Below are 72,089 nucleotides of genomic sequence, written 5' to 3' on the forward strand. Positions count from 1 at the left end.
TGTTCCATACATGGACTGCGGTCCAGTTATTAAAACCCGACTGTACACCAGTTGGCAGTTGACCTGGAGTGAGCAATGAAATAATAACCTTTTTCAAATCAAGCCTTCCTTAGCTGTTTGGCCATCTTGTTTCTGTGAAGATTGAATGGAGGAAGTTGTTTTGGCTACACATTGGTCACAGTTTTGTAACTCACCACTTCCCTTTATCTGGTACTGATGCATCAATGTGTGGCACTCAGGTCACGATCGTATATATTTTATTATTATGCCGTCATTACAACTAACAACGATGACGCCATTTTGAACATATTTTTAAGGTGGGTTTGCCCTTGAGATTAGCCAATGTCACAAGTGATACTGGCTGCCTCACTCATGTCTTTACCTTTTTAAGAGCCATTGGTTTTTTTAACTTAAGGTTTTTATTGGACAATACACTGTTTTAACATGATTTCTTTTACACATTTTAATTTTATTTTGACCTGAACCCCCGACTTGAAAGGTCAACTTCAGGTGACTGACAGCACGTTTGAACTTAATGCTTCAGTCTTCCCGGCAGGTCTTAATTTTACATATTTTATGTATTTTTACCTTCATTTCCATATACCATTGTAGTATACTACATCTTGTTTGGCACAAATAACCTAGTAGCTTTGTGTCAATAAACATGAAATACCTACCTACCTACCTCAACCCATAACATGGTTTGTTTGTTTGTTTGTTTGTTTGTTTTAATTTCGCGCTAAGCTACACGAGAACTATCTGCGCTAGCCGTACCTAATTTAGCAGTGTAAAATGAGAGAGAAGGCAGCTAGTCATCACCATCAACCGCCAACTCTTGGGCTACTATTTTACCAACAAATAGTGGGATTGACCATAACACTATAACGCCCCCAAGGCTGAAAGGGCGAGCATGTTTGATGCGACGGGGATTCGAACCCGCGACCCTCAGATTACGAGTCGAATGCCTTAACCCACCTGGGCATCCCGGGCCTCCATAACATGGTCTACAGTGGTTAGTAGCTAGACCACTCCTTACCTGTGGTGGTATTGGATCTAAACCAAAAACACAGTATACAAGTTGCAACATACCTGGTAGTTTTACAGTTATGGTGTGGGTTCTATTTGGAGCCACACCGTCACTAGTTGTTATAGAGAAAAATATGGTCACAGTTGATAGATATGTTACAACACTAGAGCAAGGTGTTCTACAAGCTCTTCCTGTGGGCAGCTTACCGCATAGGACAATGTCTTCTTGAGTGACCAAGTCATAAGGCGAAGGTCAGAATAGTACCACCTTTCCAGGCCAGGCCAGTTGTTGGATACACGCTGTAGTGTGATTGTGTGTGGTCTAATCCAGTACAAAACAATCACAAACATCTGATTTCTTTGGATGTCGTAATTCGAGTTGACCAGAAGGTGGAGTATAATTGTATATGGTAAGGTTTTACGTATTGTAAAACAATTTGTGAAAAGATAACGAAACGGATTTACCGTTACACCCGCCTGTTCTCGAACTTTTAAAGTATTACTGTAAGTGAGAATCAACAGTAGCTGTTTACGAAAACGCGCCATATCATTGTTGAAAATCGTAGACTTGCGTGATCGGTTATAAAACCCGAGTCGACGATAGATAAGTTATATTGTTGGTCAGTCTGAGGTAGGCTAAGGAAACTATGATTGTGATTAACGCCTATTCATTGGATAACTACGTAATTTGACCAGGAACGTTTATAGATTTCAAACATTACGAAATGTTCAGTTTCAATGAATTAACTTCGTCATTAGTATTTATACAAAGATATTAAATAACTTGTAACTGGTGTGAAGCTAGCCGATACAAAATATCGTTAGCTTAAGCGTGGTACAACAATACAATGAATTTGTTCATCGTGGGCTTGGTCAGTCAATAAAATATTCAGTTCTAGAACGGATGTAGAACCCGGTGTTATCTGGAAGTTTGTGAAACTTGTATATAAACCATCATTTGTAATAACTATCAGTAATAACAGTTATTATACATTGTTTTGATGTTTGTATATTAATATATATTTGTGTTAAAAAAGGAAATTGTATATATCATCAGTCTTGTTGGTAAATAACATAAACTTTATAATATTAACAATTTATTAACACTCAAATTCAAGTTTCCCTTTACTTGAAATAACTTGCTTAATATAATAAACCAGAGACTCGTCGATATAAATAATAATACGTAACAATAAACCCACTTAATACTAATGGTGATATTTATACCCTGTGTTCTGTTCTGGTGTTTTTAACTTTTATCAGTCTGTTGAATATACAGAGCGCCTGTCTTGTGAAAGTGGCTTTTCTCGAGGTAATCCCGTTTTTACCCACAGCACATTCTGAGACACCTGTATTTACTGGTCCCAGCCACTCCGGGACCCTGATGGATGTTCGTTGTCTTGCTTCGTTCTTCCATCATGCCACCGGCCCGGACTGCCTTCTCTGGGATACCTTGATCAAACCGGACACCTCTATCCACCCTTCTCTGAAACAACCACAGCCTTAAATATTAACCGAGCAACACAAAAACAAGCCAGACCGAAAATTAAATTCAAATTGTCCAAAATGACATCACAAATTCTACCGCGAAGGCGGATATTAATATCCCTGAACACCCCTGTTAGGAAAGTTCACCTTCCTTCAAAACTAAGTTACTGCCACGGAATTATCGTGTTTTGTTTGTTCTTTGGACGTACAGATGTCTGTTGTTGTTTTTCACAGTCGTCTTTGTTTGTATATTTATTATATAAAATAACAGTAATGACCTTTCTGTTATCACCCACAGCAGGTGTGGGTTGGCCCTGTTGTAGAGCTTTAGGTTTTGGAGCTGCTTATCCAGGTTATAGTCTGTGCATTACTACAAATGTTCACCACACGTTTACTTTTGCGTACTTTGTAATTGTAAGAGTGACGACCAATCCCTTACCAAGTACGGAGGGATACTGGTAACTGGCTGCCTTCCCTCTGATCAGCAGTTTGTATGTATGAATGATTGTAGTAGCTTTACGATAAATATAAACACGAGTCACTCACTGCCCAAGAGGTACTTTGTTCAACCCAGTCGTCGGTTGGGCTAGATGATAAACACGAAACATTGTCTCGTACACTATTTAAATGCGCAGTATAGCAACTTGAAAGTTAGGGTTAAGTGCTGAAAGCTAGCGTAGCATTAGAAATAACATGATTAAAACTTTTGACGAAAATCTATATTTGTTTCTCATAATTTGTCCTTTTCCTATTAAAAATCGGAGTCGCGTAAAAATAACAATATAGTTAGTTATTACTTCTGAAGATACTGCATCGACCCAAAATCCTAAACTTGGAAGACAAAGAGCTAGGAGACAAATAGGATTCGAGGGATATTTTTAGGACAAGTGGAAGATAAATTAATAAAATTTAAAGGTTAAACAGAAAATGGAGAACTTCGTTGGATGTCACCTAATAACTATAAACACTGTCTCCCCGCTAGTACAGCGGTATGTCTCCGGATTTACAACGCTAAAATCAGGGGTTCGATTTCTCTCAGTGGGCTCAACAGATAGCCTGATGTGGCTTTGCTCTAAGAAAACACAACTATAAACACTGAATTTTTGGTAACGCCTTTTTTTCATAAACTTTCTTCAAGAAATATATGGGAGGAATACAGATTTCGGAGGTGTGCTCCCCCTTCCATTGACACTGTCAAGAGGCTTTTCCTGTAATACCAAAACTCATGAGGTAGGATGGACAATAATATACAAAGGATTTCTGAAATTTTATATACACTATATAATACTTTAAAATATACGAATTAAATGCCGGAAGTTGCAAAAGCATTTACTATGATGTAACAGGGGCATGGCCACCTATGTGTTTACCAACAATGAGAACGAAATAATAAATACAGTGGTACCCATCTGTTGTATTGAAGTACATAACGAGATGTCGCCGCCAGAAGTGGTGACAGAGTCCATTGGCTTGTGGCGTCATCTAGGGAGTAGCAGCACAAACAGAAATTCATAAAAAATTCACACTTTATATATTGGAGATATTATGACACCCAGAAATATAACCACGGTATGTGTAACAAGCATTTATTTATCACAGAACACAATTTTTAATAAAAGTTCTCTCCTTGCAACAAGAACACGAGTTTCACTAGAACTGTACGCTAGAGTTTCAAACTATCGTTAGTAATTAATTTTAAAATGTAATAACATAAAACATTAGTTTATATCAGTAAAATGTATGATAATTTTGATGACTTGTATATAACTAAAGAACACAAACTTATTCCCGGAAAAATACCTTTTTTTCAGAAAATGTTTTTATTTTTAAAACGAGGTATGAATATACGATTAGTAATTTCTGGCACAAAAAGTCACCCGTATAACAGCACTTCTGCTAATTACATGCATTGCACCTAAAAACTGTAATTAAAATAGCTGAAAATTGTTATATTTTAATATTCCTCTTAATTTGTATGTTTTAGATTGAAGATAAAATTCGTGTTAAATTAACATTTTAGCTGTCGTTTCTCTCCCTAAAGTCACTCCCTAAGGGGTCATTTGATAAGTGGTTAAGGCACTCGACTCGTAATCTGAGAGTCGCGGGTTCGAATCACATCAAACGTGCTCGCCACTTCAGCTGTGGGAGCGTTATAAAGTTACGATCAATCCCACTATTCGTTGGTAAACGAGTAACCCAAGAGTTGGCGGTGAGTGGTGATGACTAGCTGCCTTACCTGTAGTCTTACACTGCTAAATTAGGGACGGCTAGCGCAGATAGCTCTCGTGTAGCTTTACGCGAAATTCCAAACAAACCAAACATGTGAAAAACGTTAATCGATTTTCGTTTCCTCTACGTTCTATTTGTAATGGCTTTTTTATTTTTTTAAATTGGCGTTGTTGTGTGAGAAAAGAGATGTCGTTCTGTTTTCTTGTGGTTATGTGTTAAAATGAACATAGTCATTGTGTGGTATTTTTACATGTATGGTAGTCTTCTACAAGAATTGTGTTTGTGTGATCTGTAAGTAAATAATCGTCGTCAAACCAATTGGTTAGAAGTGTACAAGAAAACTTACGCATAAAAATATCTTTATTTCTGAACGAAAAATCGTAGCTTCAAAAATACGAAATGAAAAACATAATTGGCACGTTCCAATTCAATATTAAATGTTGTCGCTTTAAATATCTTGCACAAAAAGAGTGAAACTGGTTGCATTGCTTATTTCGAATCATCAGTTTTAACAGGTAATTTTATTCCTTCCGTAAGGTCAAAACAATTTATTTTAGTGTTTTCAATGTCGTTCACATCGTTAACTTCAGGTATATTTAATAAATCTTTAACAAACGATGAATAACAAAGTTGTTATTTGGATTAAACAGAATACAGAATTATATTTGTTTACCACACCGCGTAGTGAATAAAAGAAAATATACTTACATATAATAATCACCACTAAGTATATTAATGTAAAACAATGGACGGCTGAAATCAATATGAAGGCTTATCGTTTAACTAAATCATAGTTAGTTCAGTAAATAAATAAAGCTGGAAACACTATAAAGCGCCCCCTGGTGTAAGTATACAATGCTAAAACCTGGTGTCGATTCTTCTTGATGAATGCAGCCGACAAACAAATGTGGTTTTGCTCTGAATAAAGCTGGAAACAGTATAAAGCGACTCCTGGTGGAAGTGTACAGACTTACAATGAGAAAACCTGGTGTCTATTATTCGTTATGAATACAACCGACAACCCAATGTGGTTTTGCTCCAAATCAAGCAAACAATATAAAGGTTTTTCTTTTTCACCGTGCTCACACCTAAGTTGTAGTTAATTTAACATGTAAATTTGAAGCCAAAACATATTAAATAAGGGATTTTTATATCTAAATATACTAATCAACATCAAACACTTTTCTTTACTGAACGTAAATTCGTAGATCAACGTGCATATACAATAGATGTTAATGTGTACTCTTTCTACCTTATGTCAAAACGATTATGGCTAGGAACTTCACAATGTACAAAATTACGACGAAAACTATAAAAACATCGTATCTCTGAATCCATTTTCATAATATGTATTTTCTGTAAACGATATGTTCACAATAAGGGACAGCAGACCGAAAGTCCTAAAATACTCGCATAATTTGAAACTATCATGACCCTAGTTACGTGTACCATCAGACAAACTAGTTTTTGTCTCATTCAAGATGAAATATTCTTGTTAACTGTGGAGGTTTAGCTGTCTAGTGCAGAGGAACTGAGTGATACAAAAACAAACTTGGTTTTATGAAAGGAAAGAAAAGCCATTTTCATAGCAAATAAATAAACAAAATCGTATTTGGTCAGTTGACCCTTGACACGCGGATATTGAATATTTTGAGCTAAAAGCTTGGTATGCTACTATTTGAAGTTAGAAAATATAACCAACTGTTCCAATGTATAACATGTGATATATTTACAGGTGGTTAAAACCCTTTTCGCGTTGAAATTAAGAAACACTGACATCCGATACCTAAGATTTTTTTATCTTTTTAAATATTTTGTTGTAAAAACTAACTTTGTTTAAACAACTTAACTGGAAATATCGCTATCTATATCTTTTAAATACCCAAATTTATATTTTTATGTCGGAGCTGACGTATGAAATTATCTCCAAAGTCTTTGTATCCTTTCTGTATAAAAATAATGATGCTAGCCCTATCGTTAAATCCAACCAAAGGACATTTGTTTGTCTGCTGGTTCGATTCCGTACACGGTAGATATAATACTCATTGAACCATTTGGAGTTTTCTTGGACGTCACCAAAGGTTGTTCCCATGATGAACTATTCCTGAGGCCTCCAGGAACAGAAGTGTCGGGACTGCTGAAGGAAGACACAGCGATGGGATTTGTTTCTCCCAAGGATATCGTTAGAGGTGTTTTCGAGTTATCAGGCTGATTTACAAATTGTGTTTCTTGAACTTGGGAGTAATTCCATTCCCCCGTTAATGAAGGCCTTGGTGTGGTGGTGTTGGACCCAGCGCAACTTTGAATTGGAGAGAGGTCACGTTCAGGAGAGATCACCTTTAGTGGGAACGAAGACGACAGGTAGTCTGAAGGGTTAGAAACACTGGATCCAGGGGCACTAACAGTCCTCTTAGTTTTATTTTTTTCAGGAATTCCAGTTAACTTGGGGGCTGACAGAACCCTAGATGCTGGAAATTTATTTTGATCTTGAAATACAAGTTTTATTTTCGATGGGTTAAAAGTAAAACTTCTAAAGGTTTGGCCTATCCGAGCTAACTTTGTTGCAGGGCTTGTGTGAAATTGGCTTGGTTGTGTGTCTTCTGTGCTACAACAATCTGGCGAGAAAGTAACACTTATACTTGATTCACTTGAAACATCACATTGGCTTTGATTCTCCGAAGACTCCTGGTCACTTCTGGACTCCTCACTTCGACTTCTGGACAAAGCAGCTCGTGCATTCTTTGTAACTTCCACTAAGTTGCGCCATTTTCTTCTTTTTGCAATTTTCTTTTCATTCATTAAGCGACCAACTTTGGGCTGCTTCTGAGTTTTAGGTTTCTTCGAGAAATCCATGTTAAATTCTGATGTGGATGAACCTTCCACAACACCGATGTTGAAGCCCTTCATCAAACGACGTTCCTTCAATCGTCCTTTTTTTCCACCAACTCCTATAAAAATGCAACATTTCAAATGAAGGTGATAAATTTAATTATTTACCAAAACTTGTACATAAATTATGTTCTTCTTTATTTCCATCAATTCTACCCCCCTCAAAAAAAGGTATTTTTTATCGTGTCATTTCCTTTAAAATAGAGGAAAAGATTACACCATTTATAAGTTTTATTCCCACTAGTGTAAAAATGCTGTTTGTTTGTCGTTGAGTTGTGTTTTGTTGTTTGTTTTTGGTGAGGGAGTTCCGGCACTTTGAACGTCAGACAATAATCTTTTATTTATATCTACCTGTAAATGTATCATTTTATTACTGGCTTTTATATCAGTACGGAAACATCAAACACATCTGTTTAGGTTCACTGTTATTTACACTAACATCTAAAATAACGAGTTTCGAGTCTGTGAAACTATATATATATATATATGTGTGTGTGTGTGCCACATGTATTTCAACTATTAAATATATAAAGTGAATAAATAACTAGGAAGTAATTTAAACAAATGTGTTGATAACCAGACGATGGTCGTCCACTGGTACCTCTGTTGTTCAGTGACTTTGGATTATAATTCTCTTTTGAAGCAGTGGGGGCGTTATAATGTTACGGTCAATCCCACTATTCGTTGGTAAAAGAGTAGCCCAAGAGTTGGCGGTGGGTGGTGATGACTAGCTGCCTTCCCTCTAGCCTTACACTGCTAAATTAGGGACGGCTAGAACGAATAGCCCTCGACTAGCTTTGTGCGAAATTCAAAAACAAACAAACAAACTCTTTTGAAGACTGAAGGTCGAGATAACATTACGTATGCGATAATTCAGACACTTGTCTTTGGATTAAGCGTACAAGTTGTCTTCAACAGCACTACACCGAATATCGTTTTTACACTGTTTTACATTATTTTTACATTATTGAAACGTCAAAACTTAACAACAATTAGAGCCATCGTTGTCATGTAAACACGAGCTGTTTTGTTTACGATGAATTTCAGAACGAACTTGTTTAATAAATTGCAGACATTATTGAAACTTCACTGGATTTTTTTGGTTTTTTTAATTCCGGGCAAAGCTACACGAGGGCTATCTGCGCCAGCCGTCCCTAATTTAGCAGTGTAAGACTAGAGGGAAGGCAGCTAGTCATCACCACCCACCGCCAATTCTTGGGCTACTCTTTTACCAACGACTAGTGGGATTGACCTTAACATTATAACGCCCCCACAGCTGAAAGGGCGGGCATGTTTGGTGCGACCGCGATTCGAACCCGCGACCCTCAAATTACGAGTCGAACGCCTTAACACGCTTGGCCATGCCGGGCCTAAACGTCACTGGATTGCTTACGTTTGGAAACAATTATTTTGAGATAAATAACCCGTTATTACTATTTTAAATAAATTCCTATAAAGAAATATGTTTTACAATGTCGCAGTAAATATAATGATAATTTCACTGCACAGCATTCTTAACTTGCCCGTTATGGATTTCTGTTTATAAAAAGGTTAAGTGACACGACACCGGTTGCTTGTGTTAAGAGCCTAAAAGAAGTCACTCTTAAAGTAAAGGCTGCAGTAAACAAAGCGTTGATTATTTAAGTTTTAGTATTTTTCAAATACTTTAAATTATAATTAATTATAAATTATAAGTTCATTCTGGTTTCAGTTCAGATAGATATCTTTTGTTACTATAGATGTGCTTTATATTGTGTTAAATCTGATGTAAACTAAATACATTATATTTTATTATAAACAAAGTAATTCATTATCACCACTTATATGATATTTTGTTACAGAGCTCAGTCGACTATCATTTCTTTTTAAATGTATCATAATGTTGTTTTCATTAACTGGTCTCATTTTGTTCTGCTCAAGTCGTATCTCCAAACTCACATTTGACACATTTACACAGCTTTGCTAAATTAATGTCCACTGGTGGGACAGAGATATGTCTACAAACTCATAACACTAAAATCCGAGGTTTGATTTCCTGCAATGGAAACAGCACCAGTTTTTTTGATAAAAACACGATACAGATTAAATGTTAATGTCTTGCTAGAAAGATATAATTTCAAAAACAAACTTTAGATCTTTATGACTAAAAATTGTCAGAAAGTTAACTTGAAGTCCAGAGAAAATTGGATGCTTAAACGAAAATGATTTTGGAACTTCACTGGGGTCTTTACTTGGGCTGGTCGTGATCTCTCTGACGACCACGCCTATTGACAATAATCCTACAGCGTAGTTTCCATAGCCTCTGTCGTAAGGCTGTAATATCCAGAACACACCATTAATCACTGCTTGGTTTCATAATCCATCTAGTATAGTAGAACAACGATTTCCCAGCGCCCGTTTCAACAGCCTGATCGCAAAAAAATCTACAGATACTAAGACAGGCACCTCAACCGATATGTGTCTATATGGGCTGGTATAGGGACCCTATTCATTCTCCAGCTGCTTAAGGTAACTGACAGTTGAACGGATATTTCTTGAACTTGTGTGTGTCTTGTGTTATTTGTCCAGTCGTGATACTTTTTTAATTATGTTACTTAGGGCACGTGAATGATTTTTGACACTAATCTTTGTGTTCTTGAATTTTCGCCATTTACCAAACGCCGCATTTTGTTTATTATGGCTAGGGTATGACTTCTTGCAGGTCCCTTTCTTGGTGGTCCTGGTTTTCAAAGTTGATCCACATTCCTTTGTTTTCCAATACCACTGAGTACAAGAGGTATCACACTCTTGGAAATTATAAATTCGCGATCTAAATACATCTGTACGAACTGAATCTATGAATATTTTACGCTGGAAAGGGCTGTTAGATACCGTTTCTAAAAGCTGTCAATTTTTGGTGATGTTTTACTACTCACGGAACGTTAAACTACGTCAAAATGTAGGTTTTATTACATGGAATTTCAACATGGTTTTACATCGCGGGTGATGCTGATATGCGTCACAAAAATCGTTTTAATATAGCCTATTCAATCTTGTACTATCATAACTTTCAAGTATTAAAATCTACTACTAACCTTGTGTTTGGCCTTTTGCTACTGTCGTATTAAACCCGCCGGTTTTCAGGATTTCCATCAGTTCGTAACGAAACGATGAAATATCTTGCTTGATCTCGTTCACATCGTCCTCAGTGACTCCTTCGTTATCCGCGCGTCTTTGTTCCTTGGTGATGTAACGACGCACCAGGTTTCTCATGATAGTCTGGAGGTAACGAAGAGACGTAAGTGTTAGTGGCGACTGGTCGAGCACCCCAGTAGTGGTACGTACTAAATAAAAACTTTGGTGATACGACCTCGTTTAATCTGACATCAACCTTTTCACAGATAACAATATAATAAATCAGTGAAGAGTTCATTTTGAAAGAAAGGTTTCGAAGTTATTAAAACAAACTGTCTGGAGATTGTGATTAGTAATTTTATTGTGTAAATCAAATTTATTAAATAATTGTAAATAGTCGTCCTCGCTTACGCTGCTAAGCCTAACGACAGTAATTGTGCTTCAAATTCAAGTATGCATAAAAATAGTGTTGTTAAGCTATCAATGTTCTTGTATTTAAAATATTTTTAGTTAATTACTGTAATTATTTTAATTTTTCGTCAACTATTATTCCTGCAAAGTTACTCATAAAACTTTGACACACTCAGTGACTGTGATAAAAAAGAAATCAAGTAACAAAACATTCGATAAGCTTAAAAACAATGTTATAAACATCACTGTAAAAGTATGTTGCGATTCAGTCCAGCATCATATCCTCGAACCACGTTGTTTAGAATTGTCTGGAAGTAAAGAGAATGTAACTGAGTTAGTTATAAAATCTTTGTTTCTTTGTTTTGAATGTCGCGCAAAGCTGCACGATAGCTATGTACACTAGCCGTCTTTAATTTAAGAGTAAGACTAAAGGGAAGGCAGATAATCACTACCAATCACCGCCACCTCTTGAGCTACTCTTTTGCTAACGAATAGTTGAAATGACCGAAGTATTATAACGCTCTCGGAGCTGAAAGGGCGATCACATTTGGTGTGAAAATGATTCAAACCCGCGACCCTCAGATTGCAAGTCGAGAGCCCTAACCATTTAGCTGAGCTGGGCACAGTTATAAAAATATACATTGATTTTTGCATCAATACCAAACGATAAAAAAATGTATATTTTGTTCCTGTGTTAAACGTTTTTGTTTTTTTGTTGCGAGTTGAGTTGTTTGTTATATTGAATTGTTTTCTCCTTGTTTGTTATATTGAATTGTTTTCTCCTTGTTTGTTATATTGAATTGTTTTCTCCTTGTTTGTTATATTGAATTGTTTTCTTCTTGTTTTAAACTTTTTGATTGTCTTGATGAAAGCTGAAGCTTATTCTTCTTGTGTTTCACGTTTTTACTTCTATTCATGATGTGCATCTGGTGCACCAGAATCACTCAATTCAAAGTACCATTAAGGTTAACTGGTGCTCCAGAATCACTCAACTCAAAGTACCATTAAGGTTAACTGGTGCTCCAGAATCACTCAACTCAAAGTACCATTAAGGTTAACTGGTGCACCAGAATCACTCAACTCAAAGTACCATTAAGGTTAACTGGTGCACCAGAATCACTCAACTCAAAGTACCATTAAGGTTAACTGGTGCACCAGAATCACTCAACACAAAGTACCATTAAGGTTAACTGGTGCACCAGAATCACGCAACACAAAGTACCATTAAGGTTAACTGGTGCACCAGAATCACTCAACACAAAGTACCATTAAGATTAACTGGTGCACCAGAATCACTCAACACAAAGTACCATTAAGGTTAACTGGTGCACCAGAATCACTCAACTCAAAGTACCATTAAGGTTAACTGGTACACCAGAATCACTCAACTCAAAGTACCAATGAATTAAACAGAATGAAATGGAGGGAAATCTGTTTTTATTAAAATTAATTTGAAGTTCTTTGGTTGTTGTTTTTTAATTTATGTCCATAAAATACCCTTTCAAATTATTACTCTATAAATACGAGCACTGGTCAGTTGGTTGAGGTAGGTCATGAGGTCGGAACTTTCCCAGGTTCGTATTTCCTTTACCTATCTTTGAAGTTATGTTTTGTTGCACACAAAACGTTTTGTTTATACTTGTAAAAAGTTAAAACAATGTAAAAGGCAGTTATATTAAAATAGGGTACAAACTGTACACTATAATAAACTCTAATTTAGATTCAGCCCACATCCCTAAGCCTTACTTATATATATATATACAACAGCAAGTATTATAACTGTAACAACGTTCCGGTCTCACACTATCAGCCATTCTTCGTGAAACAAAAACAAAGAAAGGTAAACATATACCGAAACAAATATATGAAAGAGGTTACTGCTTCAAGACTATTATGGGATGTGAGCTCCAAGAAATCCCTTTTACATACAAGTATTATTAAGAATATTCAGTTATCACTTTGAATTGTATATCGATACAGATTCTACAAGACTGATACTTACCTGATACCGAAAATCTCGTTCGTTTGCTTGTTTAACTTTCTTCTATTGGAAAACAAACAGGAAATGGTAAATATAAGAATTATGATAGATATAAAATATATAAAATGAATAGTTTGTCAATAGTTCAAATGACACCCAACTCTTTTGAGTGTAATTATTTCACATCAGTATTACTAATACAAATGTTTAAAGTCACTAGCGCAGTGGTAAGTCTGTGGACGTATAACGCTAAAAATTTGGTTTTGATACCTGTGTAACTTTGTATTTAACTATAAACACACATATTAAATTTAAGATGAAAAACTAAAAAATTCTTTACACATGAAATACTGCACGCGTTAATGTTATTAATGTGATTTTATATTCTTTTTATTAATTAAAGTATTAGCAGTATTGTTCTGATGTGTGTGAAATCTGTTTCAATCAAATGTTGGTTTTAATTCAAATGTCAGTTTATAAGACAAGCATATATTAATGTTACATTTCAAAATATATTACGTCAGAATGGCTTGTTCCCTCTAGTACTTGACAACCATAATGTTCTAAATATTAAACACCAAGCTTCTGGACACGAGGACTGGGACGTGACCACTGCTCCATGCAACTCAGCTATCCAGGAAAACAAGTCATTACCATTCCACGTCACTCATATTCTGAGTGTGTAAATTCGCAATGACTGTAGTCAGGAAAATAGTCTGTTCATCTACCACAAACCAACCAACTCACACAAGTCAATACAAACTAAACCACAAATGGTTGGTTGTTGTTGTTAAGCGCAAAGCTGTACAATGGGCTATCTCTAATCCGAAAAACATGGGTATCGAAACCAGAATTTTAGAGTAGTAAGCTTAGATACTTTGTGTTGTGCCACTGAAAGATATAAATAATAGTAACAACAATAAATGACTACCTAGTGTTAGTAAGTTTATGTACGTTAGTACTACCTAGTGTAAGTTTATGTACGTTAGTACTACCTAGTGTTAGTAAGTTTATGTACGTTAGTACTACCTAGTGTTAGTAAGTTTATGTACGTTATTACTACCTAGTGTCAGTAAGTTTATGTACGTTATTACTACCTAGTGTCAGTAAGTTTATGTACGTTATTAGTACCTAGTGTCAGTAAGTTTATGTACGTTAGTACTACCTAGTGTTAGTAAGTTTATGTACGTTAGTACTACCTAGTGTTAGTAAGTTTATGTACGTTAGTACTACCTAGTGTTAGTAAGTTTATGTACGTTATTACTACCTAGTTTCAGTAAGTTTATGTATGTTATTACTACCTAGTGTCAGTAAGTTTATGTACGTTATTACTACCTAGTGTTAGTAAGTTTATGTACGTTAGTACTACCTAGTGTCAGTAAGTTTATGTACGTTAGTACTACCTAGTGTCAGTAAGTTTATGTACATTATTACTACCTAGTGTTTGTAAGTGTATTATTACTTATGTAATACACTTTTTTGTAAAGTAAAATATTAGTTTTGTTATTTAGGAAACATATATGCTGTTAATATAATGGTATATTTATGGATGTTTGTCTGGTATTGACTTTTACGAAGAGCGTTGAAGCTGTTAAAAATTAATTTAGAGAAAGTAAAGTTTACATATCTGTCACTAGAGGACCACATCCAGACCAAGGTGGCGTAGTTCGTTGAGATGCCACATCCTGTCTTCAGTAGACCGTGGCACAGACACCAGGTCACAGCAGAATGTGCCAAGGGGATGTTTTAGACCTTGGAAACCCCACTGGCAGTGCTAGGAAGCTTTGGAATAAGCTGCATCAGGCCCCTGTTGTATGTGTAGCGTGGTACGATCAGTAACAGTCTTCGTGATGCTGGGCTCATCTACAGAATACCAGTTGGAGCCCAAGGTACCAAATAGACCTCCCTGTGGTAAGTGAAAGATCCTTGACAACCAGGAGTTACGACGATAAGATCCTGTTATCCGCTTCTCGTCCTATCAGAGACGAGTTCATGTGTCAGGGGACAGACACCTGTCCTCAAACCGTCAGGATCACGCTAGAGGTACTAGACAGCTCTAATAAGTTACCGGATCTAAATCCGATGGAGCATGCATTGGATTTTCCGGGAAGGACAGAGAGACAACCTGCTCCTACGACTGTTAATAGATCAAAGCTACAGTCATCCAGGAATGGACTGTGCTGCCCCAGAATATTATGGGAAATGTCAAGACCAGTAGGTGGACCAGATACGGAGAAGTCATAAACACTAGAAGAGGACTCACTGCCTTCTGAGGACTCTTTATTAAGTTGGTTCATCTTACTGGATAACATTTTCTTTGGTGTTTGTGTAGTCACGTACTGACGTTCTTTGTTCTTTTCGCTTTACTGTTAGCGAACATTTCGACTTTCTTGTTTATTGTGACATTTGTAATGAATAAGTTTCGTCAATAATGTTTGTGTGTGAACTTGCTAGTGTTAATAGCTCTGAAATTGTAACCATTTTTACATTTACCGATACAGTGTAATATTACGAATATCAATAATTGTGTATTCAACAGATATAGAGAGATGTTACTATTAATTATAATTTTGGGATGTTTATAATTTTTAAACTTACCCATGGGATGATATATTAAATGTTTCTAGTGTAGGGTGAAATAGGAGATCAGATAATTCTTAACGTTCGTTCCTAATTTCTCTGCAGTAGGGTTATTTGGGGCACTTGATTAGGTTTTAAACATCCTAGACTCCATGAGATCTACAGCTGGAGACCAATGATCAAACAATAACTTAAGAACACGCTTGTTTGTGTCATTTGTAAAACTATCCCTAATCAACTCGTTGTACAACGTTTAACCAATACTTAACCAATACTTCTTGTCATGAAAAACATTACTTGAAAAACGTACCATATTTGTTTTCTTTTCTTTTGTTTCTGACCTTGAGTATCCAGAGATCTTCTCTCTGATCCACCGAACGAGGTAATAAAACCTTTTTGGTGTCGGAATAATATTAAATGGAGGAGGAACGGTGGCGCCATCTTCGAAGTAACTCATCCATAACTTACTTCTCGCAAATTTCCATTCTGTGTCTGCTTGCTCCTTACAATAACATGTGTGAAGAAAAACGTTTTATAATGTTTAGTATTTACAATATATTAAGATTTTTTTTATAAAATCTATGAAAAAAACGCGACAAAACAGAATCTTCCAAAAAAAAAAAGAACAATAACATTTCATCTTTATAATTTATACTATTGTTATAAGACATGTACGAACAGTATTTCCCATAAACGCCAAATTGAACTAAATCGACTGCCGTTTACTTCGATAAATTATCATTTATTATCAAACTTCTGTTCAGAATACAGTTATTATTAAATATTACTTGTTTCTTTATAGTAAAATGTTACATTTTGTGGTGTTGTCTGTAGCAAAGCTTTCGTTATAATAAAGTTAGCAATTCTGTTCCCTTATTTAACCAGCAAAATTTCCAAGTTACTTCATTGTTAACAATTCCTCTGGGAAAATTCCAATATAATTCAGTTGTTTTATATTATTATAAGACCATACAAACTGTTCTGAATGTTATGAAATTCGTATTAACATATATAGCACTTACTAAACGAATAGTCAAGATATTAATAAGGAAGTGTTGTGTAATGTAGTAATAAAATCACATTAAAACTCAGTAAACACACAGCAAAACATTTGTTGTTTTGTTTCAACATAAATTAATTATTAGACTTCACTAACATCACGTATAAATTAATGTAATTATTAGACTTCACTAACATCACGTATAAATTAATGTAATTATTAGACTTCACTAACATCACGTATAAATTAATGTAATTATTAGACTTCACTAACATCACGTATAAATTAATGTAATTATTAGACTTCACTAACATCACGTATAAATTAATGTAATTATTAGACTTCACTAACATCACGTATAAATTAATGTAATTATTAGACTTCACTAACATCACGTATAATTTAATGTAATTATTAGACTTCACTAACATCACGTATAAATTAATGTAATTATTAGACTTCACTAACATCACGTATAAATTAATGTAATTATTAGACTTCACTGACATCACGTATAAATTAATGTAATTATTAGACTTCACTAACATCACGTATAAATTAATGTTATATCAAACATGAGACTTAACTATTACTGTTAGAAAGTGATTCGTGGCGTCTCGAGGTCCACTAAAACCAACTTATTATTCTGAATATTGAATTATCAAAATAAATATCACCAGTTGTGGAAACAAATTTTAAAACTAAATGCAGTTCCTCTCGTGTGAAGGAATATTATTTATCATGTATAGAATGAGTATTCTGGTGTATTTACAACAGTTCTAGTTTTCTAAGTAAATTGAAAACATTAAATAAAATGTCTTGACTCTGATGGGCATTATTATCTCAACCTTATATAATATTATGAAACTATGTATGACCTTTGTTGTGTTTAGTTATACCATCCCTAGTTAGTTATTCAGTTTTAATTATATTGTCCTTAGTTAAATATAACCAGTTTTAGTTATACCACTCCTGGTTAACTGTAACCAGTATTAATTATATCACCCCTCGTTAACTGAAACCAGTTTTAGTTATATCACTACTGGTTAACTGTAATTAGTGTTAATTATATCACCCCTTGTTAACTGAAACCAGTTTTAGTTATATCACTCCTGGTTAACTGTAACCAGTATTAATTATATCACCCTTAGTTAACTGCAACCAGTTTCAAAAATGTCACCACTTGTTAGCGATAACCAGTTTTAGTTATATTACCCCTAGTTACCTGTAACCACTTTTCGTTATATCGCACCTGTTTAACTGTAACAAGTTTTAGGTATAGCTACCGTGGATAACTGAAACCAGTTTGGGTTGTATTACATCTGGTTAACTGGTTACAAATTATAGTTCCACTAATCCTGTTTATCTGTAACCATAACTAGTTAAATCTATAACTCCTAGCTGAACGTTCTATTATATAGAAGTCTTATTAACGATATTTCTTCTCCAAGTATACTGCGCAATCTCAGAGAAAACAATATTCCTGAAAGATACTACCAACTAGCTGACTTTATAAGAACTACAGAGATAAACTTGTGTTATTCACGTAAAGCATGAATCAGGGAAGATCAGTTTTATTGTTCGACATTTATGAACGATCATTTCCTGACTTCACAGTAACCTTTTCACATCTCAATACTTCAAGGCTAGAAGCCGGATGTAGCTTACCGAAATCATCTGGTAAGAGTGATTCATCATGGCAATAAGTAGGTTTAATAGGACAACAATATTGATGACGGAGTAAGTTCCAAACATCAGCATGCCCCAAAATCTGGTGTAGCTTTTAATGTCGGTCAGCTCGAAGCTGTCCAGATCTATCAAACCAAAACTTGCCCAAAACAAAGTCTGCGAAGATTCAAACACGCTGTAATAGAAAACGGAACATGAAGGTTATATCAATCATAAGAGCAAACCCAACAAAAACAGAATATGAGGGTTATATCCAGTGTATAGATATGAGGGTTATATCAAGTGTATACACAGATATGAGGGTAGTGTTTTCAGTACTTCGTGTTGGTATTATATTACATCACCAATCAGGTAGTGTTGTGTATACTTCGTGTTGGTATTATATTACATCACCAATCAGGTAGTGTTGTGTATACTTCGTGTTGGTATTATATTACCTCACCAATCAGGTAGTGTTGTGTATACTTCGTGTTGGTATTATATTAGATCACCAATCAGGTAGTGTTCATTGTACTTTGTGTCGGTATTAGATCACCAACCAGGTAGTGTTCATTGTACTTTGTGTAGGTATTAGATCACCAACCAGGTAGTGTTCATTGTACTTTGTGTCGGTATTAGATCACCAACCAGGTAGTGTTCATTGTACTTTGTGTCGGTATTAGATCACCAACCAGGTAGTGTTCATTGTACTTTGTGTCGGTATTAGATCACCAAACAGGTAGTGTTTATTGTACTTTGTGTCGGTATTAGATCACCAACCAGGTAGTGTTTATTGTACTTTGTGTCGGTATGATACTAGATCACAAACCAGGTAGTGTTGTGTGTACTTTATGTCGGTATTATATTAGATCACCAAACAGATAGTGTTGTGTGTACTTTATGTCGGTATTGTATTTGATCACCAACCATGTAGTGTTGTGTGTATTTTGTGTCGGTATTATGTTACATCATCAACCAGGTAGTGTTTATTGTACTTTGTGTCGGTATTATGTTACATCATCAACCAGGTAGTGTTTATTGTACTTTGTGTCGGTATTATATTAGATTATCCAGTCAGTACTGTTGTTTGTACAATAGTATTACATGACATACCCAGAGTTAACGTATGAACTTTAGGTTAATGTACAACAGTATTACATGACATACCCAGAGTTAACGTTTGAACTTTACGTCAATGTACAACAGTATTACATGACACACCCAGAGTTAATGTGTGAACTTTACGTTAATGTACAACAATATTACATGACATACCCACAGTTAACGTATGAACTTTACGTCAATGTACAACAGTATTACATGACATACCCAGAGTTAATGTGTGAACTTTACGTTAATGTACAACAGTATTACATGACATACCCACAGTTAACGTATGAACTTTACGTTAATGTACAACAATATTACATGACATACCCACAGTTAATGTATGAACTTTACGTTAATGTACAACAGTATTACATGACATACCCAGAGTTAATGTATGAACTTTACGTTAATGTACAACAGTATTACATGACATGTCCAGAGTTAACGTATGAACTTTAGGTTAATGTACAACAGTATTACATGACATGTCCAGAGTTAATGTGTGAACTTTACGTTAATGTACAACAATATTACATGACATACCCACAGTTAATGTATGAACTTTACGTTAATGTAGAACAGTATTACATGACATACCCAGAGTTAATGTATGAACCTTACGTTAATGTACAGCAGTATTACATGACATACCCAGAGTTAATGTGTGAACTTTACGTTAATGTACAACAGTATTACATGACATACCCACAATTAATGTATGAACTTTACGTTAATGTACAACAGTATTACATGACATACCCAGAGTTAATGTGTGAACTTTACGTTAATGTACAACAGTATTACATGACATACCCAGAGTTAATGTATGAACTTTACGTTAATGTACAACAGTATTACATGACATACCCACAGTTAATGTATGAACTTTACGTTAATGTACAACAGTATTACATGACATACCCAGAGTTAATGTGTGAACTTTACGTTAATGTACAACAGTATTACATGACATACCCAGAGTTAATGTATGAACTTTACGTTAATGTACAACAGTATTACATGACATACCCAGAGTTAATGTATGAACTTTACGTTAATGTACAACAGTATTACATGACATACCCAGAGTTAATGTGTGAACTTTACGTTAATGTACAACAGTATTACATGACATGTCCAGAGTTAACGTATGAACTTTACGTTAATGTACAACAGTATTACATGACATACCCAGAGTTAATGTGTGAACTTTACGTTAATGTACAACAGTATTACATGACATACCCAGAGTTAATGTATGAACTTTACGTTAATGTACAACAGTATTACATGACATACCCAGAGTTAATGTATGAACTTTACGTTAATGTACAACAGTATTACATGACATACCCAGAGTTAATGTGTGAACTTTACGTTAATGTACAACAGTATTACATGACATGTCCAGAGTTAACGTATGAACTTTAGGTTAATGTACAACAGTATTACATGACATGTCCAGAGTTAATGTGTGAACTTTACGTTAATGTACAACAATATTACATGACATACCCACAGTTAATGTATGAACTTTACGTTAATGTAGAACAGTATTACATGACATACCCAGAGTTAATGTATGAACCTTACGTTAATGTACAGCAGTATTACATGACATACCCAGAGTTAATGTGTGAAATTTACGTTAATGTACAACAGTATTACATGACATACCCACAATTAATGTATGAACTTTACGTTAATGTACAACAGTATTACATGACATACCCAGAGTTAATGTGTGAACTTTACGTTAATGTACAACAGTATTACATGACATACCCAGAGTTAATGTATGAACTTTACGTTAATGTACAACAGTATTACATGACATACCCACAGTTAATGTATGAACTTTACGTTAATGTACAACAGTATTACATGACATACCCAGAGTTAATGTGTGAACTTTACGTTAATGTACAACAGTATTACATGACATACCCAGAGTTAATGTATGAACTTTACGTTAATGTACAACAGTATTACATGACATACCCAGAGTTAATGTGTGAACTTTACGTTAATGTACAACAGTATTACATGACATACCCAGAGTTAATGTGTGAACTTTACGTTAATGTACAACAGTATTACATGACATACCCAGAGTTAATGTATGAACTTTACGTTAATGTACAACAGTATTACATGACATACCCAGAGTTAATGTATAAACTTTACGTTAATGTACAACAGTATTACATGACATACCCACAGTTAATGTATGAACTTTACGTTAATGTACAACAGTATTGCGTTACATACCCAGAGTTAATGTACAACAGTATTACATGACATACCCACAGTTAATGTATGAACTTTACGTTAAGATTACTTACTTAGCAAATCTTCTCCATTTTTGACAAGCAACCATATCCTTCTTTATATCACAAGTCTGTTTCTCCAAGTCAGCATAGTACCAGAGTAGCTGGTTTATCCCGCAGGCGAAGGCAAATAAGACCAGCGAATACACAAAGAAGAATTTTAAGATGTCGATAACCATCCTGCCAAGACATATCTGAAGAGGTCCGAGATAAGGGTTCACCGAAAAGATGTAAACCAACTTCAACGAACTGTGAAAAGAATTATTCATTTGAGAAAATATGGGTAGTTATTGTCGTCACATCAGGAACATATCGGTAGCATGAAGATAAACCTACTAAAACAAACTGAGGGGTAAATGTTTAGTGATCATAACATGATTGTTTTGACTGGTTAATGGAGATTTCATCTCAATATGGATGGGAGAACCAGTGAATAAAGCCAAACTTTTGGAATTTCAAGCAACCCCATCTAAGCAATCCAGGATTTCCCAACAGTGGTAATATTGGAATTGTTTTGTAAGACAATGACAGCCTATCCTGTCAGATAGTAACAGTTACAACAGCTGTTGTTTGGTGATAAGTGGTAACATAAGTTCTGCCTTTTGAGTACTTATAACAGTTCCAGTTAGGTGATAAGTGTTTATAAAACTTGTGGTTTAGTGATAAGTGTTTATAAAACTTGTGGTTTAGTGATAAGTGTTTATAAAACTTGTGGTTTAGTGATAAGTTTATAAAACTTGTGGTTTAGTGGTAAGTGTTTATACTAGTTCTGGTTTAGTTGTAACTCTTTATAACAGTTTCGGTTTGGTATAAATGCTTATAACAGTTCTGATTTAGTGGTAACTGTTTATAACAGTTCTGATTTAGTGGTAACTGTTTATAACAGTTCTGGTTTGGTGGTAAGTGTTTGTAACAGTTTCAGTTTGGTGGTAAGTGTTCATCACAGTTTTAAGTTAGTGGAAAATGTTTGTATCAGTTCTAGTTTGGTGATAAGTGTTTATAACAGTTCTGGTTTAGTGGTAACTGTTTGTGACAGTTCTGGTTTGGTGATAACTGTTTATAACAGTTCTGGTTTGGTGATAACTGTTTATAACAGTTCTGGTTTAGTGGTAACTGTTTGTGACAGTTCTGGCTTAGTGGTAACTGTTTGTGACAGTTCTGGTTTGGTGATAACTGTTTATAACAGTTCTAGTTTGGTGATAACTGTTTGTAACAGTTCTAGTTTGGTGATAACTGTAACAGTTCTGGTTAGTGGCAACTGTTTGTATCAGTTCTAGTTTGGTGATAAGTGTTTATAACAGTTCTGGCTTAGTGGTAACTGTTTGTGACAGTTCTGGTTTGGTGATAACTGTTTGTAACAGTTCTAGTTTGGTGATAACTGTTTGTAACAGTTCTGGTTAGAGGCAACTGTTTGTAACAGTTCTAGTTTGGTGATAAGCGTACTTTAAGTGTAACCCTCACCAGAAACTACAATCCTCTCTTCACCTACCTAAAGATATTTGCTGCTGCAAATAGACCTTCAGCAATTAGAATCGGGTCCCAAGCGTCCCAGCTTTCGCGGGGGAGGTAGGCGGTGCCAGTTCTAAATGAAATCTCTTTCTGTACCTGGAAAAGTAAAAATGAATACAGTCATTTATTTTAAAAATAACAATATTCTGTATTTATTGTCATTACAAACAATCCAGATTATACATATTACATTGATAGTTGCTTAGCAAGTGAAAGGGTGTTTGGAAAGAGGGATACAAATAAAAAGTCACCAAGTAACTGACTACAAAGTATATGTTGTGTTCAGAGAACTGATAAGTCACAACAAGAGGGGATTAATGGTGAAGATTTTATATACCAAAAGATAATTATCAAAAAGTTAAACCCAACTTAATATATCGTTTACAAAAATAATTTCTAGTTAGTGATTGAGTAACGACACGGTTAACAACTGTGTTTTCAACCTGTAAAAGGATCAGCTGTGATTTATTCGATAGTGAAGCCTCCTTCTAGCTGTACTGAAACTAATATGCAACCTACCAATAACTTACGAATAATAAAACTTAGAGTTCGGAACTGTTTAAATTACGATCACAGAAACCGACTTATAACTAGTTATAACCTACTTAACTTGTTCTACACCAGTTGGAGTCAGACAATACATATACTAATGATAACTAGTTATAACTTAATTTACCTGTTCTACACCACTTATAGTCAGACTGTAGTTACAACCTACTTAACGTGTTCTACACCAGTTATAGTCAGACTGTAGTTATAACCTACTTAACGTGTTCTACACCAGTTATAGTCAGACTGTAGTTATAACCTACTTAACGTGTTCTACACCAGTTATAGTCAGACTGTAGTTATAACCTACTTAACGTCTTCTACACCAGATATAGTCAGACTGTAGTTATAACCTACTTAACCTGTTCTACACCAGTTATAGTCAGACTGTAGTTATAACCTACTTAACCTGTTCTACACTAGTTGGAGTCAGACTATACATATACTAATGATAACTAGTTATAACTTAACTTACCTGTTCTACATCAGTTATAGTCACACTCTAGTTATAACCTACTTAACCTGTTATACACCAGTTATAGTCAGACTGTAGTTATAACCTACTTAACCTGTTCTACACCAGTTATAGTCAGACTGTAGTTATAACCTACTTAACCTGTTCTACACTAGTTGGAGTCAGACTGTAGTTATAACCTACTTAACATGTTCTACATCAGTTATAGTCAGACTGTAGTTATAACCTACTTAACGTGTTCTACACCAGTTATAGTCAGACTGTAGTTATAACCTACTTAACCTGTTCTACACCAGTTATAGTGAGACTGTAGTTATAACCTACTTAACTTGTTCTACACCAGTTATAGTCAGCATGTAGTTATAACCTACTTAACCTGTTCTACACCAGTTATAGTCAGACTGTAGTTATAACCTACTTAACCTGTTCTACACCAGTTATAGTCAGACTTTAGTTATAACCTACTTAACGTGTTCTACACCAGTTACAGTCAGACTGTAGTTATAACCTACTTAACCTGTTCTACACCAGTTATAGTCAGACTGTAGTTATAACCTACTTAACGTGTTCTACACCAGTTATAGTCAGACTGTAGTTATAACCTACTTAACCTGTTCTACAGCAGTTATACTCAGACTGTAGTTATAACCTACTTAACCTGTTCTAAACCAGTTATAGTCAGACTGTAGTTATAACCTACTTAACGTGTTCTACACCAGTTATAGTCAGACTGTAGTTATAACCTACTTAACTTGTTCTACACCAGTTATAGTCAGACTGTAGTTATAACCTACTTAACGTGTTCTACACCAGTTGGAGTCAGACTGTAGTTATAACCTACTTAACGTGTTCTACACCAGTTATTGTCAGACTGTAGTTATAACCTACTTAACCTGTTCTACACCAGTTATAGTCAGACTGTAGTTATAACCTACTTAACCTGTTCTACACCAGTTATAGTCAGACTGTAGTTATAACCTACTTAACCTGTTCTACACCAGTTATAGTCAGACTATAGTTATAACCTACTTAACCTGTTCTACACCAGTTATAGTCAGACTGTAGTTATAACCTACTTAACCTGTTCTACACCAGCTGGAGTCAGACTATACATATACTAATGATAACTAGTTATAACTTAATTTACCTGTTCTACACCAGTTATAGTCAGACTGTAGTTATAACCTACTTAACCTGTTTACACCAGTTATAGTCAAACTGTAGTTATAACCTACTTAACCTGTTCTACACCAGTTATAGTCAGACTGTAGTTATAACCTACTTAACTTATTCTACACCAGTTATAGTCAGACTGTAGTTATATCCTACTTAACCTGTTCTACACCAGTTGGAGTCAGACTATACATATACTAATGATAACTAGTTATAACTTAATTTACCTGTTCTACACCAGTTATAGTCAGACTGTAGTTATAACCTACTTAACTTGTTCTACACCAGTTATAGTCAGACTGTAGTTATAACCTACTTAACTTGTTCTACACCAGTTATAGTCAGACTGTAGTTATATCCTACTTAACCTGTTCTACACCAGTTGGAGTCAGACTATACATATACTAATGATAACTAGTTATAACTTAATTTACCTGTTCTACACCAGTTATAGTCAGACTGTAGTTATAACCTACTTAACGTGTTCTACACCAGTTATAGTCAGACTTTAGTTATAACCTAATTAACCTGTTCTACACCAGTTATAGTCAGACTGTAATTATAACCTACTTAACTTGTTCTACACCAGTTATAGTCAGACTGTAGTTATAACCTACTTAACCTGTTCTACACCAGTTATAGTCAGACTGTAGTTATAACCTACTTAACCTGTTCTAAACCAGTTATAGTCAGACTATAGGTACACTAATAATAACTAGTTATAACCTGTTCTACACCAGTTATAGTTAGACTATATGTACATTAGTGATAACTAATTATAACCTGTTCTACATTAGTTACAGTCAGACTATAGGTACATTAGTGATAACTAGTTATAACCTGTTCTACATTAGTTACAGTCAGACTATAGGTACACTAATGATAACTAGTTATAACCTGTTCTACACCAGTTATATTCAGACTATAGATACACTAACGCTAAATAGTTATAGCCTGTTCTACACCAGTTATAATCTTATAGTTTAACTCAGGAATGTAGTTTATATTGTTACAAGAGAAATCTCTTACACTTCTATAATTTCATTACAAAACAAACCAACATGTGAACGTGTAAGTGAATCATACTGAAAGTTAATGAGGTCTTCTGTACCTGAAAATAAGCCACCACGCGCAGCGCCACCGTGGCGACATAGAGCGAGTTTGTGATAAAGTCGATGATGTTCCACATATCACTAACATACTGCATCAAACCTGACTCCCATAACTCCTTAATTTCACTCCATATTAACCCTGGCAACATGGAAAATGACGCACAGTGAGAAAATATAAGTTTTTTTTTTTATAGATTGCATATTTAACACCTGCTATTATTAAGTTGTGTTCTATCTTGTGTTACTATAAGTATACCACTTAGTTCTATCTTGTGTTATTATAAGTATAACATTTAATTCTATCTTGTGTTATTATAAGTATATCATTTAGTTCTATCTTGTGTTATTATAAGTATAACATTTAGTTCTATCTTGTGTTATTATAACATTTAGTGCTATCTTGTGTTATTTCAGTTTAACATTTACTTATCACTTGTGTTATTATAAGTATAACATTTATTTCTATCTTGTGTTATTATAAGTATAATATTTATTTCTATCTTGTGTTATTATAAGTATAACATTTAGTTCTATCTTGTGTTATTATAAGTATAACATTTATTTCTATCTTGTGTTATTATAAGTATAACCTTTAGTTCTATCTTGTGTTATTTCAGTATAACATTTAGTTCTATCTTGTGTTATTATAAGTATAACATTTAGTTCTATCTTGTGTTATTATAAGTGTAACATTTAGTTCTATCTTGTGTTATTATAAGTATAACATTTAGTTCTATCTTGTGTTATTATAAGTATAACATTTAGTTCTATCTTGTGTTATTTCAGTATAACATTTAGTTCTATCTTGTGTTATTATAACACGTAGTTCTATCTTGTGTTATTTCAGTATAACATTTAGTTCTATCTTGTGTTATTATAACATTTAGTTCTATCTTGTGTTATTATAACACGTAGTTCTATCTTGTGTTATTATAACACTTAGTTCTATCTTGGTCTTACTTATTCTTAACGTTTCTTTTCAGTAATTAACTTTTCGATATATATATATATATATAAAAGTAGTTAGATGGACATACAATATACAGTACTATTATATTTACATATACACTGGTGGCCAAAATATTAAGACCAATGAACATAAAAAAAAAAATATGCATTTTGCGTTGTTAGACGCAACCACTTATTTGAGTAGAGCTTTGAAAGATGAAAATAAGAAAAGAGAAAATAAAAATAAAAACACTGTGTAAGCATTTAATAGGGAAAATGTGAACACTATGAAATTAGCCTAAATACTACCTGGGCAAAAGTTTAAGACCATACCAAAAAGAAGTCCTAAACAGGGTAGGAAATGCCCAACAAGAGGTCTCAGTAGTGAGTTGCACGGCCGTTATTGGGAATAACTGCAAACATTCGCTTTGGCATTGTCGATATAAGCGTTTGCAGAAGGCTGACTGGAATGATATTCCAAGTGGTGAAGATGGCTTCACGAAGATCATGCACTGTTTGGAATTGATGTCCATTTCTATAGACTTTCTTTGCCAGCCACCCACAAACACTTTCAACAGGGTTCAGTTCGGGCCAACACGCTGGATAGTCCAAAAGAATCACGCTATTTGCCATGAAAAAGTCCTTTGTCCTGCGGGCATTGTGGATTGCAGCGTTGTCCTTCTGAAAGATCCAAGTGAAGTCTATAGAAATGGACGTCAATTCCAAACAGTGCATGATCTTCGTGAAGCCATCTTCACCACTTGGAATAACATTCCAGCCAGCCTTCTGCAAACGCTTATATCGACCATACCAAAGCGAATGTTTGAAGTTATTCGCAATGACGGCCGTGCAACTCACAACTGAGACCTCTTATTGGGCATTTCCTACCCTGTTTAGACTTATTTTTGGTATGGTCTTAAACTTTTGACCAGCTAGTATTTAGGCTAATTTCATAGTGTTCACATTTTCCTTATTAAATGCTTACACAGTGTTTTTATTTTTATTTTCTCTTTTCTTATTTTCATCTTTCGAAGCTCTACTCAAAGTAGTGGTTGTGTCTAACAACACAAAATGCATATTTTTTCTTTATGTTCATTGGCCTTAAGATTTTTCTACAATAATATAGTAGGAGCTATTTAGTTTGGTTTTTCTATATTAGCAATTGGATTTTTTAAGTTTCGATAAATTAAAAACTGGATTTAACTAAATTTCAATACACTAATAATTGTATTTGTTAAGTTTCAATATATTAAGTTATTGGATTTGTTGAGTTTACGTATGGAGGAGATAAGAACTGTTTCATCATTTGATTTGTAAGTTGAATATTAAATGTTGGAAAAATGTATATTTATTTGCGCATACATCCTTATAGTGTTATGTATTGGGTGTAGTAAGATGTATCTTGAAGCAGGTTACAGAACCCCGTTTCTCAAGCTGTTTATGTGTAGGGTCAAGCAAGGCATATCTTGAACCAGGTTACAGAAACCCCTTTCTCAAGCTGTTTATGTGCAGGGTACAGCAAGATATATCTTAAACCAGGCTACAGAGAATCCGTTTCTCAAATTATTTATGTGTATGATAAAACAGAATATATATTGAATTGGGTTACAGAGAACCCGTTCCTCAAGCTGTTTATATGTATGGTATAGCAATATATGTCTGAAACCGGGTTACAGAAAACCTGTTCCTTAAGCTATTTATGTGTAAAGTATAGCAAGATATATCTTAAACCGGGTTACAGAGAACCCTTGTCTCAAGCTGTTTGTGTGTAAGATAAAACAAGGTATATCTTGAAACAGGTTATTTAAAACCTGTGGAAAAAAATATCAAGAATATAACAAGTTACTTTTACAAGTATTTATTATGTAACAAGTCGTTTAGGTTTACTTTTGTTCTTTCAAGATATTCTATAGTCGTGAACACAGGTGATCTGTATGTAATAAATTTGATTCCTAAACTAACACAATTGGATAATCTCGTTATCGAAATCACAACCCTCGACCTCATACCTTTTCTAACCCATGACATCAAACGAATTTAAAACATTAAATACAGTACATACATCACCTTGTAATTTCAAATACTAACCAAATGAAAGAAGTAAGAGATACAGTTTGTAGAGAACCATGCTAAAATCTTTGAAACGTACCTGCTACCCAGGATAAAATCATCCACTCGATTATGGTTGGAGGAGACCCTCGTTTAGTTACCATGTCACGCTTTTCGTTTTCTTTCGTTTTTGATCCAAACCAGCCAATCACCACGCTCTCTACTCTCTGTGACGCAAGAATCAGTAGAACTGGAAAAAAAACAATTACGTAATCATTCATTTTTAATAAGCAAAGAAGTTTCATCACAATGAGAGTTGATGAGTTACACATTAAAAACACATTTCAAATAATAAATATACTTCAACATCTGTCATTTAAATCAAGTACTTCCAAATGAATTATCTTTGGGAGATGAAAAATTATATACTGTAGTGATCACCCTAATGTTTTAAAACGTATAGATCATAAAATGGACTTACCCAAGAGGAATTCATCTAATATAGAATACTTAAATGTTTTATACGAATGTAGTTAACATGTACACCAAAGTCAAGGTACTCTAAATGTTTATAAAACGCCCACATTAAATTACAATACAACCATATTTTTCCCTAATTTGAAGGATATTATTATTATTACCATATTTTATTCAGCAGTTTAGGTTTGTTTTGAGTTTCGCACAAAGCTACACGAGGGCTATCTGCGCTAGCCGTCCCTAATTTAGCAGTGTAAGACTAGAGGGAAGGCAGTTGGTCATCACCACCCACCGGCAATTCTTGGGCTACTCTTTTAGCTGATAGGGCGAGCATGTTTGGTGTAACAGGGATTCGAACCCGCGACCCTCAGATTACGAGTCGAGTGCCTCAACCACCTGGCCATGCCGGATCTCAACAGTTTAGATCAAATTAAATGAAATTAGAAGGAAACGATTCGTGGCTTGCATCTTTGTGGTTAAGCACAAAGCTTAACAATGAGCCATCTGTGATCGGCTCATCGCGGGTATCGAAACTAGATTTTGAGCGTTATAATCTTAGAGACATCTCATTTATCCACTGGAAGGCGATTCAGAGCTATATTATATATATTTCATAAGGATTAAAACACAATATACATTTTTTATATAACAACCAATTATGGAAAGTAAGAATAAACTTACAAAGAAAAGTAACATAGGAAGCGGAGTGACAGATAAACTTGATGAAAGGACGACGGATAATCCTGCCGAAGCGTGAGTGTGGTGCAAGAATGTAGGTCGTGGAGTACCATGGAAACAGAACTCCGATCCGGAAGATTTCTAACGATTGTAGAACAACGTTTTTGCGTCGAAATCCGGGCAACCCTTCGTACCAGATGGATGCTAGCAGTTGTTGAACGTTTGAATGGGCACAGAACTAGTGTACGAAAGATTTATTGTTGGAAAATCTAAAAGTAAAGTTCACTACGTCACAGAGACACACTTCGAATTTCTACTTGCAGCAAGTGTAAATGTACACTATAATATATAAGCCTAAAGCTACATTGATTCAAGTTACAGTATTACAAATGGCTGGGTTCGAGATTATTAAAAAGAACAGTCGTTTTTACAATCTACTCAATTCTTAGCCAATACCTACTTGCCACGACTGAACCAATCTGACTGTTATTTTGTTATAATGACACATTTTAAGATGTTTTAATTTTACAAGAATTTCGATTATTTTCAAGCACACAACTTTTAACGGTAAAGAACGTTCTAGTATTTAAACCAACATTCAAGAACATAAAACTTTCTTTACAGTTAAAACTTATATTTGAGAATAACTTACAACCAGGGGCGTAGATCGTGAGAGGATGGGTGGGATACATCCTCCTTCATTTTAGGTGGGGGTATGATACATACAATCATCCCCCCTACAGTTTGGTTTGTTGAATTGTTTTATTGCATCACAGGCCTACAAATTGTGTGTTTGTTCTTGTGATTCTCGTGTTCTTACCAACTGAATTACATAATTGGGCCTAGATGTAGGTTTATTCAGTAACCGAAATGTACATCTTAAATATACGCGTGCTTCTAAGCTTTTCAATCTAAGCGATAGTTCGTAAGTAAGGGAAAGTAGGCCTAAGTATACATGCAAGTATGGTGGCAACAAGATTACCCTATGACTGCATGTTTACAGCTTTCAGGTTCGTGTAATCAGAGATTACCAATTTGTAAATTGAATAGTACACATAAGCGGTTGCAAAAATCACTCCCCATCGGGTGTAAAATATCTACACCCATGCTTACAATTGCTCTTTGAAACTGTAATAAAATAATACTTATAATCAGTAGTGAATTCAAAACAAAATTCTTGGTCTTGTCTAATAATTAATTACACAGGTTTTATTACACTGTATCCGAAAGTGATATCCAAATATTTTCCACTGATTTAGATTAACTTTCGCCTCATTATCCGTCGGTTCATATCTCTTGTATGTCTTCACAAAACTAAAAGGCAGAAAAAAAACTTAACGAAACTACGATTGTTTTATCGTCTTGAAATTTTTACATGTTCTACGGTAATTTTTCTGCGAAAAATCCGAAACCGATATCCATTTATTCTCCAGCACGTGCACACTTTTCACAAAACGTTACATGTACATTCATATAAGTGAATCATTTTCACTGAAATCGGGTCATATTTTGTTATAATTAAAATGTCGACAACCATTTAATATAGATTTCTCTGCACCAATCGCGACGTAAGTTCCATCGATCGTTTTACAACTCACTGGAAACACACCGCTAGTATATAAACTGTTAACAGGTTACATGACACGTCATTTGTCTGTAGGTGTTCTTTGACATTATTTTTACAATATTATTTATTCGTCGCTACGGAAACAAGACGTTTGTAAATGACTCATATTCCGTTATATTTATGGTAAATTTGATCTGAGTAAGAGGTCTTTTTTTCCTTCCCGATTTATAAAGAATTCCTTAGGCGATAGAAAAGAAATAATATTTTCTATATCTGCAAAGCTATAATATGGGAAATCTGTCATTAAAAATCAAAATAACTTTTATCGATACGTTCATAAGATCAAGGGCGTAGATTTTTTACACCCGATGGGGGGATGATTTTTACAACCACTTGTGTGAACTGTTCAATTTACAAATTGTTAATCTCTGATTACGTGAACCTGAAACCTCTAAACATGCAGTCACAGAGTTATCTTGTTGCCACGATACTTCAAGGTTTCCATGTAGGTTTGTATAAGTGAGGTGTTGTGAACAGTTTTCAAAATGTTAACAGAATAAAGACAAATGTGTCACAAATTAACTGCCGCATGAATTTATTCCTGCACACTGCACAGTATAAAAGATGGCCATTATACTTGATAAGGTTACTAATAACTTTCATTTCATGAATTACATTTTCAAATATTAATAAAATTAGTAATACCCTTGATAAGTTTATATCTACTGAAAAACTGTTCATGTTGTTTGATAAAAATAATTAAAATGTCTTTGTGAACTCTTGAAAATTACACATCAATACAATGTAGCACATAATTATTCATACTTTTCATTGAAGTAAGATTCATTTAGTCCTCTAGTCTGCATGTTCCCAAACGTAGACCTCCTTTGTGATGATCTGTTTATGAATTCTTTCATAAGCTCTTCTATATTTATCTTGTCGATCTCATCTTTGTGAGTGTAACAAACTGCCACATGGTTGAGGCGGCACTGAGACATAATTGACCTTAACCACGTCTTCAACTGTCTTAATACAGAAAAGCTGCGTTCACATTCGCAGATGGATACTGGACATACAAGCAAAATTTTCATGAGAAGAAATACTTCACTAAACAGCTGCTGGCTCCTTTGCACCTTTCAGAGATACTGCTTTTGTTGTTTCTTTGAACATGGGCAACTGAAACTCGAGCCGTTGTACAGAGATTTCTGGATAGAAGTTTATAACCGAGTTGTCAATCTTGCCAGATGTGATCATGTTCTCAAGTGCCAGATATTGCCTCAAGTCATTGTTGTCTGCATTGAATCTAGTGGTCAGATTTTCTATGACTGTGTCCACAAATTGAAAATATTGGCTTCTGTAGTAATCTCTAGCTGTTGCAGAATGGTGTGCTGAGCCATCACCTGTGATCCTTCTGGGGGGTCTGCGAATGCGTTGTAATTCAATAGGCACCAGATCTAGGGTAGTTACCTTTTTCTCATTAGCACATGTAATTGCAGATAGGCGGCACAACCAGCGTGTTGGACACAGTGGGCAGATGTATTTAACTGGACCATTGTGGCTGTCTGACGATACAATATTTTCAAAGATTGTCTTATATTTGCTTTACCTCTGAAGCAAGACACCAAGTTCATGTACCCACTGGATAGAATCTCGAACACATTCACAAGCTTCAACTGCATGTTGCATTATTAAACTAGCCTTGTGTGCTCCGCAGTGAAAAAACAAAGCTGACGGTTGCTTCTCTTTTATTTTTGCCTGGCATCCACTGTACGCACCACTCATGTTAGCGGCTCCATCATAAGTTTGTGCTCTTAATCTTAAGAGTGGTAAATTGAGTCTGGTCAGTACATCAAGTATAGTCGAGGATATTGTTTCACCAGTTGTATCGGAAACACTGTACAAACCAAGAAATGTCTCATGGACGTCAAGGTTCTCATCTACGTATCGTACACATATTGCTTCCTGTTCGGCACCTGTAATATCTTGAGTGCCATCAACCATTAATACAAAATTTTACTTTGCTGCACTTCGTGTGCTATGTTCCTCAGTATTTGATGGCTAAACATCTTCATTATTTCATTATGAGCCTGGGGTGATGTGAATGTGGTTTTCTTTGACAAGTAGGCCGTCAACTCAGGATCTTCCTCTTCCAGGAGCTTCATTAACTGCAGGAAGTTCCCCTCCGTATCAGTATGTCTACGTAATGCTAAATCTTGACGCAGTAAGAAACGTAAACTTCTTAATATTTCGGCTAGACATCTTTTGCTGCTTCTTTTTTCCATCATGTAGCTGGACAGTCACTGGAGTTACATCAAGTAAACCTTATGGAAATATAGCTAACCTGTGCTGAGAAGAGGACTGGTGTTCTTTGAATTTCTGTTTTGTTTTTTGCCTTTTTCCAGTTGCAAAAACCGGTGGATATGAAGGTATACTCCACTGATTTCTCCAATTTCCCTGTAAAAAGGCCTCCATTTTCCGCCTTGGCACAATGAAAGCATATGACTTTTTGAGTCTGATTGTCGAAGTGCAGCCATGGGAACTCATCAAACCACTTGCCCTGGAAGTTGATATTTTGAGATTTTGCTTTCTGTCATGGTATTAGTTGTGCATCTGGATGATATGGTTTTCCACACTGCATCTGTGGAGTGTCAGATTTTTCATTACTGCACAAACTTGTTTCACAACTATCTGGTGGTTCATGATGTGCAGTAGTTACACAAACATTATCAGACTCGTCCTCTGATGAACATGGTATTTCCTCTGTATAACAAGTTTCTATTCCTTTGCTTGATGTTGTTGGATTATCTACATCTACATTGTCACTTGTAGTACTAGTAACTGGCTTGTAGAACTGTCTAATATCGGAAAGTTTCAGACGCTTGCTTGTCATAATTGAAAACTGTTTCCCGGATGACTCAACAGGCTAAAATACAGTCTTTATTGAAAAACTCTAACGTACAACGAACGAAGATAGAACAGAATGGATGTAGGACTGAACTATACAATGTATTTAAGTCGAACGCGCGAACCTCACAGTGACTACCGAGCCGACTGACCGCCTGGGCATCGCTGGGACAATAATGTGTGCTAGTTACAACACAAGTAATTGCAAGTTTTTCGAAAAATACTTAAAGAATTACAAATATATTATATTACTGTTAAAGCTCTTCAAACACGTTGTGATATAATATCTATAAGCACGTCTATTAAATAAAAACCTAAACAAAAACTAACAATACAATTAGAGTAGAGGCTTCAGGCCGTTGAAATCGCTCCTTTTGTGTTCTAATTAGACAAGAAAATACAATATTTTTACTATCTATGATAAGAGAATATATTGTTCTTTTACCACAAAGCACTAGCACTTTATTAGAGGGCTGTGATAATCTAAAATTTCATGGATTAATGAGGGCCACAAACAGAGGTCTAATGAGCCCTGTTGTAAAATCGAGGCTTAGACTAAGGGGAGCGGAGGGGGGTGATGTAGGGCGCGTGTGGATCAGAGCGGCCCGAACCTGTCGTTAACTGTACACTAAACATACATTATAGTCAGTGCCTTCGGCAACTAAGGAGAGTAAGGCGTTCCACAATAAAACCGGCTAGACATGCATAAGAACAAATGGCGTAGGAAAACCGCACTATATACACATAAGATTGATGCAGCTACAAGCTACAAATGGCCTGCTAGATCTACGTAGATCACAGGAGTTTACTCTTGGGAGTAATATTTTCGAATTTCATGCTCTGTTCAATCTGTTGTGATGAAAATTTTACTTAATCTTACACTACGTACAAGAAGTAAGTAGATTCTGTGATAGTGCTTGCAAGCCTTGGATGTATACTTAGGCCTGCTGACTGATACTTAAGAACTATCGCTTAGATCGAAAAGCTTAGAAGCACGCCTATATTAAAGATGTACATTTAGGCCACTGAAAAAGCCTAGATCTAGGCCTAATTATGTAATTCGATTGGTAAGAACACGAGACTCACAAGAACAAACACACAATTTGTAGGCCTGTGATGCAATAAAACAATTCAACAGACCAAACTGTAGGGGGGATGATTGTATGCCCCATACCCCCACCTAAAATGAAGGGGGATGTATCCCACCCATACCACCCAGAATCTACGCCCCTGCATAAGATATTTTGTGGTTATTCGTCACGACTGACTTAATAGTTTTGTTTTCAATTCGTTATTTTCCACGAGATAAGTTAAGAATTTCTTCGTTAGTAGTACTACTAACGTTGGTTATTGGTTTCATGAATATTCACCGTTGCCACAATGATATATTTTAGAGATATTGAGTAAAGAATAGCTGGTTATCCGAGGAAAGATAACCCCATTAAAAATAAGATCCTTAGCTATGTAAAACAGTACAATTATAAAAGGGTAAGTATTTGTCAAGCGTTTCTCGCAAATTATTATATCGTTCAAAGTTTGTACTTAAGAAATTTTAGAGCCGTTATGTCGCGGTTAAAGTAAAATACATTCTGCTCACTTCAATTTCAAAGGTAAAAACTGTGACGTTTCCAGTTGTATTCACTTCTCCTTCGAATTGATCAATGTTCTGTGTCTGAATTTTTTATTTATTTTTAAATAGTTTCTAACCCATGTTCAAGTTTCTTTTTACAAATTTTTAAAAGAACTACAGGTAACATTAATTAACTAGTGTCAGTGTTATTACTATAGTATTTAATATCTATTTAGTAACGTTAACAACTAATGACTATGTGGTTAATACACTAATTAATATCTATTTAGTAACATTAACAACTAATGTCTCTGTGGTTAATACAGTATTTAATATCTATTTTTTATTTGTCTAGGGAGAAAATATTTTTTAATTGTCCTTTACTTTCTATCTGTCTTTGTCGAAGGAATATGACGCTGTTTTCTCCAGTTTAGGTCCCACACGGCCATGTGGTTAGGGCCCTCGACGAGTAATCCGAGAGTCGTAGCTTCGAATTTCCGTCGTACGAAACATGTTCGTTTTTATAGTTGTGGGGGCGTTATAAAGTAACGGTCAATCCCACTATTCGTTAGTAAAAGAGTGGCCCAAGAGTTAGTGGTGGGTGATGATGACTAGCTAGCTGCCGTCCCTCTAGTCTTACACTGCTAAATGAGGGATGGCTAGCGCAGATAACCCTCGTGTAGCTTTACGTGCATTTAAAAAACTGACAGAGAAACAATTCTCCAGTTTCACCATTAGACATCTTGAAACATTTACTGTTTTTATTTAACCGTGCTGCAAAGTTCAGCAGTGGCTCCACCTTTCCTGTTCCAGGGACACATCTGTATTGAATTATTAGTTCAGCAGTGGCTCCGTCTTTCCTGTTCCAGGGACACATCTGTATTGAATTATTAGTTCAGCAGTGGCTCCGTCTTTCCTGTTCCAGGGACATATCTGTATCGAATTATTAGTTCAGCAGTGGCTCCGCCTTTCCTGTTCCAGGGACACATCTGTATTGAATTATTCACATAAAATATGAATTGATAAGATTAACGATTCTGGTGAGGAAGATTCGTCCTCTGCACGCTGTTCATAAGCAATAACTATCAACACTACAACTGTAACTCTTTTCTCCTTATATCTAAGCTTTGTAGAATAAACGTGGTTGTTGTGTTTGTTTATTTTTGAATTTCGCGCAAAGGTAAACAAGGGCTATCTGCGCTAGCCAACCTTAATTTAGCAGTGTAGGACTAGAGGGAAGGTAGCTAGTCATCATCACTCACCGTCAACACTTGAGCTACTCTTTTACTGAAGAATAGCAGGATTGACCGTATCAGTATAACGCCCCCACATCTAAAAGGGCAAGCATGGTTAGTGTGACTGAGATTCGAGCCCGGGATCCTCAGATTACGAATCGAGCTCCTTGGGCCTAGATTGTTGTAATAAAGGATAAATTTTGACCTATTTTTCGGTTTTTATTTTATTTGACCATATAATAAAAGTTGTTTGACAACTGTAAAACTGTAATGGAGATATGTTACACTAAACTTGTTGAATGTAAGCAGTTCTTCCAATGTGTAGAACCGACAGGAGGTCCTTTGGCTTTGGGAAGATATCTATCGTGTACCTTTAGACAGAACTAACTTGCCTTTTTCTGTTTGTACCTAATGGCCAGCTTCAGACGACTCAGATGCATTCGGTCACCATGGTGGAAAGCCGGACCACTGGGATCGTAGTTCAAAATTGCTTCTAACTCGTAAGAACTACGGGTGTGGTCAAGAAGTGCTGTGGCAAAGTTTTGACACTGTCGACGAAGTTCCTGGAATAAATAAATTAAAACAAAATAAAATATAGCCAGTAGATGTCTCCACGAGTCATAGTTACTAAATAAAATATTTGTTAATTATTGTTGTAATTACTGCTGAGAGATCGGTTTGGGTAGAAAGTGTGATCCATCCGAGTTGGAATTAAGATTAAGTGCAACATTCAACGTACGTGACAGTTTAACCAACTCATACACGTGGATCTAAACTATTATTCTAACACTGATTGCCATTCCAAACAACGTTTTATTTCGCACCGTTGTTAGGTCGTTGTAAATTAAGAGGTTCGTTGCAGTCAGTGACACTGTCGTTGTCCACTGTATTATAAACTTTCCCTTGACACAGGTAAAAAGGATACTATCTAATGTTTTTGTGATAATTTCATTCATTCATTAATTAAAACCTGCTGTAAAGGCTATCTGCGTTAGCTGTCTTTAATTTAGCAGTGTAAGACTAGAGGGAGGGCAGCTAGTCATCAACACCCATCGTCAACTCTTGGACTACTTTTTTACGAACGAATAGTGGGATTGACCAGAACGTTATAACACCGTCACGACTAAAAGGGCCAACATGTTTTGATGCGATAGGGATTCGAACCCACGATCATCAGATTACAAGTTGAACGCCTTAACCCAACTGGCCATACCTTTGAGCAAGGGAAGAGTTCTTATCTGTGGTACAAATAACAAGTAAAATAAAAAGTTTCAAACAGAAATAAACCTTTGTAACTTACTGTGTATACAGCCCCTCGATATTACAGATAGAGTGTTACATGAGAAATAAACCTTTGTAACTTACTGTTTATACAGCCCCTCGATATTACAGATAGAGTGTTACATCAGAAATAAACATCTGTAACTTACTGTGTATACAGCCCCTCGATATTACAGATAGAGTGTTACATCAGAAATAAACCTTTGTAAATCTACATGAATATAATAGTACTGTCTGCTGTGTGTCCATGTAATTACAAATCTATATGAATATAATAGTACTGTCTGCTGTATGTCCATGTATTTACAAATCTACATGAATATAATAGTACTGTCTGCTGTGTGTCAATGTAATTACAAATCTACATGAATATAATAGTACTGTCTGCTGCATGTCCATGTAATTACAAATCTACATGAATATAATAGTACTGTCTGCTGCATGTCCATGTAATTACAAATCTACATGAATATAATAGTACTGTCTGCTGCATGTCCATGTAATTACAAATCTACATGAATATAATAGTACTGTCTGCTGTGTGTCAATGTAATTACAAATCTACATGAATATAATAGTACTGTCTGCTGTATGTCCATGTAATTACAAATCTACATGAATATAATAGTACTGTCTGCTGTGTGTCAATGTAATTACAAATCTACATGAATATAATAGTACTGTCTGCTGCATGTCCATGTAATTACAAATCCACATGAATATAATAGTACTGTCTGCTGCATGTCCATGTAATTACAAATCTACATGAATATAATAGTACTGTCTGCTGCATGTCCATGTAATACAAATCTACATGAATATAATAGTACTGTCTGCTGTACGTCCATGTAACTAGTTCGTCCTTTGTTGGCGGAGGTACATACAAATTTTGCAGTTTATGTGGGTATTTTGTTACAACTACAAATAAGGCAAGCAACTTTACATGTCCTGAGATAACCTTTCATTAAACATGAATTTACATAACTTCCCACCAGGGAAAGGGTACTCTAGCCAGTTATTGCGATAATGTACACACGTACACGTAAGATATTCCCAATATAAATAATTATAGTTGTATTTCTTTTTACTGTAACTACCTTTCACATTTTTGTCTTCATAAGGATATAAATATATCCATTTTTACTCAAATCCTTATATTTCAGTTCGTTGACTCATAGCTGCCCCCCAGTCGCACATTGGTATATCTTACATCGCTAATATCCGGGTTTCGATGACCGAGGTTGGGTAGAGCACAGATAGACCATTGTGCACCTTTGTGCTCAAATCAAGGCAACAGAGAGTCTTCATGTACAGATTTCTAAACTTTCGTTTCCAGGTAACCACTCATTACTAGGAAACTATAGATTATCAAGGTAAGTATGTTGTTCCTAGGAAACCATTTCCACACTAAATAACCAAGTCATGTGCCCGGGTCTCTACTTATAACAACTACTAAACACATTTATTGAAATATGCTTTGAAAACAAACATTGAGTGATACTGCTTTTCTGTTGCAAACACCATTTAAATCCAATTAAATAACTTTAAATTACAAAAAAAGGGGCCCGGCATGGCCAAGCATGTTAAGGCGTGCGTCTCGTAATCCGAGGGTTGCGGGTTCGAATCCCGGTCGCACCAAACGTGCCCGCCCTTTCAGCCGTGGGGGCGTTATAATGTGACAGTCAATTCCACTATTCGTTGGTAAAAGAGTAGCCCAAGAGTTGGCGGTGGGTTGTGATGACTAGCTGCCTTCCCTCTCGTCTTACATTGCTAAATTAGGGACGGCTAGCGCAGATAGCCCTCGAGTAGCTTTACGCGAAATTCAAAGAAACAAAAAACAAACAAACAATAGGAAAGGAGAGACCCTTTTAAATTAATATTCTATTGTTGATATGAAATAAACATGACATTTACCTGATACTCGTGTTCCATGAAGATCAACCGACTCAGCTCCCAACTAACCAAGTAAACATGACATCTAGTTACCTGATACTCGTGTTCCATGAAGATCAACCGACTCAGCTCCCAACTAACCAAGTAAACATGACATCTAGTTACCTGATACTCGTGTTCCATGAAGATCAATCGACTCAGCTCCCAACCTGATACTCGTGTTCCAAGTAAACATGACATCTAGTTACCTGATACTCGTGTTCCATGAAGATCAACCGACTCAGCTCCCAACTAACCAAGTAAACATGGCATCTAGTTACCTGATACTCGTGTTCCATAAAGATCAACCGTCTCAGCTCCCAACTAACCAAGTAAACATGACCTAAATATGAGGTTACCTACTTAGATACTCGTATTCCATGAAGATCAACCGACTCAGTTCCCATTAACCAAGTAAATATGAGGTCTAGTTACCTGATACTCGTGTTCCATGAAGATCAACCGACTCAGTTCCCAACAACCAAGTAAACATGAGTTACCTGATACTCGTGTTCCATAAAGATCAACCGTCTCAGCTCCCAACTAACCAAGTAAACATGACATCTAGTTACCTGATACTCGTGTTCCATGAAGATCAACCGACTCAGCTCCCAACTAACCAAGTAAACATGACATCTAGTTACCTGATACTCGTGTTCCATGAAGATCAATCGACTCAGCTCCCAACTAACCAAGTAAACATGACATCTAATTACCTGATACTCGTGTTCCATAAAGATCAACCGTCTCAGCTCCCAACTAACCAAGTAAACATGACATCTAGTTACCTGATACTCGTGTTCCATGAAGATCAACCGACTCAGCTCCCAACTAACCAAGTAAACATGACATCTAATTACCTGATACTCGTGTTCCATGAAGATCAACCGAATCAGTTCCCAACTAACCAAGTAAACATAACAGCTAGTTACCTGATACTCGTGTTCCATGAAGATCAAAGATCAACCGATACTCGTGTTCCATGAAGATCTCAGCTCCCAACTAACCAAGTAAACATGACTAGTTACCTGATACTCGTTACCTGATACTAGTTACCTGATACTCGTGTTCCATGAAGATCAACCGACTCAGTTCCCAATTAACCAAGTAAATATGAGGTCTAGTTACCTGATACTCGTGTTCCATGAAGATCAACCGACTCAGTTCCCAACTAACCAAGTAAACATGACATCTAGTTACCTGATACTCGTGTTCCATGAAGATCAACCGACTCAGTTCCCAACTAACCAAGTAAACTTGATGACATCAACCGACTCAATAGTAAACATGACCCTGATACTCGTGTTCCATGAAGATCAACCGACTTAGCTCCCAACTAACCAAGTAAACATGACATCTAGTTACCTGATACTCGTTTTTGAACTCATGCTCTATGCAGCTCAATCGCCGTAGTTCCCAACTGAGTTCGAAGGCGGTCAGAATGTGGTCTTTGCTAGAAAGTGCAATGAGCGAGGGCGAGGCTAGGGCGCGATAAGTGTTGATCCGGGACCGAGAGTGTCTCAGGCTGTCCTCGGAGCTGGACACCACGCAGTCGCTGCATCCACATCGCACCTGGTGAGGAATGGGGAGAGTTGCCCCACGATCTAACAAAATCTTAATTATTTCATAATTGTCCCTGTGGGCTGCAAGAGTTAGGGGGGACACGTCTGGGGTGAAGGTGGCCGTCTCTTGGTCTATAGCTTCCCAGCTCTGGAACAGACGGGAAATATTAACAAGGCCTAACTCCTTGTGATATTTATAACCTTAAACTTTGACCGGTTTTGTGACTTTAAGACACACTATTCGGGAAGTCATTTCACAGACAATTTATAATAAAATTCCTCAACTTTTAAAATGAATTTGTACAACCTGAATCACATTCATATATCTATTAAAATGTACAAACGTAAAACCCAGTCCTTGTATAAATTATATCCGCTAAAATATACTCAAAAATAAATCAGTCGAGGCTTATCAAATGTACCTCTCTCCTTTTGTACTCCTTCATTATTTTATTGTAGTCAATTTCTCCTGTCTTTACGTTATCTGAAATGTACAACCTTCACACAAGAAGAAAAGATCAAGTTTTAGGATATTATTTAGTAAGTTGGTTTTTCCGTAACACGTACATCCTGCTATTGGAATAAACTACTATCTCTTCAGCCTACACTATCCATTACTTGAAAAGTAAGTTTAATCTGTAAATAACGTTGTGTGAGGTACTAACCTACCGGGATGTGTCAAAACTAATACCGATAACATTTTAAAGACATTTTGGATGAAGTTAAACACAAAGCTACGTTGTGAGATATCTGTTCAAGTTAACCCGAAGATGATCTGAGAATGTAGAAACGTTGGTCTCTAGTTTAATTAAAGTTCTAATATTTATACATTTTTACTTCAAGTAGGTTTCTCGTCATCACGAGTTACCCGGTTATACTTTACACTATTAAAAATAACTTTCAAATTCACATTAATATCGCCATCTGGTAATAACTATTGTATATATTAAATGAACAAGCCATATGTAACCTTGCCCCTTCTCCTCAGCAGTCTAGCGATAAGTCTGCAGGCGTAAGCCTTCAATACCCTTTGTAGGCAGAGCACAGATAGCACATTGTGTAGTTATGCGCTTAGCAACAAATCCAAACTAAACCTCTATCCTGACAACTACAATAATTTCTCACTGATTTTAAATTACAATATCTCTATTCATGATGTTTCCAGAACGTTCTAAAGGAACATATTTACGCTGTTAACATACGTGAAATTGAAATTCGTTACTTATTACTTCTAAACAAATATTTTTAAAAATCTCTCTTAACGAAAACGAAACGTTTTAAAATATTCTTAAAGTATTATGGAACATGCAATAATTACGTTTTAAAGTTAGTTTATTTGTTAATTTTTTGTCAAAGACACAAACTGAGCAATATCTCTATCAATACAACATCAATATAGCTATATCTTAGATTTGTAAGTACTTGGAAATGTTAAAATCATGATTTGAAAACAAATAAAACATGTTTCCTTTTTAATTTTAAGGGGCTATGCTGGGAACATCTTTTTATTGTTTCACCATTAAATTGTGTTTGAATTACATTAATAGTGTTAACCCTATCTGCCGTGTTTCTCCGATAATAAGACCTACCCATAAAATAAGACCTAGTGTGATTTTTGGGGATAGTTTTAATATAAGCCCTACCCTTAAAATAAGCCCTAGTTAAGAGTGGCAGGAAGAGGAAAGAAATAAAAAAAAACTAATTTATTAATTAGTTTAATAGTTAGTTAATTAGTTTGTTTAAGTATTAATTAGTTAGTTTAATAGTTTAATAATAGTTTATTTTAAATGGTTAGTTTAATAGTTTTACTTTGTAACTTCATTTTTTTAATATATCAAAATAAGACATCCCCCGAAAATAAGCCCTAGTGTCATATTTTGGAGTGAAAATTAATATAAGCCCTGTCTTATTTTCGGAGAAACACGGTAGCTCCACATTCTTGTTGTTACGTCATGGTGCATCACGTTTTCCCCAGGAAAACTTTCTAATTGCACTGATAAGTAGCTAGCAGCTCTCACGACTGTCGGGTTCTGAAGCTGTCATTATTAGAAGAAAAAGGCCCCCAGAGTTTCCCCATAGCAATCAGAGATGGGATCGGTTTCACGTTCATCTTCGCGATGATAACTTATCTTTACGACTTATATCGAACATGAGTTGGTGCTCAAAGTTAACAGATCAAAGGTTTGTTAGCTGAGAACACGTTGTCTCCCGAATCAGAACTTACTAGAACTTTATGACCCTCATAATCTCTCGCCCAAACTCCACTGGTTAACCCAGCAATATCTGCTGAGATTAGAAGCTATTAAATCAGCAGAGGTCGAGTTCTTATTTCCAGGGCAAGAATATATATATATGATTGAGCGTGCACAGAGCCATATTTATTATGTATATACATATGGCAGTATACAAATATTTAGTTTATTTTTTATGGTTCACTGGAGATTACTCATAACGTATATATTTAAGGATTCTCGTATCTAGACTTGTTATATCTATTTGAAACAGCCCCCAGTGGCTCAGCGGTATATATGCGGACTTACAACGCTAAAAACTGGGTTTAGATACCTGTGGTGGGCAGAGAACAGATAGCCCATTGTGTAGCTTTGTGCTTAATTCAAAAAACAACAACAACAAACTATTTGAAACAACGTAAGTTGTGGAACAAAGTGAGCACTTGAATGAACCCTAATACAAAAATTAACTCTTTCATTATAATCAGAAAGTTCTAGCTTTATTTATTTATAATCAGTGATGTCGAGAAACCCACTTGTTGAGAAATTTATATGCAGAAACGGCTCGTTTGGGTTGAGAAAATATTTTACATAGAAGAGCGAACAACGTTTCGACCTTCTTCGGTCATCGTCAGGTTCACAAAGAAAAAGGTAACTGACCGAAAGCTGACCACATGTTTGAAAGGGGTTGTGTAACTGTGTGTCGAAATGTAGAGGGCGGTATTAGATGTTTGAATATATAATTTTATTTATTTTATTATATTGATATAGGTATAAAGGCGTTCCTTTATATTGGTTTATTTTGGGTTTAAGTTGTTGTATAAGTAAGGCTTCTTTAATTTTGCGTTTGTTTATGTTTGTTTCTTTATTTAGTATTTGAGTGTTTTCTATGGTTATGTTGTGTTTATTTGACTTGCAGTGTTCGAAAACGTGTGAAGGTGACTTTTTAGGTTCTTTGAATCTGGTTTCCATTTTTCTACTTGTTTCTCAATATAGAAGTCGTGGCAGTTATCACATTGTATTTTATAAATAATGTTGGTGTGGTGTTTGTCAGTGTAGTTTTTACACAGTATAGACCTCAGTTTAGTGCCGGGTTTTTGAATAAATTTGGTATTAACTGGAATGTCATATTTTGTTACTAATTTTTGCCAAATGTTGGTTATTTGTTTGCTGATGTCAGGAATATATGGTATACAGCAGTATATGGTTTCGTGGTTTTTTGATTCGTAAGCTGTATTTACTTTAGTTGGTTGATTTTGCTTTCTGTGTAGGTGTGTGCTTATAATGTTTTCTACAGTTTGTGGAGGAAACTTATTGATGTTGATGAAGTATTGTTTTATTTTGTCTAATTAATCGTTAATTTTATCTGGTGAGCATAGTTTTATGGCTGTGTTTATTTGGTTTCTTAGTATGTTGAGTTTTTGTTTTGTTTCATGTGCTGAGTCCCAAGAAATGTATAGTCCAGTATGGGTGATTTTTCGGTGGATTTCTGTTTTGAATTGTGTGTCAGTTCTTGTAATTTTTAGGTTAAGAAATGATATTTGATTGCTTTCTTCCTGTTCACATGTGAAGTTAATGTTGGGATGTATAGAGTTAATGTGATTGAAAAAATTAAGTAGGTGTTCTGTAGATTTGAATCCCGCAACCGTGTCATCTACATATCTGTACCAGTATAGTGGTGGATGTAATGCTGTGTTAATTGCTTGTGTTTCAACTTGTGTCATAAAAATATTGGCTAGGACTGGTGATACTGGGTTGCCCATGCTTAGGCCATTTGTTTGTATATAGTTTTGGTTGTTGAACATGAAGTTTCTCTTTATCGTGGTGAATTCTATGAGGGTTGCTAACTGGTTACTGGGAATTTCTATAGTTGGGTTAGGGTCTCGGATATAGAGTTCTAAGGCTATCTTGCAGGCTTCAGTGGTTGGAACTTCTGTAAAGAGGGATATAACATCGAAACTGGCCATTAAGGGTTTATGATTAAGTTGATTTAGATTAGACGTGAAATTAAAAGAGTCTTTGATGAATGAGCTGGCTGATGTTACATATTTGGAGAATGCCCATGCTATGTATTTACCAAGATTGTAATTAAACGATTCATATGTGGACATTATTGGTCGTAATGGACAATCTGGTTTATGAGGTTTGGGGATGCCGTATATTTGCGGTGTGCGTGAGTCGGTTTTACGTAGGTAGGAATAAAGTGTTTGTGAAATTGTGTTGGCTTTTTTCATTTGTAGTAGTAATTTGCTCAGTTGTGTCTCGTGTGTCTTTGTTGGATTTGTGTTTATTTGTTTAAATTTGTTCGTGTCTGATAGGATGTTATTCATTTTTTGGATGTATTCATTCGTGTTCATTATGACTATAGCGTTACCTTTATCTGCTTTTAGAATTTTTATGTTTTTGTCTTGTTTTAGGTTTTTAATGGAATTAATGTCTCTTTTTGTAAGGTTGTTTTTTAGTTTTCTGTTTTGTGAAATTATGTTGATGGTTTTGTGAGAAACTTCTTTGAAAAAATCGTTTAAGATGTTGTGTTTAGGTGTTTCTGGAAAATATAAATTTGTAATTTTACCTGGGAAGTTTAGCTGTTGGATGTCAATAAAATTATCTAAGTTGTCTTCTTTCTGTTGGTTGTGTTTGGTTGTTTCCTTGTTTTTCTTCTCTGTAGAAAGTATCACAAGTCTCCTGGCTAGGTCTTCTAAACATGTTTTGATTTCTATGGTTGGAATGTACCTAGGTGCTATTGCGAAGTTGAGTCCTTTGTTAAGTAGTTGTTTCTCGTCTGTGTTTAATTGACGGTCGGATCTGTTAATTATGAGGTTAGTCAACGGTTTGTCGTTTTGGTGTCTTTTCTGTTGTTTGCATCTTAGTTTATCTAGTTTTTTTGTTGTGGCAGATCTTTTTGTCTCTGTCGTTTTTAGTATTGATTTGGTTTATGTTTCGTTGTATAAGTCCGTAAATCTCTGGTTTAATGCAGCATGCCAGTTGATGGTCTAGGTTCATTTTTTGTTTTTGTAAGTCATGTAGTTCTTTGTATTTTGTGTTCAACATGGCTTTAAGTAGTTTTTTTCTGTAAATTTTGGATAATGTTTGTGTATGTATTAAAATTTTTTGAAAGTTTTACCTTTACAAAATTAGGGGTTAGTTGTTCTTTTCTACATTGTTGAATAAAATAAATGTCATTTCTTCTATTAATAATTCGTTGGTTTAAATTTCTTAGTTTCTTAACGATCGTGTGAGCGTGTACTGTTAATAGTGGTGTACGGTATGCTAGTTCAGACATAATGGTAACAGGTAAGTACAAATACACTGAGAAAAACACAAAAACTTACACTTCTCGTACAATCGCCGTGATGAAATAATAATCAGTGATGTCGAGAAACCCACTTGTTGAGAAATTTATATGCAAAAACGGCTCGTTTGGGTTGAGAAATATAAAGGAACGCCTTTATACCTATATTAATATAATAAAATAAATAAAATTATATATTCAAACATCTAATACCGCCCTCTACATTTCGACACACAGTTACACAACCTCTTTCAAACATGTGGTCAGCTTCCGGTCAGTTACCTCTTTCTTTGTGAACCTGACGATGACCGAAGAAGGTCGAAACGTTGTTCGCTCTTCTATGTAAAATATTTTCTCAACCCAAACGAGCCGTTTCTGCATATAAATTTATTTATTTATGTTTTATATATGTGATTAATTATTGCTTTGAATACTGCATCTATGTTTAGAAAAAATATATACTCTTCATAGTTAGTCGATTTAGTTAATATCACATGATTTTATCATTGGTTATTACAGTAAGAAATATTTTATCATTGGTTATTACAGTAAGAAATATTTTATCATTGGTTATTACAGTAAGAAATATTTTATCATTGGTTAGTATGATAAGAAATATTTTATCATTGGTTATTACAGTAAGAAATATTTTATCGTTGGTTAGTATGATAAGAAATATTTTATCATTGGTTATTACAGTAAGAAATATTTTATCATTGGTTATTACAGTAAGAAATATTTTATCATTGGTTAGTACAGTAAGAAATATTTTATCATTGGTTATTACAGTAAGAAATATTTTATCATTGGTTAGTATGACAAGAAATATTTTATCATTGGTTATTACAGTAAGAAATATTTTATCGTTGATTAATATGATAAGAAATATATTATTATTGGTTAGTACAGTAAGAAATGCTTCACGATTGGTTAGTATGATAAGAAATGCTTCACGATTGGTTAGTACAGTAAGAAATTTTTCGTAACTTGCTGGCATAGCATGAAAGTTCAGATTTCGAATAAACTACTGATTGTTAGTAAAGTAAGAGAGATTTCGTGATTGGTTAGTGTGGTAAAACTAGTTCATGATTGGTTAGTATCATAAGAAAGTTTTTTTATGATTGGTTACTATAATAATACAATTTTCGCGACTGGTTAGTGGGTTAAGAAAAAATTAGTTTCTGATAAATAATTGCGTTCAAGATAAAATATTTATAAATATTTCTATTTCTCTTAGCCCTGTGTTCCAGGAACTTCTAACAGTGGTGTTTATTAAGAACGTGTTTCATCTCACGTGGGGTTCTCCATTCTTGTGGACCTTTTCTTCGTGTTCCAGAAGCTTCTCGACCGCCTCCACGTACTCTTCACTTATTGCATGTAATAACGCATCTTTCGTTTCGATGTGGAACCCGATCAACAGTTCCAGCATTTCTAGGTTCTCGTTATCAATAGCCATGAGAAGGGCGGAACGCCCCAGAGGGTCAACACAATTGATGTTCATATTTCCCTTTTCCCTGTTGCTCTCCAGACATCTAAGGTATACCAGGAAGTTTTGGTAAAATAGATAGGTAACGATTTAAAATAGATAGTTAGTGATTTAACACAGATAGATAACGCCCTGAAACAGATAGGTAATGATTTAGGAGAGATAGGTAATGACTTAAAACAGAAAGGTAGTGATTTAGGACAGATAAGTAACGACTTAAAACAGATAGGTAGTGATTTAGGACAGATAGGTAACGGTTTAAAACAGATAGGTAGTGATTTAACACAGATAGGTAATGGTTTAAAACAGGTATGTAGTGATTTAACACAGATAGGTAGTGATTTAAGCCAGACAGGTAATGGTTTAAAAGAGATAGGTAATGATTTAGGAGAGAGAGGTAATGACTTAAAACAGATAGGAAGTTATTTAGGACAGATAGGTAATGGTTTATAAGAGATTGATAATGATCTAGGACAGATAGGTAATGATCTAGGACAGATAGGTAATGATCTAGGACAGATAGGTGATTTTAGAACCGACAGGTAATGATTTAGAAGAGATAGGTGATGCTTGAGGACAGGTAGATGATGATTTAAGAGAGATAGGCTACGCTTGACAACAGATAAGTAATGATTTAGAACAAACTGCTAATATCTGAGGACAAAACCTGAAACTTCAGAGTTAAAAATGTTTCTAATGAGAATTTGATTTTAAAACTTTGTTCAAGTTCTCGAACAATGTCTGAGGTAAACTCTCTTCATAGTGACATTTTAAATAACCGGAGATGAAAACTTAGTCTATAAATACAGAGTAATCATACTTGTTTCAATAATGACTGAGTCAGGTTTTTACTTTTAATATTTATAAAGCAAATATCTTGGTTTCACTTTAAAGCTAACTTTAAAATACCATCTTACAAGATCATTTTTGACTACTTTAAAAGAGCTGTCTTTAAGATATCTCGGGGATTCCATGTTTGGGATAAATCTGAAGCTTACAGTAACTGAAGACCCGATTGGTCACTTTGTTACTATTAATTTATCGACTTTATGAATTTAAAACCATATTTACTACTTATGTGTTATTATGTTTATGTTATTTGTATTTTTACAGAGAACAAAGAACAAACGTCATTATGTGAGTAATATAATGAAGGGTTGCAATATTTACAAGGATATTCTGAAGTAAGTTACAAACATATATATATGTCAGCTGTGGTTAGAAGGAATCTTACTCCATATTTCAAATGTTACCTTCTAACTGATGCTAAGTCTCCTCTTTCTACTGATAACAGAAATTTCTTCTCTGCCAATGAAAGCTGACCTTCATGTTTCAGCATAGAAATCTGACCAGGACTTGAATATATAGAAAAATGCTCTGAAATTTTTCTCTTGTCGAAATTATCTTCAGACATATTTGATGATTCTACATCCATTGTTACGTAAATTGTAAATGGTTAACAAATGCTGTTCTATTGCTGGCCCCTCTGGTCATCTGCAAATATTAGAAAATCATAGATGAGTTATTACTATACTATACTACATATCGTGATATAACTTGTCATGTCTTACTTATCTGTACAATGCTATTACTAACGTATTCCGAAGTGACAAACTGATATATACGTATGTTATATTAAAACCTGTCGAACTTTTGAAAGATTATATCCCATGATACAATTTTTTACTCTTAACTTCCAGAAACATTAGCTACAGATGTAAAGTTACTCCATGTGGGCAGCTGGATTGTATCAACTGAACACAAGAAATATCACGTAATTCATGACTGATACACTTTTCTACAGTTCAGTTTGTTTGTTTAGTCTTCCTTTTGTACTGTTAAGTTTCTACATGTCTTCCTGGGTTACACTTCCTGTTGTCCTGTTAAGTTTCTATGTGTCTTCCATTATTACATTTCCTTTTGTACTGTTAAAATTCTATTTTTCCTTTATTACACTTCCTGTTGTCCTGTTAAGTTTATATTGGTCTTCCATTATTACATTTCCTTTTGTACTGTTAAAATTCTATTTTTCCTTTATTACACTTCTGTTGTCCTGTTAAGTTTCTATATGTCTTCCATTATTACATTTCCTTTTGTACTGTTAAAATTCTATTTTTCCTTTATTACACTTCCTGTTGTCCTGTTAAGTTTATATTGGTCTTCCATTATTACATTTCCTTTTGTACTGTTAAAATTCTATTTTTCCTTTATTACACTTCCTGTTGTCCTGTTAAGTTTCTATATGTCTTCCATTATTACATTTCCTTTTGTACTGTTAAAATTCTATTTTTCCTTTATTACACTTCCTGTTGTCCTGTTAAGTTTCTATTGGTCTTTCATTGTTCACCTTCCTTTATACTGTTAAGATTGGGAGAATTTCTCAGTAAACTGTTTTTCAGGACACGTGCTAACAAAGTAAGGTACTCTCTGAGAATAAGTCAGTTCTTTAGTAATGATTTCACAGCTTTTTCACAAGTTATGTTTCTGCCAGATTTTTTGTTTTACAGACTACAAGTTCTCTGTTCTTTACTCAATATAACAAATTATCTTGAGTTCTCGTGTCCTTTGGGTTTTTTACTATTCTGTTGAGCTTAATTTGTAACGTAAAGTAGCCTGAATGTAGCAGTCAAGCAGGCCATGTTTTAAAAATCGAATTCAAACCACACGAAATCAATGTGATAAAATTTAAACATAAAATCCGTTTTACCATAAAAAACATCGCAAACGTGTTTCTCCACAAAGAGATTGTAAAATGTGTCTCACGTATGGTCAATAAGAAACTTAGAAGTTTCGAAATATTTATATCCCAATGTATAGTCCTAGGAACTAAATATTCTATTACTGTCTATTATTCTCTTCTATAGGTAAATAACAATCGAAATAGAATCAACAAATAGCAAATTTTCTGCACTAACCCTAACACTCCGTGCGAATACCATCTTTGGCTTTCATAGTGTTTGGACAAGAACCGCTGTACTACCTTGTCAACGCTAATACATTTAGAAGAAACTAATGTATAAACCCTCTTGGTCTGCTATAACAGACAAAAGAAAACTATCGTTCCTAAACCTAATAAAGACACTGTCAATATTAGTCTTTCCTATTTTGTTAGGAATATATATTCTTATCTCCAATAAATTAGCAAGTTATCCTACCTAGGACTATTTACACTTTAACATTAAAGGAAAACCTGCCCTCTATGTAACCATATATTAATTACTTCACACGTTTCTGTCTTCATGAACAACCTTTTGTTTGTATTGTGTGTAAGTCGTTTCCTTCTTGCACGTTTCTTTATTGTCTCGCTTCTCAACATCAATCTTGAAGACACGAAAGTTCATTCACAACAACGACAGGTTGTTGACTTTAATAAATATAGGCCATTTAGAACATCTACTAATAAACGTCTAGCATAAGACTTGAAACCTACTAAATCAGTTAAGGTTTGGCATAGCGTTAATACCTGACATTTAGTAAAGAGTTAGTTAAGTTCCATAATTATCTTACTTTGATGGTCACTTGTCTTCATTAAATGTTGTTTTATAATGTACTTCACTAAACAGCTATTGTTTTATCAGCTGTTAAAATAATAACAATCACGAATATCAGTTCGTTTCTCCTGTCATTTCTATCGGCAATTTCGTCATTGACCCATCTCTTTTAAAAAAACAGATTTCACTGTTGTTTTTGTTGAATAGTTTAAAATAAAATAGTTTATTAACACACTTTTCAATTAGACTCTCACCTGCCTCACTTGAGTCTCAATTATTCTATACTGCAGTTTCTAAATGTACATAATTTTGGTCTTACTTTAGATAACTTTAAGTAAACATTTAGGTCTTACTTTAGGCAACTTTAGCTATACATTTAGGTATTACTTTAGGCAACTTTAACTATACATTTGGGTCTTACTTTAGGCAACTTTAACTGTACATTTTGGTCTTACTTTAGGCAACTTTAACTGTACATTTTGGTCTTACTTTAGGTAACTTTAGCTATACATTTAGGTCTTACTTTAGGCAACTTTAACTATACATTTTAGTCTTACTTTAGACAACGTTAATTATACATTTGAGTCTTACTTCAGACAACTTTAACAGTAAATTTGGATAATACTATAAACAACTTTAACTGTACATTTGGGTTTCACTTTAGGCAACTTTTCAAATAAGGTTCTTCAAATATCAGTGCAAGAAATAAAACAAAATTCGAAAACTTGAAAGATTCGAAAAAAAAAACGAAAGACGTGAGTAAACATTCAACTTACGAAGTATTGTAAATTTTCCTAAACTTTCATGTGCATTAAATACTTTTTTAACTATTTGGTTAGCAAATCTAACTAAAGTCTAAACATTAGATTTATAATCTTAAAAACACGAATCGCTTTTAGAAACATATAACTTAGTATTACTGCTCCATTAAACAACACAGATGTTACTGAAAAATGTTGCAATACTAATCATTTTAAGTATACAGCAGCATTACCTTTTTAGTGAACAAAGACTTTCTTACAACTAACAAAAAACAAGTCAGATATAGTAAATCAGATACTGTGGTCTGACACCATATAACCTGTATCTCATATCATCTGTAGTAATATATAATACGTAACTAATATCAAATGTACTAGCATATAATATGTTACTAGTATCATCTATAGTAGTACATAATATGTAAATAATATCATCTGCAGTACTATATAATATGTTAGTAATATCATCTATAGTACCATATAATATGTAACTAATAAAATCTGTAGTAGTATATAATATGTAACTAGTATCATCTGTAGTACTATATAGCGTGTAACTAATATCATCTGTAGTAGTACATAATGTGTAACTAATATCATCTATAGTAGTATATAATATGTAACTAGTATCATCTGTAGTAGTAAGTAATATGTAACTAATATCATCTGTAGTAGTATATAATGTGTAACTAATATCATCTGTAGTAGTACATAATATGTAACTAATATCACCTGTAGTAGTACATAATATATAACTGATATCATCTGTAGTAGTACATAATATGTAACTAATATCATCTGTAGTAGTATATAATATGTAACTAATATCATCTGTAGTAGTATATAATATGTAACTAATATCATCTGTAGTAGTATATAATATATAACTGATATCATCTGTAGTAGTACATAATATGTAACTAATATCATATGTAGTAGTATATAATATGTAACTAATATCATCTGTAGTAGTACATAATATATAACTGATATCATCTGTAGTAGTACATAATATGTAACTAATATCATCTATAGTAGTATATAATATGTAACTAATATCATCTGTAGTAGTATATAATATGTAACTAATATCATCTGTAGTAGTATATAATATGTAACTAATATCATCTGTAGTAGTATATAATATGTAACTAATATCATCTGTAGTAGTATATAATATGTAACTAATATCATCTGTAGTAGTATATAATATGTAACTAATATCATCTGTAGTAGTACATAATGTGTAACTGATATCATCTGCAGTAGTATATAATATGTAACTGATATCATCTGTAGTGGTATATAATATGTAACTAATATCATCTGTAGTAGTATATAATATGTAACTAATATCATCTGTAGTAGTATATAATATGTAACTAATATCATCTGTAGTAGTATATAATATGTAACTAATATCATCTGTAGTAGTATATAATATGTAACTGATATCATCTGTAGTAGTATATAATATATAACTGATATCATCTGTAGTAGTATATAATATGTAACTAATATCATCTGTAGTAGTATATAATATGTAACTAATATCATCTGTAGTAGTACATAATATATAACTAATATCATCTGTAGTAGTATATAATATGTAACTAATATCATCTATAGTAGTATATAATAATGTAACTAATATCATCTGTAGTAGTATATAATATGTAACTAATATAATCTGTTGTAGTATATAATATGTAACTAATATCATCTGTAGTAGTATATAATATGTAACTAATATCATCTGTAGTAGTATATAATATGTAACTAATATCATCTGTAGTAGTATATAATATGTAACTAATATCATCTGTAGTAGTATATAATATGTAACTAATATCATCTGCAGTAGTATATAATATGTAACTGATATCATCTGTAGTGGTATATAATATGTAACTCGTATCATCTATAGTAGTATATAATATGTAACTAATATCATCTGTAGTAGTATATAATATGTAACTAATATCATCTGTAGTATATATAACTAATATCATCTGTAGTAGTATATAATATGTAACTAATATCATCTGTAGTAGTATATAATATGTAACTAATATCATCTGTAGTAGTATATAATATGTAACTAATATCATCTGTAGTAGTATATAATATGTAACTAATATCATCTGTAGTGGTATATAATATGTAACTAATATCATCTCTAGTAGTATATAATGTGTAACTAATATCATCTGTAGTAGTATATAATATGTAACTAATATCATCTGTAGTAGTACATAATATGTAACTAATATCATCTATAGTAGTATATAATATGTAACTGATATCATCTGTAGTGGTATATAATATGTAACTAATATCATCTGTAGTAGTACATAATATGTAACTTATATCATCTGTAGTAGTGCATAATATATAACTGATATCATCTGTAGTAGTACATAATATCTAACTAATATCATCTATAGTAGTATATAATATGTAACTGATATCATCTGTAGTGGTATATAACATGTAACTAATATCATCTGTAGTAGTACATAATATGTAACTAATATCATCTGTAGTAGTACATAATATGTAACTAATATCATCTATAGTAGTACATAATATATAACTAATATCATCTATAGTAGTATATAATATGTAACTGATATCATCTGTAGTGGTATATAATGTGTAACTGATATCATGTCTAATAGTATATAATATGTAACTAATATCATCTGTAGTAGTACATAATATGTAACTAATATCATCTATAGTAGTACATAATATATAACTAATATCATCTGTAGTAGTATATAATATGTAACTAATATCATCTATAGTAGTACATAATATATAACTAATATCATCTGTAGTAGTACATAATATGTAACTAATATCATCTATAGTAGTATATAATATGTAACTGATATCATCTGTAGTGGTATATAATGTGTAACTGATATCATGTCTAGTAGTATATAATATGTAACTAATATCATCTTTAGTAGTGTATAATATGTAACTAATATCATCTGTAGTAACATATAATATGTAACTAATATCATCTGTAGTAGTATATAATATGTAACTAATATCATCTATAGTAGTATATAATATATAACTAATATCATCTGTAGTAGTACATAATATGTAACTAATATCATCTATAGTAGTATATAATATGTAACTGATATCATCTGTAGTGGTATATAATATGTAACTAATATCATCTGTTGTAGTATATAATGTGTAACTGATATCATCTCTAGTAGTATATAATATGTAACTAATATCATCTGTAGAAGTATATAATATATAACTAATATCATCTGTAGTGGTACATAATATGTAACTAATATCATCTGTAGTAGTATATAATATGTAACTAATATCATCTGTAGTAGTATATAATATGTAACTAATATCATCTGTAGTAGTATATAATATGTAACTAATATCATCTGTAGTAGTACATAATATGTAACTAATATCATCTGTAGTAGTATATAATATGTAACTAATATCATCTGTAGTAGTATATAATATGTAACTAATATCATCTGTAGTAGTATATAATATGTAACTAATATCATCTGTAGAAGTATATAATATGTACCTCGTATCATCTATAGTAGTATATAATATATAACTAATATCATCTGTAGTAGTATATAATATGTAACTAATATCATCTATAGTAATATATAATATGTAACTAATATCATCTGTAGTGGTATATAATACGTAACTAATATCATCTGCAGTAGTATATAATATGTAACTAATATCATCTGTAGTAGTATATAATATGTAACTAATATCATCTGTAGTAGTATATAATATATAACTAATATCATCTGTAGTAGTATATAATATGTAACTAATATCATCTGTAGTAGTATATAATATGTAACTAATATCATCTGTAGTAGTATATAATATGTAACTAATATCATCTGTAGTAGTATATAATATGTAACTAATATCATCTGTAGTAGTATATAATATGTAACTAATATCATCCGTAGTAGTATATAATATGTAACTAATATCATCTGTAGTAATATATAATATGTAACTAATATCATCTGTAGTAGTATATAATATGTAACTAATATCATCTATAGTAGTATATAATATGTAACTAATATCATCTCTAGTAGTATATAATATGTAACTAATATCATCTGTAGTAGTATATAATATGTAACTAATAACTGATATCATCTGTAGTAGTACATAATATGTAACTAATATCATCTGTAGTAGTATATAATATGTAACTAATATCATCTGTAGTAGTATATAACATATAACTGATATCATCTGTAGTGGTATATAATATGTAACTAATATCATCTGTAGTAGTATATAATATGTAACTAATATCATCTGTAGTAGTATATAATATATAACTAATATCATCTGTAGTAGTATATAATATGTAACTAATATCATCTATAGTAGTATATAATATGTAACTAATATCATCTGTAGTGGTATATAATATGTAACTAATATCATCTGTAGTAGTACATAATATGTAACTAATATATCATCTGTAGTAGTATATAATATGTAACTAATATCATCTGTAGTAGTATATAATATGTAACTAATATCATCTATAGTAGTATATAATATGTAACTAATATCATCTGTAGTGGTATATAATATGTAACTAATATCATCTGTAGTAGTACATAATATGTAACTAATATCATCTGTAGTAGTACATAATATGTAACTAATATCATCTATAGTAGTATATAATATGTAACTAATATCATCTATAGTAGTATATAATATGTAACTAATATCATCTGTAGTGGTATATAATATGTAACTAATATCATCTGTAGTAGTATATAATATGTAACTAATATCATCTGTAGTAGTATATAATATGTAACTAATATCATCTATAGTAGTATATAATATGTAACTAATATCATCTGTAGTAGTACATAATATGTAACTAATATCATCTATAGTAGTATATAATATATAACTAATATCATCTGTAGTCGTACATAATATGTAACTAATATCATCTATAGTAGTATATAATATGTAACTGATATCATCTGTAGTAGTATATAATATGTAACTAATATCATCTCCAGTAGTATATAATATGTAACTAATATCATCTGTAGTAGTGTATAATATGTAACTAATATCATCTGTAGTAGTATATAATATGTAACTAATATCATCTGTAGTAAGTATATAATATGTAACTAATATCATCTGTAGTAGTATATAATATGTAACTAATATCATCTGTAGTAGTATATAATATGTAACTAATATCATCTGTAGTAGTATATAATATGTAACTAATATCATCTGTAGTGGTATATAATATGTAACTAATATCATCTGTAGTAGTACATAATATGTAACTAATATCATCTGTAGTAGTATATAATATGTAACTAATATCATCTGTAGTGGTATATAACATGTAACTAATATCATCTGTAGTAGTATATAATATGTAACTAGTATCATCTGTAGTAGTATATAATATATAACTAATATCATCTGTAGTAGTGTATTATATGTAACTAATATCCTATGTAGTAGTATATATATATAACTAATATCATCTGTAGTAGTATATAATATGTAACTAATATCATCTGTAGTGGTATATAATATGTAACTAATATCATGTCTAATAGTATATAATATGTAACTAATATCATCTGTAGTAGTATATAATATGTAACTAATATCATCTATAGTAGTATATAATATATAACTAATATCATCTGTAGTAGTATATAATATGTAACTAATATCATCTGTAGTAGTATATAATATGTAACTAATATCATCTGTAGTAGTATATATAATATGTAACTAATATCATCTCTAGTAGTATATAATATGTAACTAATATCATCTCTAGTAGTATATAATATGTAACTAATATCATCTGTAGTAGTATATAATATGTAACTAATATCATCTGTAGTAGTATATAATATGTAACTAATATCATCTATAGTAGTATATAATATGTAACTGATATCATCTGTAGTGGTATATAATATGTAACTAATATCATCTGTAGTAGTATATAATATGTAACTAATATCATCTGTAGTAGTATATAATATATAACTGATATCATCTGTAGTAGTATATAATATGTAACTAATATCATCTGTAGTAGTATATAATATGTAACTAATATCATCTGTAGTGGTATATAATATGTAACTAATATCATCTGTAGTAGTACATAATATGTAACTAATATCATCTGTAGTAGTATATAATATGTAACTAATATCATCTGTAGTAGTACATAATATATAACTAATATCATCTGTAGTAGTACATAATATGTAACTAATATCATCTGTAGTAGTATATAATATATAACTAATATCATCTATAGTAGTATATAATATGTAACTAATATCATCTGTAGTGGTATATAATATGTAACTAATATCATCTCTAATAGTATATAATATGTAACTAATATCATCTGTAGTAGTATATAATATGTAACTAATATCATCTATAGTAGTATATAATATGTAACTAATATCATCTGTAGTAGTATATAATATGTAACTAATATCATCTATAGTAGTATATAATATATAACTAATATCATCTGTAGTCGTACATAATATGTAACTAATATCATCTATAGTAGTATATAATATGTAACTGATATCATCTGTAGTGGTATATAATGTGTAACTAATATCATGTCTAGTAGTATATAATATGTAACTAATATCATCTGTAGTAGTGTATAATATGTAACTAATATCATCTGTAGTAACATATAATATGTAACTAATATCATCTGTAGAAGTATATAATATGTAACTAATATCATCTATAGTAGTATATAATATATAACTAATATCATCTGTAGTAGTACATAATATGTAACTAATATCATCTATAGTAGTATATAATATGTAACTAATATCATCTGTAGTGGTATATAATATGTAACTAATATCATCTGTTGTAGTATATAATGTGTAACTAATATCATCTCTAGTAGTATATAATATGTAACTAATATCATCTGTAGTAGTATATAATATATAACTAATATCATCTGTAGTGGTACATAATATGTAACAAATATCATCTGTAGTAGTATATAATATGTAACTAATATCATCTGTAGTAGTATATAATATGTAACTAATATCATCTGTAGTAGTACATAATATGTAACTAATATCATCTGTAGTAGTATATAATATGTAACTAATATCATCTGTAGTAGTATATAATATGTAACTAATATCATCTGTAGTAGTATATAATATGTAACTAATATCATCTGTAGTAGTATATAATATGTAACTAATATCATCTATAGTAGTATATAATATATAACTAATATCATCAGTAGTAGTACATAATATGTAACTAATATCATCTATAGTAATATATAATATGTAACTGATATCATCTGTAGTGGTATATAATATGTAACTAATATCATCTGTAGTAGTATATGATATGTAACTAATATCATCTCTAGTAGTATATAATATGTAACTAATATCATCTGTAGTAGTATATATGTATATAACTAATATAATCTGTATCTGTAGTATATATATATGTAACTAATATCATCTGTAGTAGTATATATATGTAACTAATATCATCTGTAGTAGTATATAATATGTAACTAATATCATCTGTAGTAGTATATAATATGTAACTAATATCATCTGTAGTAGTGTATAATATGTAACTAATATCATCTGTAGTAGTATATAATATGTAACTAATATCATCTGTAGTAATATATAATATGTAACTAATATCATCTGTAGTAGTATATAATATGTAACTAATATCATCTATAGTAGTATATAATATGTAACTAATATCATCTGTAGTAGTATATAATATGTAACTAATATCATCTGTAGTAGTACATATAATATATAACTAATATCATCTGTAGTAGTATATAATATGTAACTAATATCATCTGTAGTAGTATATAATATGTAACTAATATCATCTGTAGTAGTATATAACATACAACTAATATCATCTGTAGTGGTATATAATATGTAACTAATATCATCTGTAGTAGTATATAATATGTAACTAATATCATCTGTAGTAGTATATAATATGTAACTAATATCATCTGTAGTAGTATATAATATGTAACTAATATCATCTGTAGTAGTATATAATATGTAACTAATATCATCTGTAGTGGTATATAATATGTAACTAATATCATCTGTAGTAGTATATAATATGTAACTAATATCATCTGTAGTAGTATATAATATATAACTAATATCATCTGTAGTAGTATATAATATGTAACTAATATCATCTGTAGTAGTATATAATATGTAACTAATATCATCTGTAGTGGTATATAATATGTAACTAATATCATCTGTAGTAGTATATAATATGTAACTAATATCATCTGTAGTAGTATATAATATGTAACTAATATCATCTATAGTAGTATATAATATGTAACTAATATCATCTGTAGTAGTATATAATATGTAACTAATATCATTTATAGTGGTATATAATATGTAACTGATATCATGTCTAATAGTATATAATATGTAACTAATATCATCTGTAGTAGTATATAATATGTAACTAATATCATCTATAGTAGTATATAATATATAACTAATATCATCTGTAGTAGTATATATAATATGTAACTAATATCATCTGTAGTAGTAGTACATAATATATAACTAATATCATCTGTAGTAGTACATAATATGTAACTAATATCATCTATAGTAGTATATAATATGTAACTAATATCATCTGTAGTAGTATATAATATGTAACTAATATCATCTGTAGTAGTATATAATATGTAACTATATCATCTTTAGTAGTATATAATATGTAACTAATATCATCTCTAGTAATGTATAATATGTAACTAATATCAACTGTCGTAGTATATAATATGTAACTAATATCATCTATAGTAGTATATAATATATAACTAATATCATCTGTAGTAGTATATAATATGTAACTAATATCATCTATAGTAGTATATAATATGTAACTAATATCATCTGTAGTGGTATATAATATGTAACTAATATCATCTGTAGTGGTATATAATATGTAACTAATATCATCTCTAGTAGTATATAATATGTAACTAATATCATCTGTAGTAGTATATAATATGTAACTAATATCATCTGTAGTAGTATATAATATATAACTAATATCATCTGTAGTAGTATATAATATGTAACTAATATCATCTGTAGTAGTATATAATATGTAACTAATATCATCTGTAGTAGTATATAATATGTAACTAATATCATCTGTAGTAGTATATAATATGTAACTAATATCATCTGTAGTAGTATATAATATGTAACTAATATCATCTGTAGTAGTATATAATATGTAACTAATATCATCTGTAGTGGTATATAATATGTAACTAATATCATCTGTAGTAGTACATAATATGTAACTAATATCATCTGTAGTAGTATAATATATAACTAATATCATCTGTAGTAGTATATATATGTAACTAATATCATCTATAGTAGTATATAATATGTAACTAATATCATCTGTAGTGGTATATAATATGTAACTAATATCATCTGTAGTAGTATATAATATGTAACTAATATCATCTGTAGTAGTACATAATATGTAACTAATATCATCTATAGTAGTACATAATATATGTAACTAATATCATCTGTAGTAGTACATAATATGTAACTAATATCATCTATAGTAGTACATAATATATAACTAATATCATCTGTAGTAGTATATAATATGTAACTAATATCATCTGTAGTGGTATATAATGTGTAACTGATATCATGTCTAGTAGTATATAATATGTAACTAATATCATCTGTAGTAGTATATAATATGTAACTAATATCATCTGTAGTAGTATATAATATGTAACTAATATCATCTGTAGTAGTATATAATATGTAACTAATATCATCTGTAGTAGTATATAATATATAACTAATATCATCTGTAGTAGTATATAATATGTAACTAATATCATCTATAGTAGTATATAATATGTAACTAATATCATCTGTAGTGGTATATAATGTGTAACTAATATCATCTGTAGTAGTATATAATATGTAACTAATATCATCTGTAGTAGTATATAATATGTAACTAATATCATCTGTAGTAACATATAATATGTAACTAATATCATCTGTAGTAGTATATAATATGTAACTAATATCATCTATAGTAGTATATAATATATAACTAATATCATCTGTAGTAGTATATAATATGTAACTAATATCATCTATAGTAGTATATAATATGTAACTGATATCATCTGTAGTGGTATATAATATGTAACTAATATCATCTGTTGTAGTATATAATGTGTAACTAATATCATCTGTAGTAGTATATAATATGTAACTAATATCATCTGTAGTAGTATATAATATATAACTAATATCATCTGTAGTGGTACATAATATGTAACAAATATCATCTGTAGTAGTATATAATATGTAACTAATATCATCTGTAGTAGTATATAATATGTAACTAATATCATCTGTAGTAGTATATAATATGTAACTAATATCATCTGTAGTAGTATATAATATGTAACTAATATCATCTGTAGTAGTATATAATATGTAACTAATATCATCTGTAGTAGTATATAATATGTAACTAATATCATCTGTAGTAGTAAGTATATAATATGTAACTAATATCATCTGTAGTAGTATATAATATATAACTAATATCATCTGTAGTAGTATATAATATGTAACTAATATCATCTATAGTAATATATAATATGTAACTAATATCATCTGTAGTGGTATATAATATGTAACTAATATCATCTGTTGTAGTATATAATGTGTAACTGATATCATCTCTAGTAGTATATAATATGTAACTAATATCATCTGTAGAAGTATATAATATATAACTAATATAATCTGTAGTAGGTACATAATATGTAACTAATATCATCTGTAGTAGTATATAATATGTAACTAATATCATCTGTAGTAGTATATAATATGTAACTAATATCATCTGTAGTAGTATATAATATGTAACTAATATCATCTGTAGTAGTATATAATATGTAACTAATATCATCTGTAGTAGTATATAATATGTAACTAATATCATCTGTAGTAGTATATAATATGTAACTAATATCATCTGTAGTAGTACATAATATGTAACTAATATCATCTGTAGTAGTATATAATATGTAACTAATATCATCTGTAGTAGTATATAATATGTAACTAATATCATCTGTAGTAGTATATAATATGTAACTAATATCATCTGTAGTAGTATATAATATGTAACTAATATCATCTGTAGTAGTATATAATATGTAACTAATATCATCTGTAGTAGTATATAATATGTAACTAATATCATCTGTAGTAGTATATAATATATAACTGATATCATCTGTAGTAGTATATAATATGTAACTAATATCATCTATAGTAGTATATAAACCTAATATCATCTGTAGTAGTATATAATATGTAACTAATATCATCTGTAGTAGTATATAATATGTAACTAATATCATCTATAGTAGTATATAATATGTAACTAATATCATCTGTAGTAGTATATAATATGTAACTAATATCATCTATAGTAGTATATAATATGTAACTAATATCATCTGTAGTGGTATATAATATGTAACTAATATCACCTGTTGTACTATAAAACATGTAACTAATATCACTTGTAGTAGTATATAATACGTAATTAATATCATCTGTAGTAGTATATAATATCTAACTAATACCATCTGTAGTGGTACATAATATGTAACTAATATCATCTGTAGTAGTATATAATATGTAACTAATATCATCTGTAGTAGTATATAATATGTAACTAATATCATCTGTAGTAGTATATAATATGTAACTAATATCATCTGTAGTAGTACATAATATGTAACTAATATCATCTGTAGTAGTATATAATATGTAACTAATATCATCTGTAGTAGTATATAATATGTAACTAATATCATCTGTAGTAGTATATAATATGTAACTAATATCATCTGTAGAAGTATATAATATGTAACTAATATCATCTGTAGTAGTATATAATATGTAACTAATATCATCTGTAGTAGTATATAATATGTAACTAATATCATCTATAGTAGTATATAATATGTAACTAATGTCATCTGTAGTGGTATATAATATGTAACTAATATCATCTGTTGTAGTATATAATATGTAACTAATATCATCTCTAGTAGTATATAATATGTAACTAATATCATCTGTAGTAGTATATAATATGTAACTAATATCATCTGTAGTGGTATATAATATGTAACTAATATCATCTGTAGTAGTATATAATATGTAACTAATATCATCTGTAGTAGTATATAATATGTAACTAATATCATCTGTAGTAGTATATAATATGTAACTAATATCATCTGTAGTAGTACATAATATGTAACTAATATCATCTGTAGTAGTATATAATATGTAACTAATATCATCTGTAGTAGTATATAATATGTAACTAATATCATCTGTAGTAGTATATAATATGTAACTAATATCATCTGTAGTAGTACATAATATATAACTGATATCATCTGTAGTAGTACATAATATGTAACTAATATCATCTGTAGAAGTATATAATGTGTAACTAATATCATCTGTAGTAGTACATAATATGTAACTAATATCATCTATAGTAGTATATAATATGTAACTAATATCATCTGTAGTGGTATATAATGTGTAACTGATATCATGTCTAATAGTATATAATATGTAACTAATATCATCTGTAGTAGTATATAATATGTAACTAATATCATCTATAGTAGTACATAATATATAACTAATATCATCTGTAGTAGTACATAATATGTAACTAATATCATCTATAGTAGTACATAATATGTAACTAATATCATCTGTAGTAGTATATAATATATAACTAATATCATCTGTAGTAGTATATAATATGTAACTAATATCATCTATAGTAGTATATAATATGTAACTAATATCATCTGTAGTGGTATATAATATGTAACTAATATCATCTCTAGTAGTATATAATATGTAACTAATATCATCTGTAGTAGTGTATAATATGTAACTAATATCATCTGTAGTAACATATAATATGTAACTAATATCATCTGTAGTAGTATATAATATGTACCTCGTATCATCTATAGTAATATATAATATATAACTAATATCATCCGTAGTAGTACATAATATGTAACTAATATCATCTATAGTAGTATATAATATGTAACTAATATCATCTGTAGTGGTATATAATATGTAACTAATATCATCTGTTGTAGTATATAATGTGTAACTAATATCATCTCTAGTAGTATATAATATGTAACTAATATCATCTGTAGAAGTATATAATATATAACTAATATCATCTGTAGTGGTATATAATATGTAACAAATATCATCTGTAGTAGTATATAATATGTAACTAATATCATCTGTAGTAGTATATAATATGTAACTAATATCATCTGTAGTAGTATATAATATGTAACTAATATCATCTGTAGTAGTACATAATATGTAACTAATATCATCTGTAGTAGTATATAATATGTAACTAATATCATCTGTAGTAGTACATAATATGTAACTAATATCATCTGTAGTAGTATATAATATGTAACTAATATCATCTGTAGTAGTATATAATATGTAACTAATATCATCTATAGTAGTATATAATATGTAACTAATATCATCTGTAGTAGTACATAATATGTAACTAATATCATCTATAGTAATATATAATATGTAACTGATATCATCTGTAGTGGTATATAATATGTAACTAATATCATCTGTTGTAGTATATAATGTGTAACTGATATCATCTCTAGTAGTATATAATATGTAACTAATATCATCTGTAGAAGTATATAATATATAACTAATATAATCTGTAGTGGTATATAATATGTAACTAATATCATCTGTAGTAGTATATAATATGTAACTAATATCATCTGTAGTAGTATATAATATGTAACTAATATCATCTGTAGTAGTATATAATATGTAACTAATATCATCTGTAGTAGTATATAATATATAACTAATATCATCTGTAGTAGTATATAATATGTAACTAATATCATCTGTAGAAGTATATAATGTGTAACTAATATCATCTGTAGTAGTATATAATATGTAACTAATATCATCTGTAGTAGTATATAATATGTAACTAATATCATCTGTAGTAAGCATATGTGTAACTAATATCATCTGTAGTAGTATATAATATGTAACTAATATCATCTGTAGTAGTATATAATATGTAACTAATATCATCTGTAGTAGTACATAATATATAACTGATATCATCTGTAGTAGTACATAATATGTAACTAATATCATCTATAGTAGTATATAATATGTAACCAATATCATCTGTAGTAGTATATAATATGTAACTAATATAATCTGTTGTAGTATATAATATGTAACTAATATCATCTGTAGTAGTATATAATATGTGACTAATATCATCTGCAGTAGTATATAATGTGTAACTAATATCATCTGTAGTAGTATATAATATGTAACTGATATAATCTGTTGTAGTATATAATATGTAACTAATATCGTCTGTAGCAGTAAATAATATGTAACTAATATCATCTGTAGTAGTAAATAATATGTAACTAATATCATCTGTAGTAGTATGTCACATATAACTAATATCATCTGTAGTAGTATATCATATATAACTAATATCATCTGTAGTAATATATAATATGTAGCTAACAATATATCTGACTTATATCATGTGTGGTTAACGTAGTCTATTCTAAAACCAAACTAGTTTACATATAATCAACACAGAACAAAATATCTATGGCTAATGTGAAACTAGTAAATATATAAATAACTCATTTGCAACATTACTTGCCCACACATATTCCTGTGGCTAGCGTCGTTGAACTGTAACAGGTTATTGTTCGGTAACTGTTGAAGGACGTGATGTTGAACTATGCGGTCAGATTAGCAAAGGAATTGGACTTGACGCTGTTGACCAGTAACCCTCACTCTATAGTCTGTAACTTCGAAATCAGGGCGATAGTAGGTAACTCCTGTGTAACTTTGTGCAAAACTTCTAGAATAAAGATTGTTTCATCAATTATCTTCCACTTTCATATAAATTGTGAACTTACATTTTAGAGTAATTTATGTTGTAGCCGTGTAATTAACACATCTCGCAGATATGCTGTTTGTTCTTTTCTAAGAATATTATGTTTGCCATAGATCAAAATCTTGAAAACACCTCGTTTTTAAAAGTTTGTTTGTTTTTGAATTTCGCGCAAAGCTACACGAGGGCTATCTGCACTAGTCGTCTCTAATTTAGCAGTGTAAGACTAGAGGGAAGGCAGCTACTCATCACCACCCACCGCCAACTCTTGGGTAACTCTTTTACCAACGAATACTGGGAATGACCGCAACATTATAACGCCCCCATGGTTGAAAGGGCAAGCATGTTTGGTACGACAGGGATTCGAACCCGCGACCTTAAGATTACAAGTCGAACGCCTTAACACGCTTGGCCATGCCGAGCCGTTTTTAAAAGTAAATATTTGATACTTTATTTTCACTAAAATAATGAAGTATTTCTACATCCAGGGGGCTGTCTTTCTCCAATAATCGTGTTTTGTTTCCATCTAGCTCGGTGATAGTTACAAAAAAAAAAAATGTATATCTACAAGGTGTTCGGAAAGTCACTGTGCAGTTTTGTAATCATATTTTATTCAGTCTATTTCAAGCCAACAACTGATAGCGGTGTTTAGAAACAAAATAAGAAAGATCCAAGCCTGTGTTGATACAACGGGGGTCACTTTCAACATTGTTTATAATTGTCATTCATATTTACCTTCTGTATTCTATATTGAAACATGTCTGTTTTCAATAAATATATAAGTGCACAGTGACTTTCCGAACACCCTGTAGCTTACTGCTTTCCTTACAAAATTAAAACAAACTCGATACTTTATTTGCTACATGAAATTAAAACGTAAAAATCAATCTTTAAATTTACAGTAAAGTAAATCGTTCAATTTCACGATAAGAAATTTAAAAACGTCACTTCCCTCAATAAACGTCATTTCCGTTACGATTCCAAGTCTTTCTGAATATATCTTTGACCCATTGCTACTCAGCGATACATCAGAGGGCTCTCAACGTTAAAATTTAGGTTTCTTTACACGTGGTGGACACAGCGCAATAGATTATCGGATACATTTTAAGCTTAACAACAAACATACCAGATGGTCACGGTGCTCGACTTGTAATCTGAGGGTCGCGGGTTCGAATCCCCGTCACACCAAACATGCTTACCCTTTCAGCCATTAGGGCGTTATATTGTGATGGTCAATCCCACTATTATTTGTTAAAAGAGTAGCCAAAGAGTCGGCGGTTGGTGGTGATGACTAGCTGCCTTATCTCTCACATTACACTGCTAAATTAGGGACGGCTAGCGCAGATTGTTCTCGTGTAGCTTAGCGCGAAATTAAAAACAAACAAACAAACATACTTAATATACTTTCCTGGAAGCGCCCCCTATGTGAAAGGAATAACTTGAAAGTTTTCTGATTGGTATTTTGTTATTAAAGTGAAGCAAAACCTTGAGAAACTAACCTAATGTAAAACTGTAATAGATTTTGTACTTACACACCAAACTGAGTTATTTGATACAAACAGTTCCGTTTATAAAAAACATGAGTGTCCAGCAACGGAATCTCGTAACACTGTCATTAAAACTTCATTACCTTACTGTACTTGTTGTTATGGAATGACGTAACACGTAAGTCAACGTAGCCTATTTAGTGTTGAAGTAAAACTGATTATACAGTTTTCTATGGGAACAAAGAGAGTGTTAATAGTATACTGTGTTCAGAGTTAAAGACAAAAACGACATATATATGTTACCACAAAAAATGACCAATCCTTCGAAGTTGTTACCGAAACGTTTACGTTGAAATATCTTTTAATATTTGACCTTTAATTGCGTCAAAAACCCCGCTGTTTTGTTGTTTATATTTAATATAGTAGCACAGTGTGTCTGATAAAAACAAATTATGTTTGTTTTTAAAAGTAGTGACACTTGTAAGACACTTAGTTTGGGAAATAAGGAACGTAATGTCCAGGGACCGAAAATATTGACTTTTCGAACACAAAACTATGAAACTAGCAATCGGTTTTCATGAAATAACAATAGCTGGACACCTGACTATGGGCGTTCTTCTTTGTAATATATTAAGTTGTTTAGTGTGGAACATGACCTGGAGGATACTTTGCACGAGTCTTCAGAGAATACCAAAATTCAGTACAAACAGCACATTCAACAACCGACCTCTCCATTTCTGTAAATTCTTCCTTCACTTCGATGGTTTAGTCTAAAGATTACTACACTTATTCTTGTCTCTCAAGGTTAGTCTTTGATTTTATGTTCTACATATCCTGTAACATTACTGTTTCAAGTCACCAGGGAGACATTTTTCTTTCTCCAAATACAAAGGTACGTATAACATTTTAAAGGCTTTGAGAAACCCATTAACTAATCGTGTATTAAAGACATGTTTTGTTCTACAAACAACGTATCTAAGCGTGTGTTCTAGACAAGTATAGTTTTCAGTTACACGTATGTAGTCGTGCGTTCTAAACATGTACTGTTTCAGTACAACATATGTAGTCGTGTGTTCTATACATATATTGTTTCAGTGCAACATGTTTAGTCGTGTGTTCTAGACATGTATTGTTTTTAGTTACAACGTATGTAGTCGTGTGTTCTAGACATGTATTGTTTTTAGTTACAACGTATGTAGTCGTGTGTTCTACACATGTATTGTTTTTAGTTACAACGTATGTAGTCGTGTG

At 32.3% G+C, this 72,089-nt stretch overlaps 1 protein-coding gene across 1 annotated transcript; it reads right to left on the minus strand.

Annotated features, from left to right (window-relative positions):
- Window positions 1–4,912: 4,912 nt before the first annotated feature.
- Window positions 4,913–51,343, minus strand: LOC143251890 (transient receptor potential-gamma protein-like). Its single transcript, XM_076503223.1, has 14 exons — window positions 51,110–51,343; window positions 49,665–49,902; window positions 42,651–42,995; window positions 38,465–38,635; window positions 30,800–31,034; window positions 29,742–29,891; window positions 26,644–26,783; window positions 23,316–23,431; window positions 21,842–22,075; window positions 18,387–18,582; window positions 16,029–16,220; window positions 13,160–13,201; window positions 10,707–10,890; window positions 4,913–7,691 (listed from the first exon to the last, which is right to left on the minus strand). Exons 1-14 carry the CDS (start codon window positions 51,289–51,291, stop codon window positions 6,721–6,723), a joined length of 3,396 nt encoding a protein of 1,131 aa, XP_076359338.1. The 5' UTR covers window positions 51,292–51,343; the 3' UTR covers window positions 4,913–6,720.
- Between the last annotated feature and the right edge of the window lie 20,746 nt (window positions 51,344–72,089).

The sequence above is a fragment of the Tachypleus tridentatus genome, chromosome 6 (genome assembly GCF_004210375.1).
Source record: "Tachypleus tridentatus isolate NWPU-2018 chromosome 6, ASM421037v1, whole genome shotgun sequence".
Taxonomy (NCBI): Eukaryota; Metazoa; Arthropoda; class Merostomata; order Xiphosura; family Limulidae; genus Tachypleus; species Tachypleus tridentatus.

Bases quoted from the DNA above. Each gene is read 5' to 3' on its own strand.
- LOC143251890 (XM_076503223.1), bottom strand. From the start codon at position 51,291: ATGGATGTAGAATCATCAAATATGTCTGAAGATAATTTCGACAAGAGA. The intron at 38,636-42,650 runs GTAACTAGATGT...TATTTATTCCAG, and splicing joins AGTTCAAAAACGAGTATCAG to GAACTTCGTCGACAGTGTCA. The intron at 10,891-13,159 runs GTAAGTATCAGT...CGTTACCTCCAG, and splicing joins AACGAGATTTTCGGTATCAG to ACTATCATGAGAAACCTGGT.